Consider the following 72089-nt stretch of genomic DNA (forward strand, 5'->3'; position numbering starts at 1 on the left):
TGCAGGAAGCAAAATGGTCTTGCTGAATTGCTTTTAATATTACATTCTCCCGAGAAGATCAAAGTCTGTTTACATCCTCTCCCAGAAGCTTTGGAAGTGAAGTGACAAGCTATCAGAAGCAAAAAGAAAAAGAAAAAAAATGTAAAGGAGAGAAATTTCTCATCATCCAAACTACAAAGAAAGGCCCTATTGAAACTATAAAGGAGAAATATACACTTTGACAAAAAGTTGCCTTGCAGCATAATTTTATATTCTTGCTTCTTTTATTTTATCTTATTTTATTTAGACATTTTATCCGTGGTCTAGGGCTAGGCCAAAAATCAATATAATTTCAAATGTAGCAGTTCTTTGGTGTTACATGGTGGGCAGTGAATTGTTTTCTGCTAAACAATTTTTGGAAAATACAGGGAGGAATTCTTTCTGCTAATTTATATTTTTAACAACATGATTCATATCAATCATGCAATCTTTGAAAATAAAGAACAGAAATCAGAATATTGAGAATGCAAATAGAAATGAATAATATTGACACAGAAACAAAATATATCAAAGAGAAAACAATTTTCTGTTGTTGCAAAAACAGCAAAGCATTAGTGGCATCTTAAAGACCAAACACATTTTATTACTGAAGGTTTATCCTAACAATGCTGTATCTTTTACCAACAGGCAAGAAGGTAGAGCCTCAAAACTTGCTCTTTAATGATGGTGACATTATATTATGTTTCTGTTGGTGGGGTGTACACATGCATACACTTACATACACTCCCACACACACACACAATCTATTCCCCCTACAATCCTTGATTTCGTGACCCGACAAATGCGCACCCGACAAATGCGCGCCGACAAAACCGCCGTGACAAAACGGCAACGTCAAAAGCGCGCCCACTAAAGCGCGCCGACAAAACCACGCCAACAAAAGCACAATTAGGGGTTTTAGGTTAGGATTAGGGTTAGGGTTGTTAATGTTGTTACCATTGTTTTCGCGCTGTTTTCGATGGCGCGCTGTTGGCGCGGTTTTGTTGGCGCGCTTTAGTGGGCGCGCTTTCGTTGTTGCCGTTTTGTCGTGGCAGTTTTGTCGGCGCGCATTTGTCGGGCGTGCATTTGTGGGTGAACTTGATTTGTCTTATCTAATCTACTGAGCTGCAGAACAAGAAGCAGCACAAGAAGACAAATAATCTGGCAGGGATTTATAAAATCTCTAACACAACTATCCATGTCTTGCTATTTATTCTTCATTTGACATTTTACATTAGAATAGTTTCTTCCAAACTCTGTGATGCTCTCTGTAAGGGATAAAATACAGCTTCTATTATTTTTAATGGCTACAACTGGAGATGGTAGTTACTAGGTGAGGAATGAGTGACTTTGAGCTTCATGGTATGATTTTTGTTGCTATGGGGTTTAAACTTCCAATCAACCAGGAAGGTTCTTCTTTTCCGTGTGGATTAAACTGAAACCTGAAATGTATGAAAATACTGTGGGTCTGCCAACACAATGTAGACATTATCAATATAAACAAAGAACTCTGTGAAATATGACACACCTTGCCTTGACTTTGCACGTACACCAACACAAAACAAAGTTCAAGAAAACATAATTGTAATTAAACACACTCTTCTTTTAGAGATCAAAGTGAATGAAATCATAGTAGTCAGTATCAGGTGACATAATATTCCTTCACTTTCTCTCTGAAGAGTCGATACCAACTTTTACTTATCCCTTTCCTACATGAATTGGCTTTTCTTCAGGGGTATTTTCTTTATTAGTGGAATTCATTTACCCACCATAATTTTACTTCACACTCCTTCCAGGCAAACAGTTCCATATTGTTGACCTATTTTCAATGGATTGATCTACCTTGCAGAAGACAAGATGTTACAGTCAGCATTCCAAATGACGTGTCCAAGGAAATCAGAACTTCAAGGCAGGAACATTCCTCAGAAAACATGTTTATTGGACACATCATATCGGCACAGCTAGTGAAAACCAACTCTAAAAGGTTTCCCATGGTTATGGTATATTTAAAAGAGCAAAAGTTTCCTTCCCCTGTTGTCACAGGTCACATTGTCCAATCAAAGAAGGTGGCAAGCTCCTTCGATCACTTCTGCTATTCCTCCAACTGCCACCTGTTGGGATGACCTTGGTTCCCATGGGAAAGCTCTTTGTCTATGAGACAAAATGGTGGCTTTGGGCACATCACTCTCTTTCAGTTCAACCTAGGTTAGGGGACTGTTGTAGTGGGAAAAAGACAAGAAAGTATCTCTCTCTCTCTCTCTCTCTCTCTCTCTCTCTCTCTCTCTCTCCCTCCCTCCCTCCCTCCCTCCCTCCCTCCCTCCCTCCCTCCCTCCCCCCCTCTCCATATGTGTGTGTGTGTGTGTTTGTGTGTGTGAGCTTCCATACATACAAACAATGAAATATAAATATTTGAATATTTGAATGAACACACACAAACAGACTGTACCTTGATTCTTTTTTGGGGTTTAATGCTACATGCAGAAATGGAAAAAACATTTATTGACCTCCAAGTAACATCTCAGTTTCTATATCTCCTATATAAATGTGGGGGCAGGGAGAAGGTGACAGAAGCCACAAATACCTGAAGTGAGATCCAGCCTCTATTTTATCAAAGGTATATGATTCACCTTCCAATCATTCGCTCAGAGCAGTTGAAGGTTATTCTCTTTCAACCTTCCAATTTGGAAATTCCCTTTCTGATTCAAACAAACAGAGTAATTGGCAGGAGTGTCTGAAGGAGGCAGAAGGAGCTCTCTTTTGTCTTCTCTTTTTTCTGTTCTTTTTTTCTAATTTCCTGCCCCCACCCCAGAATCAAATTGTAAGGTTGTACAACTCCCAGACACTATGGCCAATTAAATTTATTTCACTTAGAGTGTCGAAGAGAAGTGCTAGCTGTAGCCTTTATTTTAAGTTATATTAGTGTTATAATACCATAATGTCCAGATGTTCTGGCAGCCATGCAGGCTGTGCAAAGAGTACATACAGATGTCAAAAATCAAGCAGTAAGAGAAAGGACTGGAGTGCATCCATGTTCAAGATGAAGGGAAAGATATCAAAACATGTTCAATTTTGGTATTAAATGCAAAAGAAATTGATTATGAAAACTGGTACAAAGCAGGCAGAAGTTTCTTTCTTTCCTGGAATTTTAATCGGCTCTAAATGTAATGATTTAAAAAGCTGAGACAAATAAAAATATTTGACTTTCTGAGCTTTGGCTCTTGTTTTTCATTTCCTTGAAGACGGTAGTTTTGTTAGAGAAATTACAATGTGTACTTCTATAACCTTGAATTCTCCTGAGTGTGTTGATACAAATTACTCTTGTTTCTCGGAAATCCTATTTTTAGCTACAATCCTGTTGACCTTTCTCACCTGAATTTGCTATCAGCAAGAGCCATTGTGATTGGATAAGGAAAAATGATAATAAACTGTTCAACAAAGGAGGGATCATAGTACTTCTTATTTCTAGGTAAGTATTGATGGAATGGCAGCTCTACAGCACAATTTTAATTAAAATTATTCAGAAATGAATCCCATTGACTCAGTTCTAAGGGTTGTTGTTCCAACATATCTGAAGAACAGCAAGTTGAAGAAGGCTTAAACTATATCATGGATGATTCAGGCCTTTGTAAATAAAAGCAAAACCCTTTGACTAACTTCAAAGGCTACATGCTGGGGGTGAATTGAACTTTGGAATAACAAATGGAAAGATGTCTTTTTACTTAGGGTCTGAAGGAACTGGTTGATGAGCTGACTCTATTTTTATCTATTTTCTTTAAGCAATCCTGGAGAATAGATAAGAGTGCTCTTTTCCAAAAGGAGGTCTATAAGCTAGTCTGACATCAGTGCTTGGAAAGCTATTGATTTTAAGCTCTTTGAAAACAATGTGATTGCCCAACTTCAGGATGAATCAGACTATCCTTACTCTTCTTTTCAAATATGGTATATTTGGTACATTATCAGATAATGTTGACATATCTGGATTTTAAAAAAGCATTTGATAAAGTACCCATGACATTTGGATTAGCTAGCTAGTAAACTGTAAGTTAGGTTGCATAACAATTAATGGATACATAGCATGCTCAACAATTACGTATACTCAAATGGTGCTCATCAAACTGGGAAAAAAGTACTGAATGAGAAGTCCCCAGATTTGACCATGGATATTAAACTCTTCAGCATTTTTATTAATGACTTGGATGAAGAGATAGGGAAATACAATATTTACCAAACTCAGATAAGAAACATATTGGATGGGATTAGTTAGATTTAAGAGGCAGAAATACAATCCAAATGGAATTGATAGATTATAGTACAAATTAAAAGCAACAATCTAAAATTTAACAGCTACACATTTTTTTATTTACCATATTTTTCGTAGTATAAGATGCACCTTTTTCACTCAAAAAAGAGGATGAAAATCTGAGTGCGCCTTACAGGTGAAACTCAAAAAATATTGTGAATATCGTGCAAAAGTTCATTTATTTCAGTAATGCAACTTAAAAGGTGAAACTAATACATATGATAGACTCATTACATGCAAAGCAAGATAGTTCAAGCCGTGATTTGTCATAATTGTAATGATTATGGCTCACAGCTCATGAAAACTCCAAGTCCACAATCTCATAAAATATTGTGAAAAGGTGCAATATTCTAGGCTCAAAGTGTTCCACTCTAATCAGCTAATTAAGCAGTAACGCCTGTAAAGGGTTCCTGAACCTTTAAATGGTCTCTCATTCTGATTCAGTAGAAATCACAATCATGGGAAAGACTGCTGACCTAACAGTTGTGTAGAAAATCATCATTGACACCCTCCATAAGGAGGGAAAGCATCAAAAGGTAATTGCAAAAGAAGTTAGATGTTCCCAAAGTGCTGTATGAAAGCACATTAATAGAAAGTTATGTGAAAGGGAAAAGTGTGGAAGAATGGAGAGGCACACACTGTAAGATGCTTGAAGTCCAGTGTGAAGTTTCCACAGTCTGTGTTGATTTGGGGAGCCATGTCATCCGCTAGTGTTGGTCCACTGTGCTTTATTAAGTCCAGGGTCAATGCAGCCATCTACCAAGAGATTTTGGAACACTTCATGCTTCCTTCCACAGACGAGCTTTATGGGGATGCTGACTTCATTTTCCAGCAGGACCTGGCACCTGCCCACACTGCCAAAAACACCAAAACCTGGTTCAATGACCATGGGATTACTGTGCTTGATTGGCCAGCAAACTCACCTGACCTGAACCCCATAGAGAATCTATGGGGCATTGCCAAGAGAAAGATGAGAAACATGAAACCGAACAATGGAAAAGAGCTAAAGGCCTCTATTGAAGCATCCTGGTCTTCCATAACACCTCAGCAGTGCCACAGGCTGATAGCTTCCATGCCACGCTGCATTGAGGCAGTAATTGCTGCAAAAGGGGCCCAAACCAAGTATTGAGTATATATGCATGCTTATACTTTTCAGAGGTCAGATATTGTTCTATGTACAATCCTTGTTTTATTGACTGCATGTAATATTCTAATTTTCTGAGAAATTTTTCAAGTTTTTCAAGTTTCACCTATATACACTGAATACAGCCATTTTTGGCCTTCCAAAACCCGATCCCGTAGATCCTGTTTTTTGCAAAAAATTGATGTGCAGAGGGTTTGGGAGGCCTGCAAAGTGCTCCTGGGGGCTGGGAAGGGCAAAAATGAGTGAAAACAGGCCCATTTTTCACATAAATGGGAGTGTTTATGCCCTACCCAGCCCCCAGGAGCTCTTTGCAGGCTTCCTAAATTCTGTGCATATATTCTCTGGGTGTAGAGGAGACCTGCAGAGTGTTCCTGGGGGCCAGGGAAGGCAAAAACCTTTTTAAAAATTTGCCTCTTCAAAATCTTGGTGCGTCTTATACTCCAGTGTATCTTATACTCCGAAGAATACAAAAAATTCCCTGCATGAGTTGCCTCTGTGATTATATAGGACAGACATTGAGGAAGCTAACCACCAGATTGAAACAACACAAGCAATCAATCAGACAAGGAGACCCAAACTCATTGGTAGCCTTTCACTGCAATTAACAGGGACACACGTTCAACTTTGCAGCTACTAAGATTGTTGGATGAGCAGGCACAAAAACAGCCAGGGAAGTGTTTGAAACCTGGGGAACAGGCCCCTTGTCAGTCAACAAGAGTGCTGATTTACCATCAGCCTATCAAGAACTTAGAAGGCAGGGGCTTGTCAGCACAAGAAAATGACAGCTAATGACTTAAAGGCCAGCTGTCAACACAACCCCAATCAACATCAAAAACTACTTACAACAAGCATTATAAATGCCACACACAGAACAGCACATACTCTGCTAGAGAGAAGTTCCCTGAAGATGGGTTCCTGCATGAGTCTGAAAGCCTGGAATTAAAAAACCTCTGTTCCCAGGGACCGACCCAGATTGGATCTTGCAACATCAACCTGAGACACATATATTTGTCTTCATTCATAATGGATTAGATCACAGCAAAACAGATTCAATTTAATATTAGGACAAATTTTGCTAGTAATGGCTAATTTCTTTAATAACAGAAGAAACCAGTATCTTAATTAAATGGTGAATTCCACTTTTCTTGAAGTGTTCCATGGTCATCCATTTGCCCAGGATGTTTTAATTTGGATTTCTGTACTGAGAGCTGTTAGACTCCGTGGCCTAAATGACTCCTTCCAAATATATGATTTGATGATTCTGTGAGAATATGACATACATCTCCTATGTTTGGAGAAGACCACAGGTGATGAAGTAGAGCTCCTTATTAATACTATGTCTTAGTGTCTGCAGGTTGAATTGTTTTTTAAAAACAGTGGTGTGGTAGCAATGATGAAATAATTTGTTTCCTGTTCTTCGTGTGTCAGGCTGTAAAAATGAATCATCATCCCACCATGTGATGTTCCCCCACCCAGTTTTTGCAGACAAAATCCCTGATCTAGTTTAACCAGTCGGACTGGGGTGAAGACTTAAAAGTCTGAGATCAATAGATCCTTCGGGATAACACATCTTCTGGGATATAGCTCATCAAATTGATGAAAAGATAAATTATTGTCCTTTCCTCAAATAAAAATATTTTTTGTAGATGTCTTTCCTCTTCTTATTTCTTTTTTTGTCAAATAATTATGGAAATCCATGGAAGATTATTTAGAGACTTAGTCAATATGCAAAGATCCAACTTCATTTTTACTTGGAAACCATTCCTGGAGTTGTGCTTTAGATGCAAAAGTTGCAACTTGGATTTTGGTTTTGCTGATTGTATAAGTTTTCTGTTACAAAAATGGCTGCTACATACTGTATATAAAGTAAAAAGTTGTGGCTGTAATGTTATTATTTCATTCTACTGTGCGGAAAAGAGTGGAAGTCAATGTTTTTGTTTCTTCTTTCTCCTTTAAACTACACTTCTCGCTTCCCCCTTCCCCTTCTCCCTTTTCCCATTATTTGCAATGTTATTTGTAATTTATGTTTTTATTAGGTTAATAAAATTTAATTAAAATTTAATATTTTATTAGGTTATTAAAATATTAAAATCAATTGTTCAATGTATTTCAGGTAGGAACTGAAATACAGGGCAGAATAATACACAAGAGAGCTTTTATTCCTATAGTTATACAATAAGGAAATTCCATTAGTAATAGTATCAACTGTTTGTTATTAACCCATATGGAGTAAAGAGATTGCTTGAGGATAAACTTTGGGAGAAATCCATTTAAGCTGTTTTTTCATCCCAGTTAGTGGAATGACTAAAATATATATTGTATGAACACACTGTTATTTTTTCCCCCCATCCTGCCTGATGATCATTTTTTCTTTGTGTGGTGTTTGAAAAAGAAAAGTTCAGTCATTCCTTCTTTTCCAGAAACCCTGATAAAGACATACATTGAATAGAATTGCCAACATTAAATAGCTCATAGATGCATGTACCCTTTCTAGTGGTGTTTTCTGTGTTCATTTGTGTGTGTGTGTGTGTGTGTCTGTGTGTGTGTGTGTGTGTGTTTGTGTATGGTGGCTATTGGCCCGGGGGTTATACCGCAAAAGAATGCAAATCAAAAGGAAAATCTTTGTTATAACACAAACAATGGAAATGCTGGGCAAGTGTCATAGCTGTATTTTTTATTAGTCACTGGCATATATGCCTATGTTTATCATTTCTGCCCATGAGGTCAAAGGTCTCCAGGAGTACAAAGTTCATGCTATTTTATCTCTGTCCTTCTTTTCTCTCTCTCTCTCTTCCCTCTTCTATCTAACAGATCTGGAAAATTCAATTTTCCATATAATACAATAAGCTAAAACTTTCCCAGCTGACCCACCTAGTCACCAGAAATATGTCACCCCATTTGTAAACTCATTCTATGAATTCAGATCTCATAAACCAAAATAAAGCAGCATATCCAAGGAAGGGCCAAATTCTGGATATGCTAAAGAAAAAAAATAGGATTATTGGAGGAGGAGGAGAAGGAGGAATGTCTCCAAATTAAATAAGTGAAACTAAACCCACACAGGGCCCATGAAATCCTATTGCTATTGGAACAGGGAGGATAGACAATTTGGAGAAGAGATGATGGCATGAAGCGTTGACATAATTGATAGGAAGGTAAGGAGAGAATTCCATATTGCATCACTGTACTTCAAATCCCACAGACAATTTGAAATGTGAAGTGATTTACATTGACTCATAGATCTGTCCTAAGATGAATGACTAGATTAGAAGCTATTATCAGAATATGTCTGGAAGAAAGTGATCTAGTTCTGAAAGAACTCCTTGAGTAGATCCAGTCTGTCAATCCATGAATACATCAGTTTCTCAATAAGTCATCATCACTACTGTATTACCTCTAGCGAGTAGTCTGTTCATTATTCAGCCATTCCAATTCATGCAGGTGAGAATGGATATTATTTTCATATATTATTTTACTAAAAAACCCTCTGAAATCAGACTTCCATTTCAGAAAAGTATCTGGAATACAAGCAAATGAATACCTGGGGGAAAGGGGAAAATATTAAACATACAATGGTTAGTAAATAAAAAGATATGTCTCTCTCACACAGGCAAAATATCTAATTATTGCAGGCTCTATTCCATCCTCCCAACCTTAAGAAGAACGGTTCAAGTCCATATTCTGCCACCTTAAAAAGTGAGTGGTTTGCACAATCTATTTCTAAGCTACATAGGTTTAAGAATCAAGCTAGGAGCAAAAGGGGTCCAAAAATAAACCATTACCCAAACTGTACAATAGGTTTAACCATCCAAAAAGCAAAAAAGCAAAAAAAAAAGGGGGGGTCAACATTGTGTAGCTAATGAAATTACTTTGCTACTGAATTTTAGAAGCAATCAAACTCTCCAAACATTTAACCCCCTTACTTGGCTTGATTTGGAAAAAGACTCTGACATCCTTCACCTAGATTAAAATCTTTAATGTAGATAAGAATGAAGATTTAACACAATTGTGATTATCACCCTGCAGTTAAAAAATCAGAGTGCATGAGTATAACTTGTGTGTGTGTGTATTTCTATCTGTCTGACTGTGTACATTTCCTCTCATCTATCTGAGAGAGTAGATAAGGTCTTGAGAGGCAACTAAAATTTATCAACGTAATATTCTCTTTAGCCAGGAATCACTTATAGCCAGGAACCCTTATAGTTGAGAAGCCATAAATTGTATTCTGAAGGCTACAGGTAGCAACAGAGTTCTCTCACCTTGTAGTAATCTGTAAGATGCAACAAATTGTGCTTTGTTTTGTAAATATGATTTTCATTCTAAAACATTCACTCAAGAAGTTGTGAGTCCAGTTGTGTGTCCTGCTTTTTGAATAGACAAAGTCTTCAAGAATAGACAAAAGTGTTCAAAGAACACTTTTTATAGACATTGTTTGGCATTTCATTACATTTTTTTTCCATCTGTGGCACCATCCCAATTTACAGCAAGAATGCTGTTGTTCTTATTCTTTCCCAAACAATAGCAATATTTCTCTGTGATAAATAGATTGTAACTTTCAAATACCACCACTTAGTAAAAAGATTGTGTTTAAAAGTACATAGATTTATCACAGAGAAATATCACTATTGTCTAAGAAATTATTTCCCTAAGGAAGTAGAAGGCAATTTCAGGTAGTCTTTGACTTACAACAGTTCACTTAGTGACTGTTTCAAGTTACAAAGGCACTGAAATAAGTGACATGACCATTTTTCACACTTATGACCATTTCAGCATCCTCATGGTCATGTGATTAACATTCAGATTTTTAGCAACTGACTCGGATTTATGACAGTGGTGGTGTCCAGGAGACCTTCTGACAAACAAAATCAATGTGGAAACCAGATTCACTTAACAACCATGTAACTAATTTAACAACTACAGTGATTCACTTAACAAATGTGGTAAGAAAAGTTGCAAAATGTCACTGAACAAATTTCTCACTTAGCAGCATAAATTTTGGGCTCCATTACGGTGGTTAGTTGAGGACTACCTCAGGGGTGGGTTCCAGCAGTCACTATTGCTGGTTCACTCGTGGCCACTCCCCAATAAAAATGGCTCTGTGCATGCGCAGAAGCAAAAACAAGATGGCGGCATCTATGGCGCCGCCAGGAGAATTGGTTCAGGGGCATGGCAGGCCTGGGTCACTGCCGGTTCCAGCAACATAGACCGCCAAACCACTACTGGTTTGATCGAACCATTCTGAACCTGTAGGAACCCAGCTCTGGACTACCTGTATTTTCCAAGTTTGAATTTAGCTATTATTTTAATATGAAATTGCTGCAGTGAAACTTTAATGTATCATAATCCCCTTCTTCTTACTGCTCAGCCTTATTTTTGCAAAGCTGTGTATTTCTGTTCCCAAGAGGCCTGAGCACCCGCTACAAAAATACTGAATCAAACTATATTTACCAAGAATAATGTAAGACCTTCATGGCTTTTAACTGACTTAAAGATCTGGCTCTTGACTCACATTAAAGTAAGGACTGAATCTGGCCATCTTTGAAAACAGATCAAAGAGAATCATTAATAATCATCACTGAATAAATAGTAAGCTCTTTCTTGTGAAGAGTGCTGTAGGCAGAGATGAGAGAGCATTGGAAGAAAGAGCAGTACCAGAAGCTATTGCCCTTGAATGAAAGGGTGCTTTCAAAGACAAAATAGAAAATACTGAGATATCACCTTTAACTGCATTTGCTGATTTCCCACTTTTTTAAAATCTTGAAAAGATGCATCTTAAGCTAGGAAATGTAAGAAGTTTAATAGTTTTGGAATAATTGCAGTAATTAGATTGGGCAGCAGTAAGCAGACCCAGGATCTACTATGTAGTTTTCTTTAAAATTAGTGCCATAAATTTACAGAATTATTGGATCAAACTGGGAATGTACCAATGTACCAAGCAATCCTGACATTACACAGGAAGGAATTAGTAATAGTCCATCTATCAATTAACAAATTACCTTTCTGCATGTTTGTTTGTTTATTAAATGTATATAACCACCGATCTCAAGAAGAGAGATTCTGGGTAGTACACAAGAATAAAACGTTACCTTAATTAATACTTTTGCATTGAATGCAGCCCAGTTCTATATATTGTTATATATACATTTGCCCTGGTGATTTCAGTGTTATTTTAATCAAATACGTTGGCATTAGATGGGTACTAGGCTCTTGATTCAAGCCAATAGTTTCATTATATATATTTTTAAAAAGTTGATTTCAAAACAGTTAAGCTGAATTCTTGTCTCCCCATATCCTTACTGAGTTCACTGAGTCTAAGCGTCTATGGGCAGCTTTACAGAAATGCCGAATTTGTATTCTAAGACCTCAGGAATCAACTCACAGGAAGGGCTGTTACAATTTTCTACGCATTCCAGATTTTGCTAACAAAATATCAGCGTCCCCTACACAATTAAGGTCCTGGTTACATGATGCCACTTTAAGTATAATTAGTCTCATTGATTCCTATCTGTTTAAATTCTCTTTAAGATTATTTTTACCATGTGTTAGCTAGATGATATACAGAAAAATAGGCTATTACTTCATCCCTTTTGACATTTTGCTTAGAAAAAAAGGAGGAAATTAATCCATTAGAAGAGAGCAAATAGAAGACAAGATAGAAAACCATGTGGGGTAGTTTGATCACCATCACTAATGCTAGCAATCTTCCTCTTCCTCCTCCTCTTCTTCCTCTTCCTCTTTTACTGCTTCGGGTGTTGAGGGAGAGAAAAAGTTTTGGTTCTTACTCTTCTGGCAGCCACAGTTAATTGATGCTGTTGTAATGAGTCTTTGATGTTGTCTCTCCATCTGCTAACAATAGAGCCACATTTATTCACTTAGCTATAATAACAAACCACAAAAGAATTGATGAAAGATGGATTGATGGCCATAACATGCACTTTTATCATACCCTGGCTGGAAATAGCATATTTATGGCACTTGTTGCACATATCACATTATGGTCAAGTGAGTAAAAAATAATGGAAGAATTCAGGCAATTATGAACATTATGAGGACCCCTAGGTCTTAGCATGCTTTGGCCCCAAAGGCATATTTAGTTGAAACAATACTTAAGCAAGAAGAATGATACTTGGTGGGGTATAGGAATGTGAATGGTGAATGATTTGCTGCCACTGTCTTGAAAAGTTTAATCTATCTTTTCTGACAAAGGCAAATGACAATAGATTCATTGAATTAATGTCAAAGATGATCAAGATCCCAGAAATTATTTTAGGTTCATTTGTTGCATATCTTTTAGATTTAAGAAAAACTTTAAGCAGCAGATTTCTGGGTCATTTCGTGAACTGCTTATGAAAGTCATATTGGATTTACATATAATTTGAAATGTTCCTTTTGCATTTTAATGGCATTAAATAGGAAAGCAAAGCCCACTTATTCTTGGGCATACTATTTGGGTCTTTGAATAGTATGCATTTATTGACATTGCAATGATATATGCAGTGATTTTGCTTGTCCTTCTCTAATATCTTTCCTATATATGGTTCATATCTCACTGTACTTTGATAGGAAATTTAGAGAAACTGATAGAATAAGCCAGTAACTTTTTAAAAAAAGGGGGGGGGAGTGGGGACTAGGAATTGTACATGGATTCAAACATTTGCTTCAAGCAACAAATGCACTGGATATTATTGCTTTGCCAATGGATACACTTCAGAATGAAATATAAAGAATCATTCATGGTAGTTGTCAAGAGGTGTGGTAGCCTAGTGATAAAGATGCTCACCTCCCATTCAAAAAGTTAAGAGCTCAATCTTAGATAGCAGCAGATGTTCCTCTCCTAGGGCACAAAGAAAAAATATCTGCTGCGAACTCCGTGTAGGTATCAGGAAGGGCATCTGACCAGTAAATGCTCAGCTCCATCTAGTCACCCAGAGTCTACCCCGAATAAAGGGATTACAAGTCATAAAAAGGAAATTATTCATGATAGTTGTTAGCTTAAAAATTATATTTTCCTTTAATGGCTAATTTAGTTTCTTTTATTGGCTAACATAAAGAAAATATCTATTTTATTATCTATAAATATAGAATTTAATAGTACATGATTGAAACAGGATTTTTTTAAAAAAAATCCAGATTTTTCTGGGTAAGCTGCTATTGTGCTATTGGGAAGCAATCTGTTTCTGTTGACCAGGCAGTTGTTCTGGGCACACATGTACTTTTCATTGTCTTGTGGTTTTAGTAAGAACATATTGTGGGAAGTCAAGGGACACAGCACTTTTTGGATTAGAAGAAATGACTACATGCATTGGAAACAAGCATAAGGAAACAATTATGACAAGGAAACAGTACTGTAGTGATGATATCATTTTATGTATAAAAATAAGTATATTGGAGAAAAGAATATTTGGACTTCAAAATGGGATAAATATTAAAATCCAGTGATGACCTATGTTGTACTGTGATTATATTAGTGGGCCAGAGAGACAAAGTTCAAGCCCATTCATAACCATGAAAACTCAGTGAGTGACTTTGGACCAGTTTCTTATCTCTGACATTTTAGAGTTTGTTCTGTTGAAAAGACTAAGGATGAAACTCTAATGGATGCCTCTTTGAACTGCAGGAGTGTATAACATTCATTTATGAAGAGGCAACGACACAAAAGATAAGATTAATTTCTTTCTTAAAATCAGTTTACAGTCAACTCTGATTTGGACCCAAAATAAATTTTAAAAATATTGCTTTACTTTCCATAATACGTAAAAGTAAATACTTCCTCACAGACATGGCAGTGGTTTGTAAATCAAATTGACAAACTTATATTTTTCCCTTCTGATATGGAATAGCTTCTGAAAAGACTTAAGAGTTGGCAGAGACACAACATTTGATGAAAGTGCTTTCTTGGCAATCCCAATGGTGGCCTTGTGTTTTGCCAAAAAAAAAATATTTTTTTTGATAGAGTGGCTTCTAGGTGGCAGGAGTTATAAAATTTAAAAAATGGTGTGGGGTAAACTCTTGCAAAAATGTGTAAGTATATATGTTGTGAATGTTGAGCAGTAATCATTGGTACTGAATTTGGGGTGTAATACTACAGTCTTCAAAAGGTGGGAGTGGGTGATTTAGTAATTGATATACATATTTTAATACTGGGTTGTGCCTTGATATGGTTGTTTCTTTTTATTTTAAGAATTGGCAACCTGTAACCACCATCCTACGGCAAAGTTCTGGGGAAAGGTTGCTGTTGACTAGGCAACCTTAGCCACCAGCTATTGATTTAGGAGACAACTGTGAGATCAATGCTATCTCTGTTGTTTGCACAAAACTCAAGTATGACGTTAGAACAGGATTCTCATTGCCTTGGTAAACTTCCTTTTCAGGTTACTACTTCTCCAAAAAATAAGCCTTGCACTAAATTTCCAAACAACAAATGAAGGTCGTGTTTGTGTAATCCATCTGAAGAATGACTCTAGAATTACGTTAGTGGCTAGGGTATATAATTAGAAAGAGAACTTGGCTGTATAATTCCTTGCTTACATCTAAAAAAACCAGAGAGAAGTATTTCATGATAGACAAAGGCAGTTCCTAAGAAAGGTCTCTCTACCCAGCAACTCCAAAGAATTGTGGTCTGGCTTGTATTTTAGTACCCATTTATGAGCCAACCACAAACAACTTGTATTAGAAGGGGGGGTGGAAAATTCCCTTTGGTTTCACAGTCATGTCATGGTGGTTTAGCAGTCGATCAACAATGCAACGTAAGATTTTCTAGGAGGGAGGAGAATGGAGCAGCAAGATCTCAGCCACAAAATTCCTCCCTTCCCTCTGTTCCGTCTTCAGAAAATAAGAAGAAACCACAGTCGTTTGTTTCCAGCTGCTAGATCAGCCACACTCCTTAGGCTACAGACCTAGCATAGAGGTCAGCACCAGTTCATTGGAAATCACCTAAGGCTGACCAGGAAACACCTTCTCTGTGACACAGAATTGGCCTGTGAACCCAGATAAAGCAAGGTTAATGGACTGGCTTGAGATTTTCCAGCTTTTACCTAATATGCACAAGAGAGAAGGGGAATTTGTTGTAAAAATATGCTAATAGGTGAGTTTTTTAAAATTTCCAGACAGCAGAGTTGCATCCACTGGCCAAATTTAATTGCATGAAACCCAGAATCAAAACCTGCTTCTTAATAACAATATTAATATCAGACCCCATTTTTCATAGTTTTTAACCTTTGTTTACTGGCACAAAAATCTTATATGACATTGAAGTCGCACCAACACAATCCTTTTGCTGATTAAGCTTTTATTTAAGTAATGATTTGGTCAATTTATATGGCTACCTATCTTGCAACAAAAATTCTAGGAGACTAACACATTTTTAAAGAGTCAATATAAACAACAAACCCCCAACAATAATCAGGAACTACAATAATATACAGAGAATGACTGCCAAGGGCAACACCAGTTCTGCAATGACATCTGCCCCTTTCACTTCTCAATTCTCATACCCAGAAAGATAGCCGTCTTTTAAAGATTTTCTTAAAAGCCTGCAGAGTTGGGGCTTATATGATCACTGCGCACTGTAGCGCATATCAGTTTTTGTTTACAGAGAATTTTAGAGTAGTTTTGTTTGACTATAAGGTACGTTTTGTGGAGACTGTCTTTGGTTGTGTATGCACAAGCACACTCAACAGAAGTGGTATTCATCAGGTTCTGACCAGTTCTGAAGAGTCAGTAGCAGAGATTTTGAGTAATTCGGAGAACCGGTAAATACCACCTCTGACTGGCCCTGCCCCCATCTATTCTCTGTCTCCCAGGTCCCAGCTAATCAGGAGGAAATAGAGATTTTGCAATAACTTTTCCCTGGAGTGAGGAGGGAATGGAGATTTTATGGTATCCTTTCCCTGCCATGTCCACCAATCCATGCCTACAGAACATGTAAAAAATTTTGAATCCTACCACTGGTGCTCACATTTGCAAACAGGTAGGGAAGGTAAGTGTATACCACCCCTGATATTGAAGTATATTGAAGTATATTGAAATATATTTATAGATTGCTGGGAAGATAAAATGTGTTTCTTCTAAGCTTCTTGGAGGAAAGGTAAGGTTAAAAAGGTTATCAATCACATTAGGATTGAAATCTAACCTGGCTCTGAAACAGTGTACTGAGGTCAAGAAAAAGGTAGTTCTAGAAATTGTCTCTGCTTTGTCATTTCCTCTCGGTCTTCCTGAACCAGTCTTGCTACATGCTGTGTTTTGTAATTTCTGTTGTACAACTTAAGCATAGAGAATCTTTTATTTTGTTTTTATTTGTACCCATAATCGTCTGGTATGCATACTCATTGGCACTACAGTATCCTGTTAGCTGACTTTCTCACCTCTACTTTTCTGGTTTCTAAGCAATCCACTGAAGATACTCAGAGTATTAATTGCATAATTTTTGAGTGACTGTTCTTGGCATCTTTTTCATCTTATAAATGTAGTCTTTTCTTTGGAGAAATAATGGTAACAACCCTACATCATATGACAGAATAGAATGGAAGTTGGAACTCAACACATCTGGAGGGAATAAATTTAAGAAAAGCTGATGAAAACTCAGCCAGCAATATTATTAGTTGTTATTTTCCTGGCATTATTGGTCATGCACAGAACCTTATATATGGTAGAGTATCCTTAAAAAGGAATGTATAAATATACTTCTGCTATCATCTAATTTCATTAGGATTCTTTGAAGTTTGCACACACATTATATATAAGCTCATCGAGGAGATGAGGCAGATGTATTCTTACATTGAACTCCAGACTGCATCAGATCCTGAGCAAAACACTACTTCTGTTCACCAAAGGGACATAGCTCTTAAAAAGTAACAGAGCTATTAAAAAGGAACATACTGTATATAATTTAAAATATATTAAAAGGAACATGCACTTCATTAAGCATTCCTTTGCCCATTTTTAATGAACCTGTTTTCCCTTCCTTTGTTTCCATCCTTATCCTTTCTCCAGATAAATTAACATCATGACCTAAATGCTAACTGCTGAGAGCAAAAATGTACCACAATTTTTATTGGGAAGGAAATCAAGAAGGAGACTTGGTGTCTGCAAACTTTGAGTTAAAGGATGCCAAGGATGTAATGAAGACATCTTACTACTTTCAGTATTGTACATCTACTTAAAGGATGGTACCACCTGTAATAGTATGAGAGGAAAGTCAAGGAACCACAGAGGAAACTGTAATCCAGGAAGATTCCCATACATTCGCTTTCCTCAAACAGAATGCCTCCAATAGATCCCCATTTATTCCATAAATGGATGGATGGATGGAAGGAAATATATAAATTTGGGGGATAAAGTTAAATGGAAAGAAGAAAACTTTAGAGCTTTACTCAGGAGTTCACCACTAAGCAGTTTGAAATTATGCTGGTGCAATAGGAGATGCTGGCCTATTTTCCTGTCTCAAGCTTTTCTCACTTCTTGCAACAAGAAATCCTTGTGCAGTATCGCCTAGGGGATAAAGCAAGAGTAAAGGGGAGGAGGTGGTAGGTTCTCAGCTGTGGGGAAAGTTCAAAGGCACTTGGGGAAGATCAGAAAATCTTCTTGCTTTGAAAGGACACCCGGCTAATCCTTGGTGCACACAGTGCAAACACATTTTCTCCCTTGAACATTGATACTCTACTGGGGCCAGGACTCCATCCTATTAACATTCCTGTCCCAGATGAAAGTGATAGATATACAAGGTCTGGGAGCAGACACGCCAGTGTGTGTGTTTGATCTACTTTGCAAAATAGAAACTCTGGATTGGGAGGGGAATTCTTACAGATTATTAGAATTTCATTCCTTTGTAAAATACCTGGATCAGCATTGTGGGCCTTTTTCAGTTTCTCTAACCTTGAACCACTAAGGAAGAATGAAGCTGACATTCTAGAATCATATCTATTCTTCTCCAATGTACATAATATTCTTTTTCATGAACAACCGTTACCTAAATCTTTTTGAGTTGGAGGAGGATGCAGAGTCTGCAAAGCAATCCGATTTCTATTCCATCAATATGGTTACTTGTAAAAAAAAAAACCTTGGCATGGGCTACATGAAGTAATGTTCTCAAATTTAGATCATTCAGATAGGTTCGATTACAGTTAATATTATTGTCAGCACCCTAAGGTAGTCCAGATCCGTAAACAAGTGCCATACTGGTCGAAAACTATTAATACAACTATAGATTCTAGCAAGTTTGAATTTCCTTCCTCCCATAATTTATCGTTGTGCATATTAGGAAGGTGGGGTGTTTTTGATGTTTTTTTCCTTGATATGGGCTCAAGCTGTATGTCTAATCATTCCCTCAGAAATCATTCTTCCCACTGTCCTTCAAGACCATTTTCTATTCTCTGTATAATTATCCCCAGTCAACAAGATGTGTTGTCATTGAATGGCAAAGGATATAAGATGTTGAAAAGATCACTCTGGTGGAAAGCTCACTCAGAGAACAACTTTGAACTTCACCTCTCTTCTGTGGGATGATGTCTGCTGATTTGGCAGTGAACAGCATTTCTGTGCTCTCCCTACCTTGAGGTTCTTAGGACTTTGCACTGACCAATTATCTTGTTCTCCCAAAATGGTTTTAAGTACTCCCAGGTTTTCTTAATGGATTTGGAAGCATGTGGGGAATTCTCTGCAGGGGGGCAAATTGCACAATGACCTTGTTAATTTCATCTGAATCTGAAAGTGGACTGGAGGGGGTGAATTCCAGGCCTGCATTCTTTTCATTTTAGGCTCAGTTTAACGGCTACCAGTAGGTTAAAGGTAGACGATTTTGTCAAGGCAAAAAGAATTTAAAAAGAATTAGCATTAACCAAATGGAAATAGAAGAAAACATTACAGATTTTATAGTGTTTGGGGACAATTTCAGAAACATAAATGAGCACAAAAAGACTCACCTGGCAAGAGGAAATAATTCCTTTCTTCTCAGTTCATAAATAGGTAAGAATACAGAATAACAGAGTTCAAAGAAATCTTAGAGGTCTTCTAGTTCAACCTTCTGCTCAAGCAAGGGGCCTTATACCATTCTGGACAACCTGGACTGTCCAATCTCTTCTTAAAAGCTTCAGTGACGGAGAACCCACAACTCCTGGAGGCAAGCTCATTAATTTTTCTCACTGCTAGGAAACTTCTTAGTTCTGGGATGGATTTCTCCTTGATAAATTTCCATCCATTACTTATTCTCCTGCCCTCAGGTGCTTTGGAGAATAGGTTGGCTTCCTCTTTTCTGTGACAGCCCCTCAAATATTGGAAGACTGATATCATCTCTACTCCTTTTCTTCACTAGATTAGACAACCCAGTTCTTGATACTGTTCTTTGAACATTTTAGCCTCAAGTTCCCTAATCATCATTGTTTCTCAACTTGACATTTTTAAACAGCCTGGCTACTCCTGGCTTTTATTACACTTGAGATACACCCCCCACCTTTAAAAAACAACACAAAAGCAAATGGACAAATCACACCCATTTTCTAAAGGGCTAAATGTTGACCTTCGCAGACTGTTACAAACTCATTCTCATTCTCCTATGAATTGCCAAATGTATGATCTGACCTGCAGACTTAATAGGCAGCCATGCAATCATTCTTAATCTGAATCGAGCCATTCTGTTGCCTGGGAGACGGCAAAGATGGCACTGTCTCCCTTAAGAAAGGAAATTCACTCCTGAGTTGACTCCTATTTGAGATCATTTCTCAGAAGGACAGTTGGCCACTTTAGGGTTGTAAGACAAGCTTCAAGCACATACATTAGCATACAATCATACATTCGTCAATACAACAGGTAAAGGTTAAAGGTTCCCCTGGCACATATGTGTTAGTCATTCCCGACTCTAGGGGACGATGCTCATCTCTGTTTCAAAGCCGAGGAGTCAGTGCTGTACAAAGCCGTCTCCATGGTTATGTGGTCAGCATGACTAAACATCGAAGGTGCATGGAACGCAGTTACCTTCCCACTAAAGGTGGTTCCTATTTTTCTACTTACATTGTTATGTGCTTTCGACCTGCTAGGTTGGCAGAAGCTGGGACAAGTAATGGGAGCTCACTTTGTTACATGGTTCTAAGGATTCGAACCCAGAACTGCTGATCTTTCTGACTGACAAGCTCAGTGTCTTAGCCATTGAGCCACCGCGTCCCTATAACACAACAGAGAGTCGCTATCTAAGGGTATTTCCTCATTCTGATTAGCAGCAGGGTTGATTCTGGTTTGGATTCCCACTGACAAATATTTGGATCATGAAGCAGAATAGATTTTGATGCAGGCTTTATTATATACCTTTGCCTATGCACTAATGCACAAATGAAACACTCCAGAAAAATCAAATCTTTCCATAATTAGGATCAAAAATTACCAAGAAAATGCAGCAGTTGCTGGAGTCATTAAAAATCAGATGGAACTTGATAGTTCCTTTTCTCCAACTAAGAAATGCTATCAAAATGAGCTACCCAACTCATTTTATCAAACTATCTAAAATGCTGGAGTTGTGTGTATACATGCAAGTATTTGTGTGAGAGTGAGAGAGAGACAATGAATATATGTGGTAAATGTCAACATATATCACAAATTATAATAATTATTGCATGTGGAATTTTGCAAAGTATGATGTTCCCAAGCTAACTTGACAAGAATATTATGAGTTATTGTGAAATATTCCAAACATAAATGTGAGAAAAGCAAGGATAGGAATCTATATAAGTAAAACAAAATCCATGCTGTATATGTTTAAGAAATGATGCTTTGCAACTGGAAAAAGCTAAGGAGGATAATTAATTGTAATTGCAGTTTCCCTCCCTCATATAAATACTAGGGAATTTAAAGACAAAGCATTTAATTTGACAAAGAGGTCCAAATAAATGGCTATACTATTATCTCTTGTATTTCTTTTTGCAGATTTGGGATTGGCTTTATTTCAGAGTTCTACATAGTGGGTTCATCAGTTTCCGTACATCAGCACTTCAGATGTTACTGAAAAGAGTTGGGGATTGTTTCATTTTTTTTGTTGTGGAGCTGTTATTCAAGAGAACGTGTCCTTATGGTTCAGAGCAGGATTACCACCATCTTTTCCATTTGTCTCCTCCAAGCAGTTTGTTAAGAAATATATTATTATATCTCTAATATAATATTTTTTCCTTGGTAGCTCGTGGCCAAGAGTTTAGTTGCAGTTACAATTTGGAGACAAAGCAGTACGGTTCTGCTTTTTTTAAATTGTTGCTCTTTTAGCCTGACATAGCATATATTCCTCCCCAAATTTGGGGAGTGAGCAATGAAGTGACAAAATTTGCTGGTAACACCAGCTTATTTCAGATAATAAAAAAGCATAAGGAAGCTCTCCAAAGTTAAGTGAGTAAATATTAAAATGGCAGGTAGAACACTTTAGTGCTGGGAAAACTTTGATTTACAGTTTTTATATGGCATTTCATATTACAGACTTCTAAAAAATGTCTCTTGTGAATTGCCTACATAAAAGTTTATAATGCAACCAGAGTTGGTATGCCATTAATGCCTGTGATTGCCAGACATTAGAGTATTCAGTACTCTAATTCTGGGAAAAGTTCAGAAAAGTGTGCTTAAAAATATTATGAAGCTTGAATGCCTCTATAAGGTTATGGTATTTGCATCTTTCTAGTTTAGTAAACAGAAAGACACCTGACAGAACTGTGGAGAATTGTGTTTGTTGAAAGCAAAGTGGATAAAGCCAGGTTTTCCCCTCATTTTCATATAACTCAGCCCTCGATCTACTTAATGAAACTGACAGAGGACAAAGGTTGCATTTCATTTTCTAAATGCGGTTACAAGAGTGCTATTAACTTCCTTCATATACAGTTAACATTCACCAGCCTGAACAGCTTCAAAAAGAGAGCAGATAAGTTCATGATGAATGAGACTATATCAAAGATAAGAACCCTGTTTTTACATTTTTCAGGGAAATCAGATCAGCACTCTGTTGAAAATAAACTGTAGATTATATGGGCCTTGGGTGTGATCAGCAGAACTGTTATCTCTGTTTTAATAGCTCAGACCGGGTGGCTCTGCTACTTCTTTTATCTGCAGTATCATAAACCAAAATATCTTAGGAAAAGCAAAGAAGGCCAAAGAAATATGAACCCTATGTAACTGAATGTTTAAAAAAAAAACAGCACTCTATAGAATGGAGAGTTGGTCTATGACAGAAAGCCACTTGAAGAGGCTAGAAGCATTTGAAATGTGGATTTACAGGCGACTGTTATGTATAAATTAAGTTGACAAAATCAGAAATGAGGTGATAAGCCTGGGAAAGTCACGGGAAATTATCAAAACCATAAAAAGGCAAAAGTTAGAATATTTGGGACACATGATGCAACACCCAGAAAAATATGCCATACTTCACGTAATCCCCCAAGTAAAGATTGAAGGAAAATGAGGTTCCGGCAGAAGAACATCATGGCTTCAAAATCTAAGGGACTGGTTTGGACAAAACTCAACAGCACTTTTTTCTGCAGCTGTTGATAAAAATAGGATTGCCAACATGATCTCCAACGTCCGATGATGAGTATGGTACAAGAAGCGGCAGCACTTAGCAATAGCACTTTGACTTATGTACCGTTTCACAGTGCTTTTTCTCTAAGGGGTTTACAGAGTCAGCATATTTTCCCCAACAATCTGGATCCTCATTTTACCCACCTTGGAAGGATGGAAGGCTAAGTCATCTGTGATAAGAGCATGAGCATACAAAAGGAGGGGGGATTGTACCAAAATATTCTATTTGCTATCTCTTCTCTTTGGACTCTGCCCTCCCCTTCAGAGACCCTTCTGGCAGGGAGTCTAAAATGACTGGCCTGGGCAGGAAAGAATAGTAACCATCAACATCAACACACAATTCGTTATTATTATTTATTATTATTTCTTGCATAACCATTGCATCAATTTATGCACAGACAAAAAATTCTGGTCCCACTTTTCTATAAATTTATCTTTTTCGGATGGAAGAACAATACTTTATAACATAGTACTTCGAAGGTTAACCCAGAAAATACATGGCAAGATACTGCATTTGGTACTTTGAATTCAAATGCTACAATATGGACACTTTTACAGATCGCCTTCTTCCGATTATGAATACACTATATTGCCTTTTAAAAAAAGAATACCTTCTTTATTTTTTAAAAAATTTCTGTCAAGTACATATTGGTCAAAAAGGCAGTATTTTTTTGTAAAAAAACACACACACACACAAATGCAACAGTTCATTACTTTGACAAAAAAAAAACAGATTTATCTTTCCACAAAAATCCAGAAATAATTAGAAAATAAAGACATTTGTTTTCCTGTTTTTCCAATGTTCTCTAGCAAACATACTGGTTTTTTGCAACCCATATATAGAAGGCACAGGCATCTGGAGAAAATATAATGACTGGATTCCTAAAACAGATTAATTTTTGGACACCCCAGAATGAGGCTGTCTGCCCTTTCCTTCCTTCCAGTAACTTTCAGGAGGAGGGTCACTTCAACAACAAAGAGACCCTCTGGGACATATGGAGAACATCAGGAAGTTCAAAGAAAGGTATCTTCCTATATGTTAATTAAATATATTTTGGGTTCCAAGTCATAGCCTACCATCTTTTCAAAGGCAACTATATTTATTGTAATTTGGAAGGACCTGATGCTTATTTTTTTTTAAAAAACTTGCTATGCCTTACTATTCACAAACATGTTTCCCCATTAAACAATTTTCACCTAGCCCTCATTAACTTGACCTTTTAGACTGCATATTCTAGTTCAGACCTCTCTAGCTATACACGCACACATTTCTGGAAACACAAGTGCCTACTTGAAAGCTACAGGAACATTCATTTTACAACACAGTTGGGTTACAGCAATTATACTTTGCATTCTTTTTTGGAAGGAGCAAAAAAATGTACCATATTTTAGTCATTTTTTAAAACCAAGTTCAAGATAAAGGGCCCTTTTAGCATTCTAAAAAGAAAACCAAAACAGAAAACAGAATAGTGAATTCTGAACTTCTCTGTGCCTTTACTATATCCAGATTTTACCAGGGCATCTAACTTCAAAGAAGTCAGTATTTCCTGCATGATTCCCTCCATATATGTTGGTCCTTCACTTCCATTTTCCTCAACCAGCATGCCTAAATCGATTGAAGATTATGGGAATTGTAGTCTAACAGATGGAAGCCCATTTGGGGGGGGGGGTGTTCTACATTTTATCAATTGTTTTGCTGCTTAACTGAATCTTTTTAGTGAGCCCCCTTTTCTCTGTCTTTTCCATCCAAGTATATTGGGGTAATTAGAATTCTAAATAATATATAGTGCAGATACCCTCCAATGAACCAGAACCTTAGTTGTTCCTTTCCAAGTACCTTGCTTTAATCTTTTTTTATTCCCTTCAGAGGATTTCTAACACATTCACTTCTTTGTGCAATTAAAGAAACACAGTGCAAATAATATCATCACTCCAGTCACTAAGATTAGAGATGATCATCAGGGTCTGTTTGGAGAGATAAAGGCTGTTCAAGGAGAATGTTATGGAATGAGTTACTCATGATTCCAGTTGTGTTTTTTTGTGGATGGTGTTGGGAGAAAAAAACGTGCATCCCTTTTAGTCCATTACTCTACAGAGAACAGATGCCTTCTCATTCTCTCCCAACCTCCAGTACTCCAAGCCCATTACACTTTTACTTTTTTCCTACAGCCGCTGCCCTTCTATCAACATATTCTTTTTCTCTCTCTCTCTCCAAACACACAGCCCTACCCTGTTGTACCATTTTACAGGCAATGTTAAGAATGTAAATGCTCCTTTACATTCTCAAAGAAACAAGGAACATGTAAAAATAAATTAGCCTCCCAGCCCTGTCAGGGTGAAGACAAAGACTCTGCTTCTTTAGTTCTTTATCCATCTGAATGGGAAGTGCAAATTGTTTGGAGAATGCCAGAATCTGGGCTGTAAAACATGTTTGCCACAATTAGCAAACATGTGTCAGTGGTCCTTATTGGCAATGAGTCCATCAGCTTAGTTTCATGCTGATTGTCACAGCCCGTTTGTAGACTTCGGTAACATTATCACAGTCTGCCAGGGAGAAACAACTGTCTGCAAGAGGTTTTTGGCACTGAGTCACTGTCCAGCGTCGGAGTCGGCGGCCCTTGGTTTCCACATCTCCCTCCTCCAGCTGCAAGAGGTCATCTGCAGAGACAGAGCCACGCATGGAGACTCCTCCACTTCCTGGCATTCGATCAGGCAAATCAAGCTGGTCAAAGGACTCTGTGGAAAGGATGCTGTCTTCACTCACAGCACTGGATGGGCAAATGCGGGAACCGAGGGACAGCTTGGGCAAGATCAGCTCAGGGAACGTTGGGAGGACTTTGTCAGGCACATCATCAGACTCAGTGCTGCTGGAGGAATACTTGCCATTATGTTTCAAAATACCTTTCCGCCTGGCTTGATTGACACTTGAGTTCTGAGTGGAGGAGGAAGTGCCCACAAAGACACTGGCATTGAAGTCTATGTTTTCAGAGTCTAAAACATCTGCAAATTCACTACGCTCTGAAGACGAGTAATAGCCAGACTCTCTCTTCGGTGGCTTTTTCAGAATTCCTTTCTTGGGCACTGGAGGGACAGCTACAACATCCGCTGTATGGCAGGCCAAGGATCTGGAGGACAGGACACAAGCTAGCTCAACTGCAGATCTAGTACTGTCTTCTTTCTGTGTATCAAGAGGAGCTACCACAGTTGAAGAAGGACCCTGGGACTTCTCACAAGAGTTTCTCTTTTTCAATATGCCTTTAGGTCTCTTTAGGATTGATTTGGATTGGCTCTCTGGTGCTAGGCCCGTTTCTTGCACAGCATGAGACACGTCATTCTCCTTTTTTGACTTCTTGAGTGAACGCTGCTTCTCCAACGTGACACCTGGGATGTGTTGTTTAAAGAAACAGCGCATCTTGGAGCCATTTTCAAACAGAGGCCTGGAGGAGCGGCGGAGCCAATCTGCAACAGTAGCCAATGGAGATTCATCCTCTCGCAAAGATTCCTGTTCCCCAACTGGTACTTTGTAACCCCAGTTGATCCACCAATGGCTGGCTATGTCCTCAATGGTAGCTCGGCGTTCTGGATTCACCATTAGCATCCATCGGATCAAGCCACAGGCATCTACAAATCAAAGAAATCATATGAGATATACAGATAAGGGGCATGTTTCATTTCGCAGAAGTACTTTCTAATTTTAGCACAAGAGGAAAAGATCCTATTTCAGCTAATGACCTGGATCTGTATCCACCAGAAGCTTCAAAACTGCAAATATTAGAATATATTTTTATAGATCTCACATTCACAGGAAGGGGTAATTCAGGACATCAAGTCTAACCTTCAGCTCAGTGCAAGAATTCAAAGAAAAGCCTCCCATATGAAGGTTTCACTGTTAACTCACTATGTAATATTTTATCTAGAAGAAATGGCAAATCAAAAATTGCTCTGATCTAAAGCAGAGCTGAAGATTATGTTGGAATGATATATTTTCAAAGGAAGCTTGCTAAAGCTTTGAAGAATTTTGTTAGAAGGAACAATAAAAAATGGAAAAAAATCAAGTTCTAGAATATAATTTGAAGGGGCTAAAAATCAAGATTATTAACAGTAAAAGGAAGGAATATAATGTTGGTCTGTTTGATCAAGGTTAAAATAGAGATGTTATCTCTGGTAACCTTTAATCAACTTTTGCTGATCACAACTAAATTGTGAAGTTTTAAGGACTTGTTTCTAGATAAGAGATAGGACATGGGAAGAAGACATCATTTTTATAGTTTAAGAAAAAGTGATAATCAGTTTGCACAATCGGTAATTCTAAGTTTAAAAAAGAATTCAAAGATTTTTGTCTAAGAACTCTCCCCTTATTCATCAAAGTAAAACTTAGATATTAAAGCCTTTGTTAGGAAAAAAAACCTCAAAGTCTGAATGTTATACAAGCCTATATATAGAATTACAATTCAGAAATATCTGTTTCTCAAATATGAGATTATTTTTCAGCCTAATGCCTATTCCGACTACTTAATTTGTCATAATATTGCCAGTTCTATGGAAGGAATTACATCCAATTTCCAATGGAAAGTATACAATATCCTGGCAGTGGTTATCAAACAGAGGCCTGGAGGAGCGGCGGAGCCAATCTGCAACAGTAGCCAATGGAGATTCATCCTCTCGCAAAGATTCCTGTTCCCCAACTGGTACTTTGTAACCCCTGTTGATCCACCAATGGCTGGCTATGTCCTCAATGGTAGCTCGGCGTTCTGGATTCACCATTAGCATATATCAAGCCGACTTGATATATTTTGTGGAACTATATGGTTTGTTAATGTTTAGCAAAGAAATAAACAATTGGAAAGTGATTTCAATCTTTACATTTTTTTTCCAGTGTATATAAAATCATTTTCCAAGACTATTGGTTTTTATAGTGTTGGCATAAAATATGAAAGACTGTCTGATCTGATTATTGCATTTATAATAATTTTTAGAAAATGAATTAACTATTTTAGCAATCAGTACTACAGCATCAATATAATATCTTGTGCTAATTTTTGCTAAATGTAATATTCTTGGTGAATTTAGTATTTATCTAACACTGTGATCCTCAGAAGCAGCATGCCAGTTGTTCTATTTAAATTCTATACCCATTCAAACATACTGTATTTCACCAGCAGTTTGCAAATAAGCCACAACAAATGTTTTGAGTTTCTTGTTTTTCAAATTCAGCCATCTGAGTGTATTCCATTTTGTTTTTGTAATTCCTCTAGATTATTTATGCAAAGCATCTGAAGAGCTACCCTTCCACAGAAGTAATCCAGCCGTAAAATGACATAAACTAATCTGTAATCCAAGTTAAGCAGTTGACTTGGTAATAGAGTTTGAAATGCAATATGGCTGGAGAATTCTGGGAGTTGAAGTCCACAAGTCTTAAAGTTGCCAAGTTTGGGAACCACTGCCCTATACTGTTTCAGACAAATGGCTATCCAACATCTTCTTAAAGACTTCCAGTGTTGGGGCATTCACAATTTCTGGAGGCAAGATGTTCCACTGATTAATTGTTCTAACTGTCAGGAAATTTCTCCTCAGTTCTAACTTGCTTCTCTCGATTAGTTTCCACCCATTGCTTCTTGTTTTACCCTCAGGTGCCTTGGAGAATAGTTTTGACTCCCTGTTCTTTGTGGCAACCCCTGAGATATTGGAACACTGCTATCATGTCTCCCTTAGTCCTTCCTTTCATTAAACTAGACATACCCAGTTCCTGCAGCCGTTCTTCATATGTTTTAGCCTCCAGTCCCCTAAACATCTTTGTTGTTCTTCTCTGCACTCTTTCTAGAGTCTCCACATCTTTTTTACATCGTCACAACCAAAACTGGATGCAGTATTCCAAGTGTGGCCTTACCAAGGCATTATAAAGTGGTATTAACACTTCACATGATCTTGATTCTATCTCTCTGTTTATGCAGCCTAGAACTGTGTTGGCTTTTTTGGCAGCTGCTGCACACTGCTGGCTCATATTTAAATGGTTGTCCACTAGGACTCCAAGATCCCTCTCACAGTTACTACTATTGAGGAAGGTATCACCTATACTGTACCTGTGCATTTCGTTTTTCTTGCCTAAATGTAGAATCTTACTCTTTTCACCATTGAATTTTATTTTATTAGATAGTGCCCAATGTTCAAGTTTGTCAAGATCCTTCTGTATCTTAAGCCTATTTTCTGGAGTGTTGGCTATTCCTGCCAGTTTGGTGTCATCTGCAAATTTGATGAGTTCCCCATTTATTCCCTCATCCAAATCATTGATGAAGATGTTGAAGAGTACTTGGGGTACTCCACCACATACTTCCCTCCATGTAGATGCAGTTCCATTGAGGACTACACATTGAGTGCGGTTGGTCAGCCAGTTGCGAATCCATCTGGTGGTGATGCTGTCCAACCCACATTCTTCTATTTTATCTAGTAATAGGTTATGGTCTACCTTATCAAATGTCTTACTGAAGTAAACTATATCGACGGCATTCCTCTGGTCCACTAATTTTGTCACTTTGTCAAAGAATGCAATACTTCCTTCTGTTATTACACTTAATCGTTGGCCTTTTGAATTATAAAGTTTTCTCTGCCACTAATTTAATATCTTGTTTTCAGTTCTTCCTGGAATCACATGAAATATAAATGTAAGCCTTGGAAAAATACTCCTTTTTATTACTGCAATAAAAACTGTACTCAAAGTGGTGTCTGATTAATAAAAATAAAGTGGAATTATTTCTTAGGCAGAAAACCCTTTATCCGATTTCAATTTACCTGAAAGTTTGGTGGGCTCTTTGTAATCTCCTCTTGTAATCTGTTTTACCAGTGTCTTGTAATCATGGCTATCAAATGGCATTGTGCCATGGATCAAAATATAGAGAAGAACACCAAGAGACCAGCTGTCAACCTGCAGATATAAAAGCCAACTGTTAACTTGCAATCAGTCTATCCAAGGAATAAAACTCTTTCTTGATCTTTATGTTGGCAACCGCTATTCACATCAGGAAGTGCAAATAAAAATATCTTGCCCTGATCATTGCCAATAAAATAACAATGTCATTCTTTCAGGGTGTATCTTGGCTATAAACTGCATGGCAGTTTCTGGCCATCAGTTTGCTCTTAAGCATCCAATGAGTTTATTAAATGCAATATGCATGATCAGGTGCATAATCTTGCAACAATTAAGTATTCAGTGGGAAAAGCCAGGAATTTCTGCTATGTGGTTTGCAGCCTGAATAGTATTAATGCTTCTCCAGTACTGGGGAATTTTTATTTAATCAGTTCTCTTACCTCCGGTCCTTTGTAAGGCCTTCCATTAACTATCTCAGGAGATGCATAGAGGGGACTGCCACAGAAGGTTTGAAGAAGCCTATCTTGTTGGAAAACATTGGAAAGGCCAAAATCTGCAATCTATAAGGAGGAAGAATAATCTCAGATTAATGCTGTTTAATTCTATCAAAAAACAAACATTACTTTCCAACCCCAAATCAATTAGAATTGTCTTTTTACTGAAAGCCTTTCAGTTTCTGCATTGTCCACATAAACACAAGCTATCTAGTCCTAGATTTAGAGTTATCAGATCATCCAGAGCAGGGGTCCCCAAACTTGGCAACTTTAAGACTTATGGACTTCAACTCCCAGCATTCCCGTCAGCTGGCTGGAGAATTCTGGAAGTTGAAGTTCACATGTCTTAAAGTTGCCAAGTTTGGGAACCCCTGATCCAGACAGTACAGCACATATATTAAAAGTTTGCAATTTGACAACATCTTATTGTTTGGGTAATATAAATTGAGGCCTAGGCCCAGCAACACGTTAAAGGAAAAGGATCAAAATGAGCAAGGTGGCAACCACAGAATCACAATGGAAACCCTACTGTTATGTATGTGCAATGTTGACATAATCTGGTGCCCTCAATCTGTGCTTAATTAGAAATCCTTTATACCCAACATCACACTTGCCATCTTGGCTAATTGTGATAAGATAATGAATCATTCTCAGTTACACAACTGAATTGTTTGTCTAAAAAATGTTTCAAAGTCTCCTTTACTGCCCCACAAATGTCTTCCTTTTCTTGTTCTTAAACAAGCCACATAATTTTCTTTTTGTATTCTATTTTGCCAAGAGTCACCTTGTACTCCCATTCTGCATTATCAATCTGCTTGTTTAGCAGAACAGAAGATAAGCTAAACTTCTTGGCGACTAGTTGTTTTTAATTTTCTTTTTCTTGTTAACAGGAGCCAAGTAATCCACACACAAATAGTCAAATCAAGGGTTTGTATAACAGCATCGTTTAGTTTTTTGAAGATATTTTAAAAAAAGGAAGAACTCATATTTCCCTTCTGAAACTCTGAAATCTATTAGATGTCAGTGGATAAAGTGGAAGCATCAGTGCCTGAAGCTTGAAGTCGCAGAATGTAGCAACCTTGCTAAAAGTAGCCAATTTTAAAGCTGACTGCTTGTGAATCTTAGTCATGTTTTGAATTCTACAAAATAAGGGAACATTGTCAAGCTATAAATATTCAGTCTTGCGGCCTAACTAGCCAAATCTGCAATGACGTCGTGCAAACTCTTAAGATGATTTAGAACATTTTCACACTGGAAGGCTTAACATACCAGCATCTCCACTAAAATCCATCCTGCCAATATAAATATCTGCATTTGTGGAGGAGGATTGAGAAGTGGGGTATTCATCACATACTATCCAAACATTTCAAAATTGCTGTTTTAAATTGCCCTTCATCATATTTTAAGTTCTTCAATAACTACCATAGGAAGAAGTGCTCAAATGCAATTTCAGGCGAATTTCAACTTACCTTAATATTTCCATTTGCATCCAAAAGAATATTTTCTAACTTCAGATCTCTATGAACAATTCCATTCTGTTGAGGGGGAAAAACGGAAGCCTGTTTATTTTTTCCTCTTAGAAGAGGAAACAAAGACCTTAGTTCATCCCATCTAATTGTGTGTCACATATTAGTATTTTGCTTAAATATTTATTTTTCTATGAAGCAAAATACTAAGCCAACAGATAGAGGTACAGATGTAAGTCAAACATAGAATCGTCATATGCATACTAAGTAAAGAAGACAAAGTAATAATATGGAATTCCTGCAGTCTTACCAATGCAACCCACAGATAAGAACTAAAGCCCCAGAAGCCTCCTGCTAAGAACTATTTTGTACCACTGAATAAAAATGCTTCAAATCTATAATTTTCTATGCAATAAACATGTTGAATGTGCAATTGTATGGAAATGGTAGTAGTAGAACTTCCTGCACAATTGTTATTAAGTAACACAGATGAAATCTCCCAATAATGTCTGCAGGATGCTTTGGTGACATATTTCCTTTTGCTACTGAGAAGTCCCCTAATAGGGGGATGTTGCAAAATGCAGATTTCCTAACTAGTACATCTCCTTGCAAAAAGCAAGTTGTTATCAGTTTCCAACTGTGTCCTAAGACAATGGAATTAGTTGCAAAGGAATGCAGTATGTTCCCACCGACTGCCCACACTCATCTATAGCCCTTAACATTCCTAGAGCCCCAGCATTACTTCCTGAGTTACTTCTATTTTTCCCCTTTCTTCCAAGAACAAAGCTTGCAAAATAAGACCAGTAAACGTCTAGAATTCCAGACTGACAAGCTCTATTTGAAGGAGGTTGTCCAAATTGTACCTTAGTCTTGTTACATTAAGCTTTCCCCTTGACTTTCAAGTGCCATTAGCTTTGAATACAAAATGAATGGAAGCAGGTGCTTCCCAATATAACAAGTGACTTATGTTTGGCATGTAATTTGAAAGCTCTGGGCAAATTAATGCAATTGTGGCAAGGTATTCTTTCTAAAGATGATTGCTCAGGCTCCATTACTTTGAAGAGAGCTCATTCTCAATGATGGAAAAGTTTGCTATCTGTTCTCTTTCCCATTAAACACCCAAACAAAACAGGAAAGTGGGGACGTAGGGTTTGCTGTATTTATAGGACAGCACAATCTAGGTTTCCCTAGTACCCTTCTGTAAGTAAAGAAAAATCAAGACTTACATTATCAAGTTTTTAATCCACTATAATGTCATGCCAATATGATTTTCCTGAGGGTAAACCTGAAATTCATACTACTCTAACCATCCTTATTGAGAAAGCCTACTGCCTTAAGCAGTACCCCAAATCCAGCAGGCGAAAATCACACAACCTTATAATTTTGACTTGCTAGCGTAGTTTTTCACTGTAAATGTGTTTCCTAATGCAGCTTCTCACGGTTGCCTCCCTAGGACCAGATGGGACATTTCAGCTAACACCACCATAAACTAATTTGTGCAGATGTTGTAACAGGAATCTTAATACACAATCCTTCTCCCCCCCCCCCACTTTGAGGAAGACATCCACTTTCTAATGTTTACATCCTCCATAATGGAAGGTGAAAACTCATCCTCCTATGAAAGCTAGGAATGAGAACAAAGTTCAATTACGCTCCCCATGTATATAAAAGGCTAAGGACACCAGTCAACAATGTTATTAATAAGTCCACATGGATGTATTCCATATTAAACTAATATAGCATTACACTGCTATAAGGGAAAACTGAAAACAAAATCTTGTGCTTTTGATAGATTGCCGGAAACTCATGTGTCCCCATTATGATATTTAAATAAGGTAATTATGCTTCAGCTTTCAACCATCTTAAATAACTAGATGTAAAACATGGATATGAAAATATAAATGGAAATATTTAGTTTTTTTTTTCATTTTCACTAACCTTATGACAATAATAGATTGCCGACACCACTTGCCTGAAGAAGTGCCGAGCTTCCTGCTCCGTCAATCTCTGACGTTCACTAATGTAATCATAAAGATCTCCTTTGCTGGCATATTCCATCACAATGACAATCTTGCTACTGTTTTCAAATACTATATAAACAAGAACAGAGAAAAGGTTAGGGACAATTATAAAGAAGAATTCTAGATATCTTAATGCCAAATTCTTCTAATAATAAACCTGTCACTTTAGTTCCTGCCCTAACCTGGAGATTTGTATATTTGTGCAAATGTATGGCCAAATAGTTTAACACTGTTTTAACTGCTGCGGTATGTACTGTAGCAGGCAAATTAGATTTAGGTTTAATGAAATTCCCGTTAGGAAATATCATGAGCTGCAACTAAAACAAAATTTTAGTCACAGACCATGCCACCTGCCAAAAAATTGAGGGATCAGTATATGGATACAGTCTCTTTTCATCACTGAATATAATAATGGTTTAACTTTAGAACAGGACCAGATTTTTTCTTTTACCAATTCGTATGTTGCCTTTCTCGATTCTGGACTACAATACTATCGGTAGCAATAAAGCAGTTAAAAAGTTAAGATGGTGTGACCAAAGTTTGGCCCAGTTTTCATGTCTGACACATAAAAAATAAGTGAAGTTTTGATGGCAGAATCACGGCCACACATCATGATGTTTTTGACCACATCCCCAGATACCCCTCAATAATCAGAATGATACTTTTGAAATGTTAACTTTTCTATTTCTTATTTAACACAATGCTTTAAGTTCTTTCACCTAGTCATGCCTTCGTGATATTGTACATAGTACCTATACAATGAACAAAGAAGTTAACCAGACTCAAAGTTCTTCAGTCTCAGTCTCAAAATCACAAGAATCAACTGATGTTCAGAACATGTACAGGTTGTTTTGTACACATACACACACACACACCAAAAAGAAAGAAAGAAAGAAAGAAAAGATAAGAAAGAAAAAACAAGGAGCAAATACGAACAGTACTGAAAAGTGCAATGGGAAATTTTCAGTGTTGCTGTGTTTCACTTATCCAGCTGCACTTCAAGCATTGTGTTTAAAGGGCAAAGAATAGCATTTATTTATGTGTAAAAACTGGAAACATGGCCAGCACTGCTTGAAGAGAAAACCTTGATATTATTTTTCCTCTACATACTATGTAATTGGCCTCCTAATCAAGACTGACCAAACCAGTTTAAACTCTTCCTGGGCATTGCCCTGAGATGTTTTTTATACTTTATACTGCCACATTTCCAGCTTGTGCCAATATGCAACAGTAAAAAGAAAAAGGAAAGTTCTTTACCAAGTGTCTCTTTTAGAGCTTTCTATCCTCGTAAATGCAAGAGGCCATGGCAGGTGTATTAAGCCACAGATCAGATGAGTCAATCTTTAATTGTCTGTTTCAATAAATTATAATCTGCCTAGAAAATTTGGCAATTGAGGCAATTCAAAGTACAGCATATGTATAAATAAATCATTCCACTGAAATATATTGATTTAGCTACGTGTTCATATTCTGCAAATGCAGCATTAAGCAGCTTTGGAACTATAGAGATAAAAATAGTTCCCTGTCTTAAAAACAGCTACAATTTCTAAAATTCCATTACCCCCCCCCCCTTTCTGAATAGTGAAAGGCCTGAAAAACAAGTAGATGAATTTAAATTAAATTTAAACAAACAATTCTTACCTTCATGAACAGCAATGATGTGGGGATGATTGAGAGAAGACATGATTTCAATTTCCCTTCGAATATGGAGAAGATCCTGCTCATCCTTGATTTTATCTTTCCGGATCGACTTGATAGCAACCTGGAAATGCAATTTCCCCCAATTAACAGTGAAGCAATCTTTCTAAATATAAAACATATCAATGCATTTTTTGATTTTTTAAAAAAAATATTAATTTGTACCCCACCTTTATTGTGCATCGCTTCAAGTGCACACAGTAATGCTTTTCCTTCCTATTTTTCCCCACTATAACAATTCTGTGATATAAAAGTTGGACTGAGAAAGAGTGGCTGGCCCAAATTTACTCAGCAGACTTTCATGGCCAAAGGAAGATTAGAAGTCATGCTCTCTGTTTTTAGTCTAGCATCTTAACCACTACCCCAAAAATTGCTTCTTACTTTGCCCCCCCCCCCCCAATTTGGAAGCATACATTTTGAGCATTCTATGGTTTTAATATTTTTATGTGATTTATCTCTGCCTCAATCTGAAGGTTCTCTAGGTCCTTTTTATTGAATTAGTTCAGTGCTTAAAGATTTTTGTGTTTATGCTGTTAAGTTTTTTTTAAGGGTTAAGAAATGCAAGAATTTATCTGCTAACCACAAAGATGTCAGCACACTGGCACTTGAAACATTTTGGTTAAAGATCCTCTTAAGAAAAGGACTTTTCATTTTTAAATTAAACATCTTTTGTTTCTCTTTAAACAAAGTATCTGCTTGGTTCTTTTCAAAGCAGCAACGTTGCACAGGCTTAATACAGAGCAGGAGTTTGGTGTTTTGGTAGAATTCTTGTAATGAAACATAGCTAGTGAATGGAAAGTGAGCAGAGCACATGACTCTAAATGTTTTATTTGCTGCAAATGAAAACATTCTGTTATCCTCAGCCATCCATTATGGCTGAAAATAAGTCACTTGGTCAGATTTTTTTAAAAAAACAGTTTGGCACTGAAATAAAGCCATAAAGTTCCAGGTACTATTTTCTCTTCTGAACAGATACATTTAAAAATAATAAGGAACACAGAGGTTCCTCCAACATAGCCAGCTAGTCAAAATGCTGCAAATCTGAAATAACAGAAGCAAACTTTATAAAAGACTGCTAAGGATTGCTTTATTATGAAAATTCTTTTCCAAGTAAAAGAAGGAGAGGGAAAGTGAGCACGCTAAAGAATAGATGTAGTTAATCCTCTTTCAAAGAGATTGTGAAGACAATGCATGTCTTGGGTTGAATTTTCAACAGAATCCGGCACAACCTCCATATCCTCCCTCAGACAAGAATGCGGAACAGCATTAATCCTGTAAAAGGATCCTGGAAGACACATAATACTAAGTCTCCTGGCAACAAGGAAAGGGAGGCCTAGTCCTGCATCCCAAAGGCAGAAATGTTAGAGCTCTCCTATCCAGCCACAATGAACTCAAATTCCTTCTTTGCTATAAAGGGAGAGAGAGGCAGAGAGCATTCAATTCTTCCCAAAGATGATGGTGTATTTTAAGGCATGTTCTCCAGTCCTCAGCAACAAAATCGTTTGGACTCCCAACTAGTGGTAGAATGAAAAGATGGATAACCTGCTAGGTTGAATCTTAACTTGGAAGTCTAAAAAGCAAATTCACTGTCCCTTCTTGCTAAAGAAAGAATAGTTTTATCAGTCACCTGAGATTCAGTTTACGCAGATATACATCTATTTTTGTTTCAATGGGTTACAAGCAAATCAGAGGTATATGACTTTGCCTTTGTACTAATGTGAACATTATTCTTCATTTCATGTGAAGCTGTTTTCAGAAAACGCTAAGCAGTGAGAAGATATTCATCTAATACTTACACATTAATGTTGGCCACTTTTCCACTGCGGGGAAAAAGAATCTTTGATTCCTTCTTTGGAAGAATGGCTAATTAGATAATAGGAATATTGGTCTGATTTAAGAATAACATGTTACACTGATAAAGAGTTTAATCCTAATTGAAAACTATTGTTGGATTATAATGTTATATATGGATTTGTGCTGCATCCAAAATTCAGCTTCTGTTATAGATAGAATTATGTCTTCATTCAATCTATAATTTTCAGTATTTAACTAATTACTTACTATTTTATAGCTATTTTTAGTGATTCGAATTACCTTAACAGAGTATGTTCACTTGAAAATTCAATAAGAATAAGGATTGGTATCCTATTTCCCAATATGTTTTATATCTTTCTTACATCTTTTTATGTACATTCTTTCTAGTTTTTTAAGAGGTTGTCCACTTGCCACACATGAATTGTCACACTGGGATTGTGATCATAGCCTTGCTGTCTGATCCCTCATTGCATCCTCACCATTTCCTTCCTCTTTATGATGTACTGTTGTTTTTTTAAAGGGAAGGATATATTTCCAAAATATAAACCAATTATATGAACTTAAGAGATATATTTATCTATCATGAATCATCTCTTGCCACAAAAAGATCAAATAGGTTAGTAGCAGGCCTGCCTGTGCAAGGAATACACTCCCCCACCCCCGCAAACTGGGAACCACATCTAGTGTGAGTGGTATGTAAGGATCCATACTTTCAAGAACTGACATGAACCCTTCCCAATATCTGAATTAAATAATATAGATTCTAAAATAATTTAGAGCATGATTTCCTATCACAAAAGATAACGAAAAGAGATAAAAGAAACTGAAGAAAAAAATTTCTACCTACAAATTTTGTTTCATTCACATTTGGCAGCCTTTCCCAATATCATGTCTTCTAGATTAAAATGTTCTACCCAATTAACATGTCTTAATTAAAAACTTGTTTTAAAAACTATAGGAGTTAATTAGTTTATTTCAAAGGGAATGGGGCAGGGAGAGACACAAATGAACAACTAGTGCAAGGGAAGACTGGGAATAAGACTCATGCAAAAGTTTTGATTCACAACACCAATAAGCACATGGGCAATGAACTGTATCACACTGGAGCATCTCCAGTGTCAAAGATTCTGAGAACGTGATCCAAAATATCTGTAGATCAGCAGCTCTCCTCTCTGTGGTTTATATTGTGCAGAACTACAATATAAGCATAAGCTTCTTTCATTAAATGGCCTTTGTGTTAGGTTCAAGGGTTCAATCTCCAGTTCTTCCCACTTCACTGCCTCATCATTTGGATAAGCTTCTGGAATGTGCATCACTGGTGGGCAAAGCATTTCCTGGTAAACTAGCAGTTGCCTTCTTTAACCTATAAAAGTCCTCCTCCAATCCACTTCTTAAATCTAAACCCCAACTTGCACTCCTAACTGACTCAGAGGTCTAAAATGTTTCTTCAAAGCAAGGCAGAATTGCCCTTAGAAGTTTAGAAAGATTGCCTAAAGTGGTCAGAGCTGCTAATGCTGAAGCACCACCTTGTCTTTATTCTGAGGACGTTGTCCAAGATGCATCCCTCAGAAAAAAGACACCTCTATGAAAACTGCCCAGAATAAAGGGACAAGTACACTTGGGTTATGCTCTGTCTTATCAGGACAATCCTAAAAGCTACAAGCGGCAAATCCAGTTGTTCATATTTATTGCCTATTCTGATATCTTCAACATGCACTGGGACCAGGGGTGAAATGCTCTGAAGTCTACTACCAGTTTGCTTCATGCGTGCCCGAAGCAAACTGGTAGCAGACTTCAGAGCATTTCACCCCTGCTGCAAAGGTAAGTAGAATAGCAGGTGGGGGGTGGGGACAGCTGTGCTGCACGATTTAGATACTACTTTCCTGCTTTCTAGGAATATAAATTATGCGGCACAGCTGATTGTCGGAACTTTTTAAAAACATTTTTAAAGCATTTTTTACTACTGGTTTGGGCAAACCGGCCCGAACCAGTAGTATTCTACCCCTGGTTGGGACACAGCTTTCATCATCCTGAATCAACACAACTATAGTTTGTACTGGTTGCACATTGTGAGAACTGTAATCTCACATATAAGAGACAACAGTTTAGTAGGCTGGAGTTGTTGTTGTTTTACTTTTCCTGCTACAAATTACATAGTAGTATATCTTTCTATGGACTTTTACTGTTACCTACAATATGCTGTTAAGATTCAAATTTTATGCTTTGTATCTGTCTCCTTTCCCTGCCAGACACAGCATTTAACTATGCAGTCCTAAGTCATACAGCTTCCTTTTTCACTCTAAATTAAACATATATTTCTAGAAAAACTCACATACAATATTGAGGGAAAAGCATTGTATAATGTTTGATGACATACATACAAGAATAATCAATATTATATACCTTTACTGGTTTTTACTGAATCTACTCCATTTGACTCTAGATGGAGGTGTGACTATGCGCAGGTGGAACATTGGAAAATGGGTTTAAGACAATCAGCCCCATATTCTAGTTAAAGACTAGGTTAGAATATAACACCATTTCATAGAATACAACTGCAAATTATGATTGCAGGTGGACAATCTTTATCGCCAGTCAGATTTTTTTTTGTTACAATTTGGTCTGAGCGCTCATTTCAAATATGACTTTAATTATGGTTTTAATGAGAAAAGAGATCTTTAAAAGGTAATAAAAGTTTGCCAGCTGTGTGAAAATGAGTTCCGCATTCTATGCATTGCCTTATTCCTAAGAAATCAAGACTTAAATCTGGTTGTCAAAATCCCTTGTATTTGCTGCTATCCTGGGTATTGGTGAGGTGGATTAATTAATTTATTTCTTTTTAGGAAAATCACCCTCCTCTTTCTTTCTTGCATAGCTCAACCCCTTGATTGTAAGTACTATATTCTGTTAGTAAAACTATAGAAATCCAGACCTATAGTTTGCTCTGGCAGAAAGCCAAGGACTAAAAGCTATTCTCTCTAGCTTATAAATACAAAATAATAAACTGAAATAGAAGCCAACAGGCTTCACCATGGATGCACTCCGTAGTTTCATATGCACTTTCTAAGAGGAAAAAAAACAAGGTACTCAAATTTCTTTACATAAGCAATTCAGGGTAGTTACAATAGTAATAGTTTTCAAAAGCAATGGAAAGTAGTAGAACATTTTTTTTTAAAAAAAAATGAATGTATAAAAGTTGGTTAAATGTTTAAGCTACACCACATTCTATGTTGATTTCAAGTCTTGATTTCTACACTGGTTTGAATTTATTTTGTTTTTTTATCAGATACATTACTGAGCAAACTTTTGGGGATTTATTTGAAGTCTAAATCTAAACATAGTAAGTAATTTGACAAGACCATTCACTAGGGTTAAATTAACTGAATCAAGATAGAGAATTTTGGGAATGGCAGTTCCAATACATTCAAAGGCCTTCAAGTCTTATCATTTATCTGATTAGATTTCATGATTGCCTATCCCCATATCAACTCTGGGGTGGTTGACAATATAAAAAATAAATACAAAAATATAAAATATGATGATGTAACAAATACATCTAATAAGGGGGTCATCTACCCTACCCCACGATCTGGGAAAACAGACAGGTCTTCAAGGCTTTCTGGAATGTCATCATGGTAGGATTTTGCAGGGACAAGATTCCAGGTGTGTGTCAAAGAATCTACTTTCTGGGTCCTGAAAAATAACACTAATTAAACAAGGAGACCTAGAGAATGCCCTCTCTAATGGCTCTTACTAGTGAGGCAGACACCATTGGAGATTGGCGATCCTTCAGATAACCTCAGCTCTCCGTGTCACATAGAACTTTACAGGTGATAACCAGCACCTTCAATCACACTCAAAAGCACATTGGCAACTAGTGCAGCTCATGAAGTAGGTGTGTCATGCAAGCATGCCTAGGCAGGCCCCTAGTGCTTATGCTATTGTATTCTTGATCAGCTGATGCTTCTGAGTGGTCTTCATGGATAGTCCCATGTAGAGCACACTGCAACAGTTGAATCTTAAGATGACAGTGGTGTGAGTAACTGAAGGGCTACCTGATCCAGGAGGGACACAACTGGCTCATCAGATGGAGTTGTGCAAAGGCCCTCCTGGCCATAGCTGCCATTTGTAGGTTGGGGAAAGCTGATCATTACAATTAACAACAAGATGTATCCTCTGAACAGAGGTGTCAATTATCATGTACACCTTGTTCAACTGAAAGCAGAAACAATAGTGATATTCAAAGCTATGATTTGAATTAAGATAGGAGATACATAATTAATTAGAAGCACTTATATAGTACTGCAATATGACTATTTCCCAAGATGCTGGCTTTGGAATAAAAAGATAAACACTTAGTCAAGTCATGCTAAACTTCTGGGGATTACTGAGGACTTCCATCTAGTTTTCTTGGCAACAGCACAGAATTGATTTGTCATTGCCTGCTTCACGAATGTTTGATTTCTCAGAAAAAGAAAGAGATAAAAGTAACTTACTAGGATGTGGATTCAAATTTGACTAACCTGGGCATGGTGCAAAAAAGAGGTCAAGTTGTACTACTTGCTATTTTTGTTGGTAAGCTTATAATATTTATTCTTCCAGGCTAGTATAAACATGTAATCTCTCTTTTCACAGGGAAACAAGATCTGTGACTTCAGTCAGCATGACTCGAACTGCTTACTTCCCACATCGGCCCAGCTTACTAATGCTTCAAACCAATGGTGCTGCCAAGGATAATTTATTTCTAAACTTTTGTCAATCCTGCTTAAGCAATATATCTTATGTAGGGGTTTATGGAGAGACAAACAATACCATCATGATGAGTTCTTTCAACAAACTACAGTATTCTACTGAATGAAAGCAAAGACGCAGGCTTTAGGGCAAATTTACACAGTGCTTACATAACCGCCCAATGCACATTCTTGTAGCAATGCTAATTTACACAGGAAAAACAAGGTTAAAAGGAAGATATCAGAGAACTTTGGATCTTGATCTTCTGGATACTGTACCTACCCCACCCCTTAACTTCCAGCCAATAAGACTAGCTTTCAGTATTTCAAGTGAGGCAAACAGTACACAGGCAGGAAATTCATGCCAAAATCAATGACATTAAAAAAAAGTTGAAGAGTGGGGAAGAAATAAACATAGAAGCACAAGATGGCCATCCTCCCCCCCCCATTCTTTTAAAGGGGAAGCATCAACAACTCTGCCAAAACCACCCATAGAATAACCTCAGTCCACCAAACACTATCATCAAAAAGAAAAGCCATGCAGGGAGCTTTGTAAGAGCACTCTAACTTATCACCCTTGCTCTGATGTAATTGCCCTTAATCCTATCACTCTTCCTCACTAGCTAGAATGATTTAAAGGAGGCATGAGAAGTCTTGCAAGACTGCCTTTAATTTGCATGGGCCTGTCTCACTGCATGTTAATTCGTATTGTTAAAGTATATTTTGAATTAACACACTATGCAACTTTTGCATTATTTCTTGCACTACTGCATTAACCTAGAATTCCTTATCCAATAAGTTGGGCCACTTACATAACAAATGCTGTAAAATCCATTGTGATCCAACCGAACAAAAGCTAATATGTGTGTGTGTGCATCTTTAAATCAGTGTTAACTCCTAGTGTTTTAAAGGTATCTTAAATTTAGCTTTATGCCCTTCAACAGAAACAGGGAAACATTTGTTTAAAGCCACCAGCACAAACATATTTAACCCAACTGAAATGTGTAGACCACACTCATGGGTAAACATTGATAATATCTGGAAGGGAACTGCAGATTAATCCAATACATTGTTGTAAAAAAAAATCTTCTGCAAATAGTATAACAATTAGTGTGCAATATAATTAAAATAATGAACCATTATGCAATCCCACTTCTCTTGCTGGCTTTCCGGTTTTTTTTCTTGAAAGACTGCTAATCTCCCCCCACCATCAGCAAACCCTGCAGGGTGTAGGTTCCTAATTACTTTCACTGTGCAGCAAAACGCCTCCCTTCTCCAGCCAAAAGCCCTCCGCAGTCAAGAGCTTTGCCAGTTGAGCTACAGCAGCCAGTGAGCCCTGCGCTGTTTACCGGGGAAGGGGGAAAAAAGAACGGGAGGAGGAGAGATCAACCCTCATTACATCAGCTGCAAGGGATCACCGGCTACGGCTGCGAAACCACAGCATTCTGTAATGCTAAGGAAAGGGAGGAGGGACAGATTGCCGTTACATGGGCTACACAAACTGGAGGACAAAAAAAAAGATAAACCCTACAGACTAAAGCTAGGAAGGCAGAGGGCTTTCCTTCACTTGCAAGCACAGACGCAGGCAAACAAATAGCGGGAAAATTCGAAAGGACGCTTGGATGGACAGATTTCTTTAAGGTTATCCATACCAAAAAAAACCACAAAAAAACCCCCAAATCCGTAAGAGGAAGACAAGGCAAGGATTCTGACTGGGTCAGAAAAGAAAACAAATTAAAAGTAGGAATAAACACGTGATAGCTTCTCTTTATATATTGCTAGCGCGACTTCATGCAGGTTTATTGAAAAGCCAAGTTTCTCAGCGCTGCAAACAAGCCGAACAGCAAGCAACCTTGCAGGCTTGAATCAAAGGCTTGAAACCTCAATAGACGCGGAGCACGTATGCATAGGTCACTTCGGAGTTTCAATTTCCATCAGGCGCACACCAGTATAATGTTAAACCGGCCGTCTTTTCTAACCAGGCGCACAGAATAGAAGCGAAGCTGGGACCTCACGATCCATCATCCTCTCTGCCAGCAGGACCCCCCACTCCCACCCCCGGGACGATAACCCAGCCGAAAGGCAGCAGATGAATTTTTGGAATTTAAAAAAAAACCCAGCGCGCTCCTCCTCCTTACCAGCTTGCCGGATCGCTCCCTCGCCTTCTTCACTTTGCCGTAGGTGCCTTTGCCCAACGTCTCCAGGAACTCGTAGCGATGCCGCAGGTTGTGCTTGTGGTAGTGCCGCTTTACCGCTTGCTTTTTCACCGGCGCCTTTGGGAAGTGGAAGAGCCCCTCTCTGAATGGGGAGACCGCCTGAGCCTCGCAAGGCGGGACACGCTCCATTGCCGCCCCCGCCGCCCCGCGGAGCCGACGCGCCACTTCAACGACTGCCGGCCGACTAGAATCCTAGAGCCGGCCGGCCAACACAGTGCCAATAAATGCTACAAACCTGCCCGCTTCGGTCCCACCCTCCTGCAGCTATTGGTTACGCAGAGCCACGTGGGCGCCCGTCTGTTTCGCAAGGTGTCGCTGCGCGCGCGTGGCGCCCGGAGGTGGTGGGGGAGCGGAGTTGGTAAGGCGGCTGGGGGTAGTTTTGCAGAGGCGACAATGGGGCAAAATCGGGAATGTGCGTTCTTTTCTAGACACATCCACGTGAGAAAAGAGGGTGGGGGAACACCCCGGTGGAATTCGCTGAGGCCTATTTCCGGGCACGCATATCGTCAGGTATGTTAAAGAGGTAAAAAAATATATGATCAAAGCTGCAGAAAAAGAATAAAAAGCCAATTTCAGCACACTTATTCCCAAGTTGGAAGTTTAACAATGGAATGTGCTATCCAATGTACAGAGACGGAAATATTAATCCTGGAAGAATTGAGCCACGTAAAATATATTAATATAAACACACGCGCGCGCGCGCGCACACACACACACACACACACACACACACACACACACACACATATCAGCAATCTCTTCTTTCTTGAACATCACAAAAAGAAACGATTTATTTGTGCGTTTTTAATGTAACCTTCCCAAAAGCCCAGGATGTTCGGCTGTCTGTCTAATTCATTCCTACAATGAGAATCTTTCTGTGAGATAGGATATATCCCAAAGAGTGATAATGGAGTAGTTATTTTTATATCCGGCTGAGGTTCCCATGAGACTATTTGCATTCATAAATATAAGAAATTTAACAAGCAGAAGACCAAAAGAAGGTTAATGGAAAACTATATTGAGCCAGTGGGGATAATATTTTATATATATATATATATAGGAATTGTTAATAGCTGTAGCACAATCTGTTGGTTTTGGCTTGGATTCTAAGTTTTGAACCTATCAGAATACATGAATCCAAAACAGATAGTCCATCCAATGTCAGTTGGTTTTCTCATGCCTCAATACACAACCCCATACCAGTGCTTTGGGAGACGATTCAACTGTGAGAAATTTTGAGAAATCTAACCTAGCAACAGCCATTGCTACACCCTTCCACATTGTTGGATTTACCATCCGGTCTGATAAAGTGTATTAAATATAGAAAGTCTCCTGATTTTTGTAAGAATTTAATTTAATATTCCAATTTTGAGGCTGCCCAACTCTGAAACGAACTCTGGTTTGTTTACAATACATACAATTAAAAATAATATATCACTGAATTGAGCTCCTGGTCTTTCCCAATTAAATCCTCTCCAATTTATTCTAAGTTTTCTTCATATGTGTGTGGGGTGGTGGTAGTGGTGTCATTTTGTTCCCATTATTAAGAAATTGGGTTTCAGAAAACATTTCTGAACTGCAAGAGCATCAAGAGCTCTGCCCACTAATTCAGATCTTTTTTCTGCTCATCCCTGATTTACAAGAACAACACATAGATACAATAACCAATAACAAGAGGTATGAAAGCAACAGACGAGGTTTGCCATAATGAATTACAGTCTTTATTTAAGGAGAAATTTATTGTTTCCCTATATGTACAAATAGAACCAATTTTATAAGAGCCAAGGTGGCGCAGTGGTTAAATGCAGCACTGCAGGCTACTGCTAGATCAGCAGGTCAGCGGTTCAAATCTCACCGGCTCAGGGTTGACTCAGCCTTCCATCCTTCCGAGGTGGGTAAAATGAGGACCCAGATTGTTGGGGGCAATATGCTGACTCTCTGTAAACCGCTTAGAGAGGCCTGAAAGGCCTATGAAGCGGTATATAAGTCTACTGCTATTGCTATTGCTATTGCTATTGCTATAATGCCTACCTTGGAAATATGGCAGACCTAGTTTAGCGACTTGCCATATCTAAATTCATATAAACCCATCATCAGCCACCTTATATTTGTTTATTTTTTATATGAAGTCTTCTATAATCCAGATATTGTGGTTTATAATCCATGGTTTCTGGTTCAACATATTGAATCCAGTCATACTGTTTATTAAACCATGGAAAAATAAACCATGTCATAGCACAATGTATATTACCAAGCCAAAATCTCTCATTATAATCTTATCACAAAGGTTTATTGTGAAGACAAAATGGAACCATGTATGACCAAATTTGCATGACCATGCATGACCAATTTAAAGCTAAATAGAAGATGTAAATACATAATTGAAATGTAACTATAAACTGTTCTCATATTGGAATAGCCGTTTAAGAAACTTTTGTTGGGATAATCATATGGCATATCGTTAATATAAAATTATATATCTAAGTCATTTTCTTTTTATAACACTGTTTTATGCTCGACTTCAAATCCTTGTAAGGATCCTTTCTGTAGTGTTCCTTGTCTGTTATATATTATTTATCATTAATTTAATGTTATGAGAAATTAAACAATATACTAAGTATACCCCCAGGAGCTTTCTTGCACTGGATATATTCTTTAAAATGTATATAATAAAAACTTAAAAATCTATTTTTTTATCCTTTTCTTCATATTCCCCTTTCCTATTGGAACATAAGAATAGCTGGAATGATTACTACATTGTGGTTTCGGATCTTAAAGAGGAAAGTTCCAACAGCAGTCAAAACAAAAGTTTCAGCATGACTTTGGCATGTGAAGCCATTCACTGATTGAAGAGTAAGATAACTCCAGAGTTAGTCATCCAGACCTGGATTTTCCCAGAACTTCAAAGACTCGACCAGAAGCCGTATATAAAAGGGCAATATGCTAACACAATCAAGACTAATCAAACTTATCTGGTTACCGGATAGCAATCAAAATTAGTTTGGTTAGTATAACAGTTGATAGGTATTCACAAATGTCATAAAAGTTTTGCAGAATAAATTTAGGATTTCTACATGATAGTCTATAAATATGAATCATCATTCTTATCAGCTAAAGTCTTAATTTGAGTTACTTAAATGAACTGCTTTTTTTTTTAAAAAAAAATCTGGAATAATTTGTATATTTAATCCCAAAAATTTCCCAATGGCTCATTTTAGAAAGAGGGAAAAATCATAGGCATCCTCAGTGGGACTGAAAGTAGACAAATGAACTCCACATATGTCATGACATAGGGACACAATTGACACCAGTGATACGATGCAACTTACACAAATGTAAAAATGTCATTTGCGTGATGATATGAGATCACAATAGCTTCTTCTGTTGAGCATCTGTACTACAACAAGAAGCATTCCGGTAAATATGTTTTTTTACCTGATTAGTGCCACCCCGTTCCCATGAAAGGAACCAGATAGGCTTTCCTTTATAGGAAATACTAATTGTGCTGCATAATAAGAAAAAAAATGTGGTTATACAAATTAATGCCCATCCTGGAGGTTCAAGGCATTGTGAACTATACAGTTGTGGAAATACATCACTGTAAACGTTTGCAAAAATTGCAAAATCATGTAACTCTTAGTTGGTTAGAAATAATAAGGGGATCAAGTGCTTGTTATGTTGATATTAGGAATGCTTTGTGTTAAACTATAAAGGAAAAAGTCAGGTATCTTAAGAAACATGAAGTGATATATCAAATTCTGTTAGAATTCAAGACAAAGCCCAATCACAACAATAGATACGAGTCCTGAAGATTTCAAGTCACTTCAAGAATCTCTCTATGGAGAAAGCAAAGGGTGTTTATATTCACAAAGCAGAATATAAATTCAAATGCGTTTTGATTTAAAAGAAACGAAGGCTAGTTTATTAATGTTCACATAGAGAGTATGTAATATTTTTATTGCAGAATCCATTTACTGAATTTGCAATGCTATTTAAGCTAATGGGTAAAAAATATATTGGCATCATTGAGATGCCAATGGCTAATAAATGCCACTGGCTAATAAACCATAATATGGTTAATAAATGAGGTTCATTGGGAGACAGAGATTAAATATGTACAAGCTACCATGTTCTCCATGGAAGAATTCAGCTACTACCGGTATGCTTGCAGTATTGCCAAGCTATCTATCATAATGTTGTGGATGAAAATGCAAGTTTCTGTATTTTCAGTTGGGTTTTCTTTCATTCGACTAAAATAAAGAAATAGTTTTTAAGGAATAGCAATGGCTATTGAAGAATACAGTGTCCATCTCCAGTACAATGAATTTAAAGTTAAGTTATACAGCAGTCTTCATCTAGATGTGCTGGAATTAAATTCCTACAGTTTGGAAAGAGAAGGCCTTTCTGTTTGAGAAACGCTGATATCAGCAGTAGAATTCACTTACCTTCCCTACCAGTTCATGAATGTGAGCATGCGTGTACCACCTGTGTATGTGCAGTACTCGCGCATTACGTCCGGGCATGTGGGTGGAGCCTCCCACAGCTGCTGCTACTGGTTCACCCGAACCGGAGAGAACTGGCTGAATACCACCTGTGGCTAACATACAACATCAGCAGACTTTTGACTTTTATGTTTTGCTTGTGCGAGTCACAGGAACAATTGGTTGAATCTTCTTTGAAACTTTGGTCTGATACGCATTTTAGTACATGCACGTTGTTTTAATACTTTCTACATACATTATGCTGGAATCACTGGATCAACCTCTCCGCTCCAACACACTAAATTATTTCTATAATATATCAAAACTCTTTGCTATGCAACCAAATGTCTAACCTACACCTAATGCTTATGTTTGATAAATGCCTGTCCTTCAAGAAGCAGCTATATTAGGATGGGCTCCTAAACACCACAGTTCTTTAATTATTTTCTTTGATGTAGCTTCAAAACATTCTGAGTTGTATTCTATAGTTGTCTTTTGAATTTGATCTTTTGCAGGAGGCCATTAGATTTTTTTTTAAAAGATCCCAATAGGAAATGTAAAGCAGAAGGACATAAGGTGAAAAAGAAAGATTTTCTTTTTCTTTAGATTTTCTTAAACTTTAGATCTTCCCCCCGGCGATTTTGTTTCTACTGATAATACAGACATACATCCATTATGGGAAATTGCATACTTTCACTATGAAGAAAAGAAACTCTTCAGAACTTACTTCAAACTCACACAAGATTGAGGAATGTCAGACAATAAGGAATATATCATCTTATTCACCAATCCTTGGTTCCTATCAAGCAATTTGCCAAGAAGGGTGTAATGCAAACGATGAAGAACTTTCTGTTTAACTCCTAATATAGCCTGTCTTGTATTGGCCTCCTCTCCCTCCATTTTTAATGACTTCCCCTAGTCTTAAAGCAGACTGCTCTACGTTTTCAATTAGTTTTGTGCATATAATGCATTGTTTATATCTTGACTAGTTAATAAATGATCAGTTGTGCAGTTATGTCAATGTATTAGCTTCTCCACCATGAGTTAAACAACTATGCCTCTCTTGACAATAAAAATGTCCATTGCCTTGGTTTCAAAACATTAAAAAAATTGACAGCAGAGGTTTCTTTTTCTTATTGTATGGTATTCAATTTTTGTATCTAAGTTACATTATTGTTCAGAAAGCAACCAACAGGAACCGATCTCAAATAAGCCAGTTCTAATAGAAGAAAATGATTTACTTTGAAGTATTTTTAATGAAAAACAGGTTTAACTATGTAAATATATGTACACACATGCTGGGTCTTCCCAGTTCACAGATTAAATCATTAAATAGACTTGCAGCTTGCAATACCCTATATAATATTCCATATATTATATATATTGAAATGCCATATATTCCTCTTTATATAGTATAGTATTGTCATTCTTGAGTAGCTGCTGCCCCTCCACATCATTGGAACAAGACCCAATTCTAGTCCGTGTTCTGACTACTTTTTCCACAGTCCTTTTTTTCCTGCCTAGTACTTCAAGCATTACAGAGAACTAGATATACTGCACTTATCTTTTTATTTTTCATAATGTTTCCTACCTAATAATATTCTGAGCACCATAAGAAATTCAGAGTGTTTAATTCCAACAATGCCTGAAGTACAGATAATGGCTGTGTTTATATAATATGCTAGCCCATGGCTAATTTACCACTTTTCTCAATAAACTCCGTTTTCAAATTTTGCACAAATGTTGAACCACTACAATCACTAATCACATTGACTGGATTCACACAGGTATTTGAGGATTAAATTACAAGTCACATTTTAATTTACTGTGTTCAAAACCTGCAAAGATCCAGAAAGAAAGAATATAGACCATAGTGTTTTCTTAAAAGTTTTTTTTTCAATTCTTACTTAATGGAAAACCCAATCGAACATAAAACTTGGGGTGAGAGAGTTTATGCTAAAGGTAGACACATTTAAAATTAAAACAAATTTGTCTGTCATAAATTGAAGCTAGAAAAAGCTTCAATTTTTCCATGAATAAAAGTAATACCAAATGGCATCTAGACATGTATATATCAGTGAGAAATTATACAGTGCAGTTGTTAGCATAGCCTTGCGAAATCATTCTCAAAATAACCTAGCCCAGACAGAGACTGTTTGCTGGAACTTATCTGATAAATGAAAAAAAAGGATGAGAGGATAATAGTTTAGTGGAGGTGTTTCCTCAGCTTCCTGTTTGTAAAAAAATGTCAAGGTTTCTCTGATTTTCTGGTTGCATTATGTTAAAAATAAACACAGCTTTGTTATCTCCTTTGTGCTTAAAAGTATTTATTACTGCCCATTTTTGGAGGCACAGCTGAAGTTCCTTTTGTCTGAGTCACAACGGAAATTGCTGCTGGCCACATCCAATATATTGTTATAGGTGCATTTTTTACTCCACATAGTCACTGAGCTGTAGGGATGATGGAAAAATATAGTAGCAAGTAATTTTATCAAAAATTTAGAAATAATTATGTGAAAAAGTGGAGACTGATGAGATTAACTGAGATAAACTCTCAACTTTTTTTCATAAGCAGAAAAACAGAATAACAAGAATTGGAAGGGTTCTAGTCCAACCCTTTGTTCAAACAGGAAACCCTATACCATTTCAGATAAATGGTTGTCTAATCTTTTCTTTAAAACTTCCAGTGTTTTCCGCAATATGGAGGCAAACTATTCCTCAGATTAATTGTTTTAATTATCAGGAAATTTCTCCTTACTTCCAGTTGCTTCTCTTCTTGATTAGTTTCCATCCATTGCTTTCTTGTCCTGCCTTCAAGTGCTTTTTAGAATAGATTGATGTCCTCTTCTTTATTGTACCCCCTTAGATATTGGAACACTGCTATCATGTCACCCCTAGTTCTTCTTTGTTGTGTTGTAATACTTGAAAGATAACATACTGTATATCTGTGCTCTAAATCAGTGGAATTATAATAATATATAAGAACATAATATGAACTCATATTAAACTACCAGGCAACCTCAGTGTAAACAAATCTCAGAACTTGAAAATTCTGAACCAGATCATTTTGTCTCTATTTGTTGAGTATTTGGTGGAAATACGGTTTATATTATTCCTCTTATTAAAGAAGATTTAGAGTATTGAAGCAGTAAAACAAAAGCCTCCATACTTCCAAATGCTCCTTAATTCAAGTACACCTCCTTAATAGCTTTGCTTAGGCATTTACAGATGCTGGCTCACAAGTTGTATTAAATCAGCACTTGTATTTTTAAATAAGAATTAGAAAGAAAACCATCATAAAAATTGACTACTGTGGTGCTGACCTCCACTTTATTATTCTGGTTATCTCACTAGAGGCAGAACAATCTAAACCGTATTGTTTGTGTTTGATGTCATTACTGATCAGCATTTATTATACAAATATATAAAGGTTGTTTGTGCCCTCCTCCAGTGGGCAGAACCTTGTGGTCTGTCCCTAGTGCTGTTCAGATAAACCTGGGTCAAGCAGATCTTGTGGTCTCCACTTGTAAACTGGATCATGGAGAATTTTTAAATTGGGTCATACAAATCTGTGAGTTGTGTATGTTATTGTTAGTTGCAAAATTGTGTCCGACCCAGACCTTCTTGTCCTCTACCATCCTCTGGAGTCCATTTAATCTCACCACTACTGCTTCGGTGACTCTATCCAGCCATCTCATTCTCTGTCGTCCCCTTCTTCTTTTGCCCTCAATCTTTCCCAGCATTCGTCTCTTCTCCAGTGAGTCCTTTCTTCTCATTAGGTGGCCAAAATATTTGAATTGTGTATACATTTGAAATATGTACACTATTTGAAATATCATAAAATGGACATCTTGTATTAGAAGTATTTAACCCCATCTACTTCCATCTTTCCCATTATCCTCATGACTTTGATTATCTCTGCCAGCTGAAAATAACACAGTATTCTAGAGTAGATTTTAGGACATCAAGTTCCACAACTGTAAATCTTACTGCATGAGAATCACCTCCTTTCATGGTTGTTTTGTGTACTAATTGGAAAACCTTGCATATCCGTCTTATGTTACAACAAGAAAAATAAACCTACGTAACCCTGGATATTTTTCCATGTGCACATTTATAACACGTTTTTTTCAATCAATGCAATTTAAGGGACATAACTGGGATTCAAGATAATGTTGGGGGGGAGTTGAGCAGCAGTGTTTTCTGGTGCATCTACTCATCTGACATCAGCGTGGTACAAGATGAAGACATCACGGGCAATTAAAATGCTGTCAAATGTAGTCATCCAATGTTGCTGAAGTTACTGGGAAGCCCATAGCACATATGCAACCCCATCTGATATAGGATTCTATGCACCATTATTGGCAGTACAAATATCTCCATTGTAAATTATGACCAGATGAAGGACAGCTAGTTTACAAGTAACTCAACAGATTGACTAGCTGATAGAACAGTTCCGCCATCCTTAAATCACAATGCTTTCCACAAACCACACCTAAGTTTTTTTTAAATCCCTAAGATTTATTTTCAGGACAGTGCATGCAACACCTTTCCTCAGGCTAATGTCTTTCATTATGGGAGGATTGGCTAGGAATTGTGAGAGCTTAATTCCAAAATATCTGGAAGTCCTGAGTTTGGATAAGACTACTATAGGAGAAAGAGGAAAATATATAATTGTACGTGACTAGTCTCTGCTTATGTGGTCTAAAGGGATGGATTGATTATGTGGGTATGTCACAAACATAGAACTCATTTTATTTTAGAAAAATTATCTGTAAATGGTGAGGATGCTTTATGATGAATTTGAAACAACTAGGGTGAAATGCACTTTGCACATAAATATGATTATGCACATTGAATCCTAGCCTCAAACATATATTCTTCTTGGAAAGTTCTGACATTATATAACTTCAGTATTAGCATTTAAACATACTCATTTTAAAAAAATCCCTTAAAATTAATGTCTGGGCAACTTTCAACCAACTTTTTTCATTTCCTGATCAGATTTTCATTGTTCAGTCTATACAATTATACTTTCATTCTCTCAAGGCAATCACTTGCCTAATGACAGTCATTCACTTCCATGACTGAAAAAGATCTCTTTTACTTGCCCATTTCTCCCCAAATCCTTGATTCTATAGAACTGGATGGAAAAAGCTTAGCAGGATGGAACATGCTTCGTATTACTGGCAGAGAAATTCTGTTGTTGCAGTAGCCAAACAGCAATAATTAAGCTGGAGAGCTATAAATTATTCCCCAAATATTTCTCCCTAGTAGTGTTAATAGGTTTGCCCTATTTACCACTGAAACTGGCAAGATTAGATTAGAGCTAATGTCTTGGTTGTTCTTCAAAGGAGGGTAAATTTCACACCTGCTTTTTGTCTGACTTGGGTAAAGAGAAGTTACTGGTTGGTTAAAAAAAACAAATTAAAGCAAATCATGACTCAGATGTTTTACCTAGACAACCAGCTGTTCAGTAAAGTTAATAGAGTTTTTCCATTAGTTGGAAAACAGACTTTTGACACCCCCCAAAAAAGTGAACAAATGAGGATAGAAGTTTGACTGAGGTGAGCTTATGCTGAATTATTTGTATAGATGCAAATGTAGACAAAAATTAACATTCTCCACCAAATTTGTAGTAAGAAAAATTGGGGGAAATTATTTCCTTGAAGTTCTCCAGGGGAAGGTGATGCTCTGAATATTTTTCAAGAGTAAGGGTCAAATTTGGGCATTTTATGGCCTGTAGTCCACATCTGGTTTTTGACTGTCCCTATCTGGCCTGCAACAATAGAGTGGAGATGGCAGAGGCAGCCTTCCACAATTGTCTCAGTTTCTCATGTGGCCCCTTGGGAAAATTAATTGCCCACCAATATCGTTAGTGATAATGGTCACAATAGGAAAATCCTGATGGGAGAAGGTCCTATATGATTTTCCCCCTTTGGGATTAAATGGAAACATAGGAATCCAAGGAGGCTGCAGATGACCGAGAGAAAATTGGACAAGAAAAAGTGCTCGCATCCTTTGGCCACCTGATAATTAAATAAATACAGGAGTGCACCACCAGGTGTGGTTATTTCACCAAAGTTCTTCTTTGAAAGAATTTCAAAAGTAAGTTCTCTTTCATCAAATTGAATAACCAATGTTTAGAAAATCTTGTAGAAAAATGTGTAAGTCTGGCACAAATAGTACAGTAAGTACAGTAATTATGTCATAATGAAGACAAGCATAACCGGGCCACTAATTGCTATAGTTTTTTTGGCAAGGTTTTTCAGAAGTGGTTCTCCATTGTCTCTTTCCTACGGCTGAGAGAAAGGACTAGCCCAAGGTCACCCAGATGACTCTTGCCCAAAGTGGGACTATAACTCAGTTTTCTTCCAATTGCATTGAAACCTGATAATATGCCATATGTGATTAAGCCAAACATAGATCTTTGCTATGCTTATAAGCTTAAACAGAATACTTCTTGTCAACCTGCAGTAACATAAAGTTAGTCTTAATCAGGATTACTTGATAATTCTAATGCAAAACAAGTCTGTGGAATATTTCTGATCAAAATTTTGCATTGAAAATATCTGCTTCAGTTCTACTGAGACAAGGCCATGTTCCTTGTATTTCAGATGAAATTTTGTGCCCACTTCTGGATTGCAAAATTCAGCACTTTCACCCCTAAGAATGATCTTTCCAAAACAGAAACCATTTGATTGAACTCCCCAACAAAATTCTTCTCCTTTCAAGCCACTAAGCTAAAAATTAAATATCAAATGCTAAGAGTTATATAAAAGGGAACTTCAAAGGGGCAGCACCTGGACCCCATTAGGAACAGATTACACTGGCAGATTTTGGTAGGAAAACAAACAAACATCCCAGCTGGTACCATCTGCTCATAGGCTCACTATGAGCTATTGGAGACAGAGTGACAAAACAGCTCTTAAAATCTCTGGGAGCAGTTAGTAACTGCAAGTTGCATCTTGATTTGGCAATATTAAGGATTCTATCTGAAGTCTGTTTGGGCTCTAATTGTGTTTGTCTCTGTTCCAAAGCCATTCTCTGTTTCTATAAAAGTTGAAATAAAAGACAGGTTTTGTATGTAACCTTATGTATTATAGCTACAGTCACTGGAATGAACAAACCTATAAAACCCATAATTCAGTCTGTGAATCGCAATCAGCCATGCATGTTCATCTGCATGAGAGGTCAATTACCTCAGCACTATATCCAACCAATGCTGCCTGTTCCCAAACTCATCATATATCAATCAACTTCCTGTGTAAGCAGAAGATGTCAGGATAGCGGGAGTCTTCATGTCAGATTTTTCATTGGGTCCTTGATCATGTTTGTTGTAGAGAAGCCATGTTTCTATTACTTGCTTTCTTGGGAGGGGTGGGTGTAGTTTTACAAATCTGCAATCCCAGAGAGTTGTTTCCAGTTAATACTGACAGTCTTTCTCCTATCCCTATCTCCTGTTTTGGATCATGGAAGATAGAGATTTCTCATTTCTTAATTTTTTTAAAAAAATACTGTACCATTGGTCCCACTTAGTGACATTGTGCTAATATACTTTCTCACACCTGTTGACACTGCCTATGATTCTTTGGCTACGGTTAGAATGAGATAGGAAGAATGGACTTTTGTATCATCTGGCACTATAAAATTAGAGAATGAACCCACTGTTCATTTTCAATGTCTTCATGCTCCATCTTAATCTAGGCAGACAATGCCAGAGTCCATTTACATATACTACTTTTGGTTACAGGAATCCTTGACTTACAACTATAAAGGAGCCCACAATTATAGTTGAGGGTTGTGTCAGTTGTAAATTGGGTCATTATATAACTGTGCCATTTTTGTGGTGGTCATTAAGCAAACACAGCAGTCATAAACTGATCACCATGGTCATTAAGAAATGCTACAGTTATTTAGAAATCAAACTATATGAAGTAAATACTATAAAAATAGGTGCACAAAATATACTAAATACAAGCAGAAGTATGGAACAGAAATGGGTTGCAGGCGGTACACCCTGGTACAGGCGTACCGGATCCTGCCCAGAGCACCGGATACCGTCCTGGTTGGAATGGAATCCGGAACCCACCACTGGTATGGAAGCACACTCAAGCACAAAGGCCATTCCATATTTATGTGTAAATTACATTCTTTCAATACATGAAGTCCAGATATTTTGCAGAAGCACAGTTAGAATACCATCTATCAAATCATCATATACCAGGTCTTTATGGGTGAGACTTCAGAAGCAACTGGATATGCTTATATCTATATTTTTGGCAGACAGAAGGTTTTTATTTTAATGTTTTATCCTGACAAGCAGTTTCCCATCAACCTCAGCAAAGATAACTAACTCTGCCACAATTAGTAATTACGATCAAAGACCCTGTGCAATAGAGCTGGTTTGATCGCCAGCTTAAATTGCCTGGTTTATGTTTTCTCCTGTCGCCTTGGGCCTGGTGAGATCCATCAAGTATCATTTTCAAAGATAGGAAGTTTCTCTGATCCCACTGCTGAAAAATAGACTTAATTTTCCTCATGGACTTGCAAAAAAGACTCATATAATTTGCCTTAGACATCCCCAGCAAGAGGTATATCACTTGTTGGCACTGACAATCATTTATATCAGGTTTCCTCCAGGAGAAAGGCTAGTTGAGCCTCTGTTTTGCTATTCCTCTTCAGGATATTCCCCCATTTTGTCCTATTTTTTACTTTCTGATAAAAGATAAAATTCTATTTATAAAATGAGACTGGGAGAAAAACCATCAACGAAAAAACAGTTCTACCCTATAAAAGTATATTTTATATTATAAAATAAATTTCAGTATATGAAGTTCCAGAAACTAGACTGCTTTGCAACAGCATGTGGAAGTGCTTTTATTTAATATATTACCTCTCTTACCAACTCTTTCTATCTCCTGTATAATTTTATATAATACCCTAATCCTTAATCATTTTCCAAGCTTAATAGCTATATATTTTTTATTTAGTTATGTCTGATTTTCAGAGACTGCCTGCTTGGACAAATTTACAGGTAGCTTTATGCCTAAAATGGGACTAGAATTCATCATCTACTAGTTTCTACTTTTATTTATTTATTCATTCTTTATTTATTTATTTATATTTATCTATTTTTATCATTTATTTATTTTTATTTATTTATTTAACTTATACTACACTTTATCCAACTTATATGCCACCCATCTTGCCTGGTAGTGAGTAAGTGCTTTAACCACTATGCCAATCCGGCTCTCTTCATCATAGATCTAGAGAGCATCAGGTTGAAGAAGGCTGATAATTGCTTCAGTTTTCACTTCATGCTAAACCAGAATGTTATTTATGTGGATAGATATGGTGTATGATGCCAGACTTTGTGGTTAGCAAGTTATGACTTCACAGTGTGTGACACACAGTTCATTGTGGTACATTCAGTTGTTTAGAAATAAACAATGGTTTATGGTTTAGTAATGTATTAAGGTATTTATTCCCCCTCAATAAAAGGTAGGTGCAAAGAGAAACAATTATTATGGAATGATCTGAATATAACAAGTTCTTCCTGTTCACTGTACTGTAGTAAGTGAACCATAAATGTTTACATTGTGATAGGTAAACCTGCATTTGTGATAAAGAACTGGAAACAATGGCCAGGCATAATTACCAGCTGCTGAAATGGGCTTAATTCAACTTGGCATGAACCCATAATATGTGAAAGAGCAATAAAAGCACCTCCTACTAAGCATGTGCAGAGTATCATTCCTATACTGCTAAATTTAAGGACTCAGCTAGTTTAAACATGTTAGACCAGTTTAAAGCTCTTTTGATTGTAAAAAAAAAAATTAACAACAGTGCTGCCAAGCGATACTTGTACTATCCTTAAGCCAATTTATTGAAAATAATCTGAGCTGAGGGATTTCCTTGTATATTTAGCTTAGAGCACGCTTGTGTATTAATTCATCTCCTGATTCACTGGACAACAATATTTTTTCCAAAGTTTTGCTTCCTGAAAAACTTTTGGTGATTTTGATGAACTCCTTCAAACTGAATACAAATATAATTTCAGAATGACAGTATCACACAGGAATCAATGAAAATAACTATTAAGGACTATAATATATAATGTTTCCAACATGCTGCATGAGTTCCACAGGGCCAAACATTTTTGCTGCTGGTTTTTGTTGATACTCAGTGTCTTATGCATCTTTCTGCAGTGCCCAACAATAGTCAGCCAGCACTGATGAATTCCAGTTGCCCTAATACCATTTTTCTATTTTGCCACTGTCCTTGTGAAACCATATTGGTCACTGACTGCACCTACATTTTCAGGAAAGAAATCCATGTGCGAATGCAGAAAAATGAATCTTCAGTGAGATGTTGCACTTCATGGTCTTGTATGCTATAAGAAGTTTGTCAACTAGCTGAATGTAGTTTGGTGCTCCATAGTTGCCAAGAAAATTCTTGACATCATCCTTAAATGCATTCCAGGCAATTTTCTCTGACCCCAATAACAGGACTTGTCACCACTTGGTGACATATCGGATCTGTGGACCAACAAAAATGCTTTCCATAATCAGTTATTCTTGGAAACATTTGTCTCAAATAAGGAAAACATTTTCCTTGCAGGTGAAGGTTTTCACAATATTTTTTCACAAATTTTTTCACCAGTCTGAGTTTTATGTAAACTGGAGGCAAAAATATCTTTGTTGGGTCGACAAGTGGTTTATATGTCACATTTTTTGACCTGGAACCAAAGTCTTTCAGATTGCCCCCCCACCATGTGATGTGACTGTCTTGCATGGCTGCTCTATCTGTATATGTAACAAATGTCAGGGTTCCAAATAATAATCTCATATCAAGCAACACTCCAAGGCAGGTGAACTCCTCAAGGAATAACTTTATTGGCACAGATCTGGTGAAAATCGACTTTGAAAGTATCCACAGTTTTCACCTAATTAAAACTGAAAGTTTGTCACTTCCCCCAGACCCCCAGTCACATGGTCCAATCAGCATACAGCCCAGTTGGTAGATGACCTCAGTTTTCTCCTCCTGAACACCTGTGGGAATGTCCTTGGTTCCCAAGGGAAAGTATTTTGTTTTGGCTACAGCATCCCAGCTATCTCTATTCCCCGCTACTTATCCTTCAGCTCCAATACGTGTCAGCACTGAGGCGGAAAAATAAAAATGGCCTCAGTTCAGCCAACTTCAGGGTTGACAACAATACTACTTGGCTTATCCAAGCTGCATTCCAATCAGTGGAACCATTACATTTAGATCTCGACAGATATTCCAGATGTAGTTAATGTAGTAGATGTGCTTCAACAACAGTTTTCTGTTTTTTTATGTTTAAAATTAGTAAACTAAGTAAATTAGTTAAATTTAGTGTGTATACGTACACAAATACACACACACGCACATACTAATTTGACTAATTTACTAAGTACATATACATATACATACAGACACACAGACACACGTGTGGTGGGTTCCAGATTCTGTTGCAACTGGTACGGTTGCAACAGGGCCTGGCGTCCTCCACATGAACGTGCGCACATGCCCATAGCACGTGCATGCATCTTACCATCCAGCAATGTCTCCACAAACCTCTGCGACGCTCCAGCTGCATGTGCGCAGAAGCACCAAAGGGTTTAAAGACAGGTAAGGAGCGCGGGAGGGCGGGTGGGCCCTCCGGAGCACCGTACCGAAAAGATACCCGGTGCCACGGGCAGGTTCTGGTACGCCCGTACTGGGGTGTACCTCTCCGGCAATCCACCACTGACACATAAACATACGTACGTACGTACATGTGTGTGTTTGTGTGTAGCAGCCAAAAATCTATAATATACACCCAAACGTTTTCAGGAAGGAAAATCTTAGTGTTCCCGTTTGAAGATATATACCTTCAAGTTGAAGTATGGAAGAATCTAGTCCCCTGTAAATTATAGGGCAATGAAATTTAGGCAGCAAAACCTTGGAAACCACTAAATGGTAGCTAGAGGAGGAGGTGACAGAGTTTTTGTATCGCTGAGATAGGGTTAGGGTCCACCCAGATTTTTCTACCTGAGATCTGGTATCCTTAGTAATTTGAATACATAGATACATTGAATTCATAGAGACTGAGGGGTTTAAAAATAATTGTGAAAGGATTCGAAGCTGACATGAAAAACTTAATGTAAAGGCTTCTACACTAATTTTCCTATTGGACATCTGGTGCCCTCTGCTGTTCATGCTAGATAGAGCTTGCTATTCATTTAACCCATTTTATGCTGCTTCTGTTCAAGATGTTTCAAAATGTGCATCAGTGTTAGAAGGAACTCAAAGTTACAATTAGAAATGTTTTTTTTAAATCTTGTTAGTCTGATTTCTTTATGGTTTTGATTATAAATCCAAGCATCCTATCCAGGATGGCTAAGACACTAAGTCAGGAATGAATTCCAGAAGTGTCTGAGGAGATTCTCAGTTATCCAGATCAAAGTTGTCTCAAAGGTGCTTTTTTTTCTTCAGAAGGCGACTGGACTGTTTTTCCTTGAGGAAGAAGAAAAAAACAAGACATCACCTACCAGCGCAGCCTTTGCAGTAGTTCCAAGAAGATTCCACAACCAATTGCACTCTGATTCAGGTAACCCCAAGTGCCCTCAACAACTCTCAGAGAGTGCTAAGGACCAGATGACTGCAAACAATCCTTCCATCCTTCCCCCACCATACTATCAGAACCTATTCTTTCATCCCCCATCAGAACCTATTCTTTCATTCCCCTCCCCCACCCATCCAGTCTCAACTGCCAGATGAACCTATCCTTCCATTCCCACCCCTAATACCATCAGAACTGATGAAGCTTCTTGGATGAGAAGTGAAACATTTTCTTCCTCTTTCTCAAGGAAGAAACAATCCAGTTGCCTTTAGAGGGGGAAAAAAGCACTTTTGAGAATTCCAGAGATGATATTGTGTGAATTTTTCTTAGAATTTTGTGAATTACATATAGCCACTTAAACACACACACACACACACATACACACACACACAGGCACTTAACCACATATCAAATATGGAAATTGTTGCTATCAGATATGATATAGCTGATGTAGATACTATTTTAAAGGGAGACCAAAAGTTCACAAAGACTCAGTCTATAAATGGCTGCTACTACAATGACATTTTCATCTAAGTTTTGCATGGCAAAATTGTAAATTAAACATATCAGTGTAATGATGATTGAAGAACATCTGAATGTAGGTCACCTTATATTGCTCTCTATGGGATGCCTCACTAAGCTGCAAAATTTGTCTATCAAGAGCTTGTATAAAGAAGTGCCGATACAATTGAAATATACATTATTTGTCCTGCTTTGCTGCTTTAGTCTTTAAGTTATGTTCATTTAGATGAAAACACTAGTTGCTTGTTTGAATAGTAGTAAGGGTAGAACTTCAATTCATCTTCCTCAGCAGGAAGTCTATAATAGCTTTAACAGTTGATTGACATTTTCCTATCATTGTTTCCCTGGTACCTTGTAAAAACTTACTGATTGCCACTTGTAACAAAACTGTGTGAAAGATGCCATATAGGACCTCTGATAAAGAAATGGACATTTATAAAACAGCCCATTCAAGTCAGTATGAAACCCAATCCCACACAATAATTTTATTAGTATCAACAAAGAAAATGCATCCAATTTATGATTTTTTTTCCAGATATTCAGCTCTCTTTAACAACCACATTATTACAAACAAGACTGTAGAATAGAAAAAGTCAGAAGAAGAAGGAAAGGCAACTTGCTATTAAGTTCATAAATTGCCAAAGGGAAATATTCGTAAAGGAAGGCAAATATTAGTATAGTATTGCTTATGTGAGAGTCAGTTTGGTGTAGTGGTTAAGACATTAGGCTAGAAATGGAGCCTGAGTTATAGGCCTGCCTTAGGCACAAAGACAACTAGGTGACTTTAGACCATTCATTTTCTCTCAGCCCTAGAAAGGAGGCAATGCAAACTACTTCTGAAAAATCTTGCCAAGAAAACTGCGGGGCTTGTCCAGGAAATCTCAGAGAATTGAATATGACCAAACAGAACAGAAAAAATAGCTATATACGACTGCCTTAAGATTCTGAGGGTCACAATGTCAGAAAGTTTAATTTAAAATCCGATAAAGGATATATATACATTAAGAGAAATACCAAATAAAAATACTGCTAAGGAAAAGTCAGAGGGACATAAGATGAATAATGGAGAGGAAAATGCAAAAGGAACAGTTCTATCACATCATTACATAATTATCACATATTTGGATATGCAGTTGTTTCATTCCTATAAATGACCTTCATGCTATAAATGTGTATAAAAGAAGGGATGGACATGATGAAGGACAAAATGTTTGCAATCCACTCAAAATAGGATAAAAGGGTTCCTTCAAGAAGATTTTGTAGTATGCTACATGTATCTGAATTAAATATCTGAATTAACATTTCAAAGACGTTCCTAGAGGCAGCTCTCAAAATAAGCAATCACTTGGGATTCTGAACCAATTATTCTCTCTCAGCCCAACCTATCTCACAGAGCTATACAGAGAATATGGGAGAAGGAAGATTTTCATCTTGAGTTCTTGAAGAAAAGGTGCGATGTGAATAGAATATGTAATCTGGATAAATAAGAACAAAGGACGACATTGGAACTGTTATAAACACTTCTTTTGAACCTCTGCATGAAACCTCTGCTTCAATAATTACAACAAAATGTTTAAGTATGTAGATCATGCATGATCTATATAGTCAAACATTTTGTTGTAGTCAATGAAGCGGCATTTCAGAGGGTCAAAAGAAGAGGTTATGAGAATGGCATGGTTGGAAGAAATGATAGCTGGATTCAGAACTGGGGGTTGAAACACTAATAATGGGAGATATGGAGATGAAACTGTTGGCAGAAGTAAAAGGGACATGCAAGAGCTCATGAAAATAAAAAGGGAAAGAGAAAATATCAGATTAATGTTAACTATTAAGCCAAGAGGAATGTCATGCTGCATGGTTGTTGAACTAACAATTGAAAGTGAAAAAGTGAATGTGATAGTTTTGTTTTCATGGGCTCAAGAACAGATGTTTTCTTGGCCTCATGATTGACAGTGTGCTGAAGAAATAGAGAGGGTATTAATCCTAGGAAAAGATAATGACAAATTTAGACATGGTCATGAAAGATGTGGATATTTCTATAACAACAAACATCAGAATAGTTAAAGCAATATTTTGTCATATTAGTATAGTGTATCACACTGAGAAAAAACAAAAGAAAGCTGCCTTCCAATTATGGGACCAAGATAGTTGCCAGGAACACCAATGACTGCAATCTTCCACTGCCATGCTGACAGTTCCACCCATCCAGTTCTGGGTTAGTGGGGAATTGGGAGGGGGAATAGTAAGGAGTAGAATGTGATATTGTCAAAATAAAATTCCTTTCTAGAATCCAAGGTCATCCTTTGTCTCTGCACCTGACCGGAACTGGATGGGTGGAACTGCCAGCCTGGCAGTGGAAGATTGGACCATGTGATGGACTTGTGGGTGTAGGGCAAGATCATGAACTTTCAACTGGGTGGGGAAAACTCAGAAAACTCAGATTCGGGTTTTCCCAGATGTGACAACATGATTCTCTTAATAAATTGGAACTTTGAGCAATACTTTGCCTTGGACTCTGATTTAATTTTGGATGTTATTTGAAACCCTGACACAGTCTTGGGTCAAGTAGAGACTTAAAGCTCCCTAATACTATGATCAATGCATACTGTATTTTGGGTACATGATGCAAGTGGCGATAGCTTAAAAACAATTATTACACTTGATAAGGATGAAGGGAATAGCAAGTAAAGACCACAAGTAATGTGGAAGAACAGGATGAAATTAAAAAAAATACTGGAATTTGATCTAGCACTACAGTGACATGCAGTGAGCTTCATGGCCAGTGAGGCAAGCACAAAAGCCCTGCCGAAGCCCTGGTGCCGCGTCCGCCATAGAGCGGGACCGGGTCCCGCTCTATGGCGGATGGCACCAGGACTTTAAAGTCCTGCCGCCGGTGCCTGCTGCCACTGTAAAGCCCTGCCACCGTGGCAGGGCCCCGGCAGCAGGGCTTTAAAGTCCCGGCACTGTCTGCCATAGAGCGGGACCGGGTCCCGCTTTATGGCGGACGGCGCCGGGACTTTAAAGTCCTGCTGCTGGTGCCTGTCGCCACTTTAAAGCCTTGCCGCCAGGGCCTGAGCAGCCATGATTCCCCCCTCCCCAGCCAGCCAGCCCACCCAGCCCATTCCTCCCCCCACCACCACTGTGTCCAACAGGCCAGGCATCTCGCGTTTATGGTGGACATAAACTCGAGACACCTGGCCTGTTGGACACAGTGATGAGAATGTCCCTGCCGCTGCCACGCTCCACCACCTCGGCCCCCCCAAAGAAACACACAAACACACAAATTCTTCACAAAATATTACAAATTAAATTATCATTTTGAATCCCCCCTCCCTCCGTCCGATCCACATACCTTTTCCAGCTGTGGATTTCAACTCTCCTCTTGTCCGCCTGCCATGATGAAAATGTAAAAAATTAAATAAAAAAGCAACTTACTTAGGCAAGGCTGCCAAGGCATGATTTTCTGCTCCCAGATCAGGAGGCGGGAGAATCACGTGCCTCCTTTGCATAAGGAATTTTTCGCCTTTTAACTCTGAGCAAGGGTTAAAAGGTGAAAAATTCCTTATGCAAAGGAGGCCCATACTTTTCTCGCCTCCCCCTACAGTTAGCACTAAGCAGACTCAGAGTCACTGTGACTTTGGAGTCTGGCAGCAACTACCTTAGCCTTTTTAATTATTTTAAAAATTCTTTTCTTTTCCTCATGAAACTGGTGAGGCCCCCATCTCCCCTGCCTCCCCTGACTGCACGTCCCTGTACCACTACAACTTCTAGAGACAGATCCAGAAGTGAACCATCTCTATAAAATCATGAGAAATTAAACCTAACTATACAATGCCTTTTTTAAAAAAAAAAAAAACCTTAAAATATTAAAAGTACATGATGTTCCATCTTGTGTGTACATATATGTGTGCATGCACATCCATTTGCATGTTTGTGCCTTATTTTGTTTATACTATCATTTTTATTTTTTATTATGAATATATATCTCAAGAGTTAAAAGTAGTCTGCTTCCGACCTGAATGTTAACATCTGGATTGTATAGGGGGAAATGCGTGAAGCCTGAAGTTGTTCCACTGCCTGGCTCCTAATCTGGAGTGCAGCCTTAGAGCCTCTGCAAGAATTTCATTCATTATTGTTGATGCCAAGTACAGACTTTACCAATTGCAAAGAACCGCAACCAGCTCTTCTAAAACTGAACCAGAAGTGGGGTAAAAGGTAATTCAAGTTTGGTTGATGAAAATGATAAGAATAAAAAAAAACTGACACCACTTTGGGTAATCAGGATACAACTGGGAGGTCTTATCTGAAAAGGAGGCAGAAAGTGGATAGCAAAATTTTGTTCTTTATAATGTACCGAAGGTAAATGTTTATTCTTTCTCATTTAGGCTCCTTTTTTGCAGATAGGCAACAGATATTGCACAGGCATGGTTTGTTTTAAGGCCACCCACAGAGTTCAAGGGAATCTGAATTCCAAGTCCAACTCTATCTGCTAGACAACATACTTTCTCAGTGCTGGCCTGAGTATGGATTATCAGATTTATAGATGGAAGATCAAAGAACATTTAACTTTGAAGTTTGGCATGGCCCGGGTATTCTGTTTATAGGTCATAGGTCTTATACAGGTCGTAGACATTCTCTCAAATAAACATAGAAATGTCGTAGGATTTGTAGAAAAAAACTCCCCAATTAACCTACATTGTGAAGGCATTCCAAAAACAGACATTGGTCTCATCATACCATTCAAGACAATATGACCATATCACTAGAATTGTTTGTTAACTGCTGGAGATTATTTATTGCTGATATGTGATTTCTACGTCAATCCTCTAAGCAGTTCCCATTGCTTAGATAACTTATCTCTGAAGAATTATTCTACTTTCCCACCGCTCCTATATTTCATATTCTAAACCACCATGCCAAGCAAGAATTGTTTGTACTGTAACACAGCTTTTTAAAAGACACTGGATCCTATCAAGAAGAGAATAAATCTCCACAGTCTAAAAAAACATATCAGATTTTATGTGATATAATTATCTTTATATGATATGTGGTGTAATGATAATATGGGTCCATAAAGCTCTGCAGTGCTAAGACATAATGTGATACAGTGGTGAAGATGCTGACCAAGATGGGGAAGACCCAGATTCATAACACACCTGCCTGTAAGGTTTTTGGGAGATTTTGGGTCAATCGTATCTTTTTACCTCAGCCTATCTTTCAACATTATCATTGTGGGGAAAAGTTGAGATGGAAGTGCTATTCATACTACCTTGAGTTCCTGTAAAGAAGGTGAGATATGAATCTAATCAAAATAATATATCCTAAGATTCCCTGTTACATTTGCTGCAAAAGTCTAACAGGACTAACCCTCCAGGCGAAGTGGATGAAAATCAACAGATGCAGAATGAGAATTAGTATCATGGATTTTGGTGCCTTAATTGAGTAAATATGTATGTATGTATGTATGTATGTATGTATGTATGTATGTATGCACGTATGTACATACGTACGTACATACGTACGTATGTACGTACCCCAGTTCTCTATCTGTGGAAAACAGGACTGTAACCATGTAATCAGCAAGAGTCATTTGGTGAGGCCTATCCTGGGAATGAAATGAGGCTTGCTCAAGTTCTCTGAGAACTGGACACGGGGGGGGGGGGGGAACCACCCCTGATAATACCAGGGCTAAGGCTACAAGGATTTAGATTTAATCCATTTTCTATTTTGCAAGTTTTTCAATATTTCTACTGATTTTAAAACATTTTTGTACAAATGTAACATTGGATATGAAATAGTCATTTTTTTAAAAAAAGTAATGCTCCATTTCAGAGATTAATTGCAATTTGTGTAGACTATTTTGAGGTAGGTGTATATTATTATGTATTATTTTTAAATGTCATTTAAAAGGAACAATGTAATAAAGCACCCATGGGATATATTATTTCTAAGAAATGATCTCTGCATATGATGCATAATAAACAAATAGTCACCAGGTGCTATCTCAACTTACCACAACTGAGTCCAAAATTTCCTTTGCTAAATAAGACAGTTATTGAGTTGCACCGCATTTTATGACTTTTTTGCCACAGTTATTAAGCAAATCAGTTCAGTTGTTGTGAATCATGCAGTTATTCAATGAATCTGGCTTCCCCCATTGACTTTGCTTGTCGGAAGCTAGCTGGGAAGGTTAGGATAATGATATAAGACCATGACAGTGCAAAGGTCATAAAAAGATGCTAATTACAAAACTCCCAAATTTTTATCATGTAAGTATGGCAATACTGCAATGGTCATAAATGTGAAAACTGTCATAAGCCACTTTTTTCAGCACCTTTGTAGCTCTGGTCACTAAATGAATGGCTGTAAGTTGAGGACTAGCTATATACTGTATATACTTATCACCTACATTTGTGATATATTCTATTATAAATATTTATATTCTCCTCCCCTTCACAAATAAAAAACAGTTGGACAGAATCAAGAAAATCTAAAGTTTGGTGTTCTTCATAAAAGAAAAACATACCTTAAATAAACACATATTTAATTACATGTGCAATTCCAGAAAATTGATGAATACTGAAAACACTACTAAAATATGAAACAGTGGACATATACTAATGGTCCTTTTTTAGTCCACATTTTTTATTTCAATTCCTTTTCCATATTTTACCAACATAAGCAGTAGTCTAATCAGATTTTTGAAATATGTATCTTTCCTAGGAGATGAATTCCGCCCCAGATAACAATACAGTATTGGACGGGGATTATTATAATTATGATGCAATTTTCCTGATGGATTACAGGTTAGGAGAATGGATTACATTCTTCTGAGGTGTGCCTTGGCCTTAGATATCAACAGTTGTATTTCTTTGTTGACAAATGTGTATCAGCATCAGACAGTTTTCTTTTTTTCCCTTTCTTTCTCTCTCTCTCTCTCTCTTGGTATGTTTTACTGATAGGTCTCCTGCTGCTGAGCAAATTGGCCAGATTGTTGTGATAAGAAGAAGCAGGTCTACCTTAGGGGCAGTAGAAAGGATTTGGTTGCCTCCTGTCATTATGAATTGTTCTTTACCAAATATAATGTGGCAATTTCTTTCAGACCTTGACTTGTTTTGGGGAGACTGTTCAAAGACTTTTTGATCACTTAACCAATTTGCTGTTGATTTACTGTTGATTGCTTGCCCTTCACAAAGCTAATGGAAGGAAACATTTTGATACATCTCTTGATCTAGGAACATTCCTGTGGAGAGTTATTTTTTTAGCCTCTGATTTTTATTTCTTTTCTCTCCTTTTTGATCCTTTCCTTTCATTCTTAAATTTCAAGGGATAATTTATTTGCCACCCATGGTGCTTGCTGAATTCATGCCTACACTTATTTGTGTCTGGCAATGACACAAATCTCAGTCTTGCTTACTTCAGATTTTTATTGATAAACTCATTTTTTAAAAAAAGAGTGCTTTCACAATTTAAGTTTTGCTACATCAAATAAAAATCAGCGAAGTCTTGAAGCACCTTTTCTGGCTAACACATTTTATTAAAAAGGCATATGCTTTAGTGAGCCATAGTTTCAACAGATACATGGAGTGGCATCAGGGAGGACCAATTAAAACCACAAAAAATAGAATCAAAGAGTTCGTTGCCTGCAACTACAGCTTACAGATCAAACCATTAAAGTGCATCCTTAATAATTTATGGATCAGACTGGGCAAATGATACTTTCTAAGGCACTCAGTGATAGGTCCATACTTGTATACAGGCAACCACTAAACCACCCAACTACCATGAAACAAGATATAGCAATGATACAAATGTGAAAAACAAACCTGGGCCTCTATTTTGACCCTGTGTTTGCACCCAACAACTTCACACATAGAATCAAAGATGTCTTCACATGTTCTTCCTCTAATGATACATGACAGTACTGTCCCGCTGGATTCCATTTAAGATTCTGCTTAAGATATATGGGCCAATTTGTTTTTGGCGGAAAGTAATGGACTGAAGTATAACTCAAAACAAGGACAAAATAATATCAGAGCATTTGAATTTCCCAGGACGCTATATTGCACTATTTCACAGTAAACATTTTGGAAAAATTAGACTGTTAGAACCACTAACCATTCTCCAGTCACTTTGGCAAGAAAAGCAGTTATATAAATTGAAACTGAAACTGAGTGAGAGATTGTTGAATTCACATCCCTCAAAAGGTTTCGGGCTATCTAAAGAAACACAACAGGCTTTTAGCACATTACATTTGTTAATTGATAAAGTACTTGTAATCTGTCTCACATGTATCTTGTATACACATCACCAATCTTCCCCTCCTCCCACTGTAAAACCCACATCAGTCAAGCTACTCTATGCAGCTGATGAAGTGAGCTACATCTCCTGAAAGCTTAAAAAAAAGTTAATCAAAAAGATGCTACCAGTCTCCTTATTTGCTATCATAGACGAATATGGTTCTCTTCCTACAATGCCTGTAGAAGTGAATGTATTTGTTTCTAGAAGGATTTGTTGTGCTTTTAAAATTTTTGTACCACTTGCACATGTTCAATAGGTGATACTTCTCCATGGAGAAGATGAGTTAGTGAAAGAAATCACATACTGCTGTTAAAACACAAGGAAGGCTTCCTAGAAAAACAAAGTGGACCTTAGTAGGTGTTGATCTACTGGATTTATTTATTGCACATTTGAAAATTTAATCTGACACTTAATCCTGAACACATTCTTTCTTGCTTTTATTATGTTCACATACATGAATGCATTTTTTGCATACTTCTACCATTTTTACACATAACGTAATCTTACTCTCATACACATACAATATTCATCTCTGCAGAAGAATTCCCTCCCAGAGGATTATTAGATCTTGAAATGGACTTCATCAACACCATTGGAGGCTATTGTAGAGTCTGATTGTAGAAGAACAACAAAAAAACAACCTAAGTTTGCCAGAACTGTTGTGGAACTGTCAGCAAAGACATTGTATGACTGTTTTGTGTTTCTATTCTTAATTGATCTTAGTAAGAAAAGAGGGAAGAAGCAGTGAAAAATATGAATATTTATTCATGAAATATGATCTGTCCCCTTTTCAGCTTCCATGAATGTTGATGAAATTGCATAATAGAAGATCTATTTGGTAACATCCATGGAGAAAAAACAAAATCGAAACATTTGGGGAAATACGTACATGGAGAAGCTTGAAAAAAGACAGCCATTTTCAGTTTGTTGTGCAGTTGCCATCATAATTTTTAACTCATCACAGTAATTTCAAAGTTCCTAAGGATCTAGTGAAGCTGAAATAAGATACTTTTGCTAGTAGACATGCCATCATATGAATAACCATCATAGCCATTGTTAAAATATACTCTTCTTAGACCAAAAAAATATTGCAGATCTCTCTGCACATTACAAAAGAGTTAAAATATGGGAATTGATGGTATGCATAAGATTTTCATAATAAATTATGTATTAGTTTATTTTGATTTTGCTAATGAGAAGGAAAGCATCCAAGCTGTTCACCGAGTCTCCAACTTTATAGCAGTTCAATTCATTAGATTTCAATAATAGCCCTCAAGCACATCTTTCAAGCATAATTCAATCTACCCTGGAATAGCTTCTTTGAAAGGTTTTGACCAGTTCTGAAGAACCAGTAGCAGAAATTTTGAGTAGTTCAGGAAAGTGGCAAAAGCAACCTCTTGCTGGCCCCAGAGTGGGGTGGGAATGGAGCTTTTGCAACATCCTTCCCCCAAGAGTGGGAAGTGAATGGGGATTTTGTATTATTCTTTCCCTGGAGTGGGATGGGAATGGAGATTTTGCATTCCCCTGCCATGCCCATCAAGCCATGCCCACAGAACTGGTAGTAAAAAAAAATATTGAATTTCACCACTGCAAAGGAAAGACAGCAGGTGTCTCTGTTCAGAGATGGAATGGGAGATTTCCATATGGACCAACGGGAGGGAACAATTGATCAATGAGATGGAAGCATACTTGTGTTGGTTACTATCAAATGATCTATTAGAATTTTTTTTAAAAAAAGAAAATACCATGCTACTACTAAACTCTAATGATTTCTTTTGTGTTTCCATCTGCATGCAATGCTAGAAACAGAACAGGCTAGTACTCTTATTTATTGATGAGTACATAAGGCTTCTGTCAC

At 37.4% G+C, this 72089-nt stretch overlaps 1 protein-coding gene and 1 long non-coding RNA gene across 2 annotated transcripts; one reads left to right on the forward strand and one right to left on the reverse strand.

The window, feature by feature from the left end:
• Positions 1-23337: 23337 nt before the first annotated feature.
• Positions 23338-44520, reverse strand: NUAK2 (NUAK family kinase 2). Its single transcript, XM_032217556.1, has 7 exons — positions 44222-44520; positions 35482-35602; positions 33758-33909; positions 31823-31888; positions 30300-30419; positions 29784-29916; positions 23338-26618 (listed from the first exon to the last, which is right to left on the reverse strand). Exons 1-7 carry the CDS (start codon positions 44426-44428, stop codon positions 25480-25482), a joined length of 1938 nt encoding a protein of 645 aa, XP_032073447.1. The 5' UTR covers positions 44429-44520; the 3' UTR covers positions 23338-25479.
• A 93-nt stretch (positions 44521-44613) lies between these two features.
• On the forward strand, positions 44614-48330 carry LOC116508815. The gene is made up of 2 exons (XR_004255421.1): positions 44614-44809; positions 47035-48330. It is a non-coding gene; the product is annotated as an uncharacterized LOC116508815 (long non-coding RNA).
• The last annotated feature ends 23759 nt before the right edge of the window (positions 48331-72089 follow it).

This window comes from Thamnophis elegans, chromosome 5, assembly GCF_009769535.1.
Source record: "Thamnophis elegans isolate rThaEle1 chromosome 5, rThaEle1.pri, whole genome shotgun sequence".
Classification (NCBI taxonomy): Eukaryota; Metazoa; Chordata; class Lepidosauria; order Squamata; family Colubridae; genus Thamnophis; species Thamnophis elegans.

What these genes read in the sequence shown, in the direction of transcription:
- NUAK2 (XM_032217556.1), bottom strand. Translation starts at nt 44,428, where the DNA reads ATGGAGCGTGTCCCGCCTTGCGAGGCTCAGGCGGTCTCCCCATTCAGA. An exon ending in GGGAGCGATCCGGCAAGCTG is followed by an intron (nt 35,603 to 44,221) that starts GTAAGGAGGAGG and finishes TTGCATTTCCAG; the next exon opens with GTTGCTATCAAGTCGATCCG. An exon ending in CAATCTATTATTGTCATAAG is followed by an intron (nt 31,889 to 33,757) that starts GTTAGTGAAAAT and finishes CCCCCTCAACAG; the next exon opens with AATGGAATTGTTCATAGAGA.